We start from the raw sequence: 72,089 nt of genomic DNA, 5'->3' as shown, positions 1-72,089 counted from the left end.
CACGGCCACACGATTAAATATTCGGAAAGATAACATATACGCGAAAAATAAAATATATAAACACTATATAAAATCATATGACATCAAAATATCATATTTAAAATAAATGAGATTCAAAAATCTCAAAAGTCTGACCGTTGGTTTGAAAACCGAAAAGATTCGCCGGATAGAAATTCACGACACGTAGAAACGTACAACTTTAAATATGAATTCAAATATTCACATAACAAATAATAATTAATATATTATTACAAAAATAATAATATAGGTCATATAAATGACGTGGCACGAATAACAATTAACGGACGTTAAATAATAAACGGTAAAAGATAACGGAAAAAGTAGGGTCGTGACATAATGAGTGCTGATAAGGTCCACCGTGACTGTACTTTGACTTTGGCTGGAACATCGTTTAAGATAGATGTGATACCGATTAAGCTAGGAAGTTTCGACCTTGTGGTTGGAATGGACTGGCTAGCCGAGAATAGAGCCGACATTGTTTGTCATCAGAAAGCGGTTCACATTCCTGTTATCGAAGGTGAACCTCTAATGGTGTATGGAGAGCGAAGCAATACGCCGTTATGTCATACCCCGTCCAAAATCTTCCTGAACGAATACAATAACATATGGTACCATTACGATGAACGGACCTCTATATGCCATGAACGACTCCATGTAATATCTCTAAAATGAGTAAATGCACAGCGGAAGATTTCTTTCGTACCTGAAAATAAACATGCTTTAAAGTGTCAACCAAAAGGTTGGTGAGTTCATAGGTTTATCATAAAACAATAAAATTCATCATTTTAATAGACCACAATATTTAAATTCTGCATGGTACAAATGGGCCCGAATCCTATACCCACCTGTAATGTACATGGGATATCTTTGAAATACAGTACACATTTCTCGTGTACGAAATCATCTTTCATAAATCTTAGTAACCGTACACATATCTCGTGCACAAAGATAACATACACATAACCTGTGTATAAAATCATTCTCTCGATACATAACATTCACTTTTTATTGCTTTCATAACTTGGCTTGGTAACCGACCTTAACAATATAATGTGCATAATAATATCCCCAAAACAGAACATCTCGTCTGTATAATAATCATATAAACCTCGAAGTACTAAACACCACGATCACTAGCTCTTCCGTCTAGTGAACATTCTGGGTGGGGGTGTCAAACCCGGTAGCTACCTTTAGGATTCTCGTGAATTAGGGCCATACCCTATTCTAATTCTTAGATTACCAAGCAATAATAATCAGGGAAAAAATATTCACAACAATTAGTGGCAATTATCACGTCCAACTAATTCAATAATAATCCACAGAACTTCTGTCTGCATAATAATTCATTCAATGAATGTTTTGCTTGTGTCTATCTCGTCAAATATTTATAAAGCATTTCATATATTCGCAGTTCAAAATATATTTCAAAAGCATTTAATAAAGCATTTGAAAAAATAGCGCATGTATTCTCAGCCCCAAAAATGTAAAGAGTAAAAGGGAATCAAATGAACTCACGCATATAAATATTATAAAACTGTTAATAAAGCATTTGCATGTATTCTCAGCCCAAAAAAATGTAATGAGTAAAAAGGGAGCAAATGAACTCACATAATGTATTTTGTAGTAAAAATACATACAACGACATTGAAAAAGTATAAGGTTGGCCTCGGATTCACGAACCTATATCATTTTTGTATATATATTAACACACATAATTGTAATCGAACAAATTTATATATACAGTTATTAGTGATAACATTTTTATATTATTAACTTATAGGTTTCATTTTTTAATTAAATATATTCATTATATATAGTTTAAATAAGTAAAGATATTAATATAGTTAAGTTATGTGTATTAATTATATTTTTATCTATATATATCTATATATATATATATATATATATATATATATATATATATATATATATATATATATATATATATATATATATATATATCATATATCATATATACATATAATAATAATATTGATTTTAATAATAACAATGATAATTTCAATAAGTTTAATAATAATCAATAATAATAAAAATGATAATGATAAAGATAACACTAATACTATTGTTATAACAAATTATGCTTAACAAATCTTATTTATATATATTAAGTTAATAATATAAATACTGATATCAATATTTATAATGAGAATAATAAGGATATTATAATAATTATATTTTAACTTTCAATTACATTTAATATATTGATATTTCAATTTATTAAACATGTAATATAACATATTTTTAATATCTAATATTTACTTACAAATATTTACATAGACAGAACTATTCTAATTTCTTCATTTTATATATATACATATATATCTGTAATATAGCAATAATAATCAGGTATGGAAGTTATGTAAATATATTATATAATAATTTACAATTACGTATTGTGTCTTTATAAGTATTCATTTACTTAACTTTGTTCAATATCAATCGACTGACAATTGAGTGTTACTAACTTCGAAACCATATCTATATACACATAAATGTTCGTGAATCGTCGAGCATAGTCAAAGGGTAATTGATTACATGAATAAGGATTTCAAAACTTTCGAGACTCAAAATTACAGACTTTGCTTATCGTGTCGGAAACATATAAAGATTAAAGTTTAAATTTGGTCGGAAATTTTCGGGTCATCACAGTACCTACCCGTTAAAGAAATTTCGTCCTGAAATTTGGTAGAGGTCATCATGGATAACAATAAGAATGTTTTTATGACAAATATAAGTTGATAAATATAGTTTTATCATCATTGAGTAATATGGATAAAACTATTTGATGTTGTGAAGAGTACGAGTGAAGCTATCACCAAAGAGTGAAAGGAGTAGATATAGATTTGTCATATCTTTTGACGTAGACAGGTTGATTTCCGGAGTTCAAGAGATTTGGGGAAGATCTTAGTAACAAGATTTGATTCTTCGATAATTAAGGAAATTAGGATCCGCTTTAAATGCGATCATCCGTTTTGATTGCTTTGTCGGATATTTTACTATAAATCCACCCCCTTCATTTCCTTACAACTCACACCTTCTATTCTTTCTCCCTCAACCCATACTTTAAAGCATTCGTTAAAATGCTTCATCCAGTTCTGATTTTTTTATATAATCCTGACTTTCATATCTATCATTCTTCTTTTTCACCTGCCACCGGAGGAAGTTATTTTCTTCTACCATTACCTTGGGGTTATAGTGTTATTAACTTTCCCGTGCCTTTACGTGGCAATACGTATTGATATGCACGGTTTGTAATTTCCGAGTTGTCGTTGGGCTTTATATCTCCCCTTATGTTTCAAATCTTTTTGCCTTTCTATTCTTTTCTCGACCTCTAGTAAAGTGAGTAATGGTCCAGAATTTGCAGATATGAATTTCGGAATGAACATTGTTAATGTTCTAAGAAGGAAATCGTAATGGCACGATCTTGATTTGGTAAATTACCAGAATATCCGAAAAGATAAAACTATCAAGAAGATATATTCTTAATGTGCTTGGAGATTGAATAGAATGTAAGAGTCGTGTAAATGGCACATGATGACGGTATGTTCTGTGAATCATCACGTTCCATTAGAAACTCAGCATGAATTACTGTAATATAATCACGTTGATCAAGTGTCATTATATTATACTAACTCATGCATCAGTTCCCAACACTACTTCAAAAACATTCATATTTTAGATTCGAATTTCTCAGAATTTAGAAACTAAAACAGTTTTCCTTTCTGATGTAACACTGATATCGCGAAGAGATAAATAATTTCGGATGAGAATATTTATAAAAATATCCTCAGAAATATCGAAGATATTTATGATGATATTTTGGAATTTCTAAGTTCGATGGTTGATGAAGAAGGATTTTCCGCAAGATTTTAACATGAGTACGGAGATAGATATTCGTTGAAGGTTTCATCGGATCCAGAATTTCCTGGTTTCTTTGAATATATGGTATGGTCCTTGTATTTGGCCTTGGTCTCCTTCATGGTTTGTTCAATCTGTTTTTTAGTACCAAATTTTCTATCGAGCGTTCCTAACACTCCTTTCTTTATCATCGACTTTTGGCCGTTTAGACCATCTACAATTTTTCTGTTTCCTCTGCATTTAATGCTACGATATCTGAATCATCGGTTATCAACCCGAGGTGGTTTCAGGGGAATTGTGTTTTTAGATGATTAAACGCTGATGGTAATATGGTGACATATAAAAGGTTCTCCGGTAACAATAAAAGAGAATACATATAAATCAAGGTGATAATAAGGTTGGTTCGAACGAAAAGTAGAAGTTGATTTGCTGGAGCTGTGACAAAATTTACTACTTTGAAAGGAATTTCCAAGTTATTTTGGGTAATAATAACACTAAAGGAATTTGCACAGATACGTGTTAAACGTTTACTCAGGTTCCGAGAGTTTTAAAGTGCATAACTATATGCATCAATCTCTTCTTATGTAGATGAAGTGCGGTTGGTTCATCCTCTCGATTGATGTGTTTTCAAGAATCATGAAAGGTTTGAACGCAGATTGAAATCGTCAAGATACAAATGAGGTTTAAGATGAAATCAAGTGACAAACTTGAAGAATTGTTTAGTTTCATATGTTATAATCAATATTTTAATTCATTTTAATTGTCCACTGTTGGTAGTCCTTAGTTGATTAGTCCACAGTTAGCTAGGAACAGTTAGCTAGGATTTTGTTAGCGTGAATTCTTAACAAAATTCTCATAGTTAATTTGTTTGTTTCTAACAAATTTTATTCCGTCAAATGTTTTCTTCATTATGCCACTTGTTGGATTCTGGTAGGTCAAAATCCAAATATGAAATTTGAATGGAAATGGTTATTCTGTGGTGAACGGATTCATTTATCTGTGGATGTAAGTAGGATAGGAAATGACTGTTGAATCAGATTTGAAGAATGTACAGTGTAACTTATTAATGTGGAATCTTAAATATTCCTCGGGTATTACCTACCCGTTAAAATATTTTCATCATTAACAGTTTGTACAAAAGAATTTTTAATTACAATCTTTATGAAAATATACTTACATATATATTTTCTTCAGATGTAATCATGGATTTAATGAGTCAATATAATATTAGACTCATTTGATTTTCGGTTTGAGCTAGAATAAGTAATCTCTAAAACTATTAGGAACCACATATTCTTCGCAGAATATTAATGAAGTTATGGTTCAATACTTCATTGTTAATTATTGTTGGTACTCCTTGGTATCCATGGTGCGTATGATGTTGATGTTCGGTTTGAGGATTAGGATGCGGATGTTGTTGTTGGTGGTACTATTGATGCCAGTAATGTGGCTGAAGCTGGTACATTTTGCACCATATTTTTCAAGGCTACAACTCGGATGCGAAGCTAGTTGACTTATTACTCCGGAATGATTGTCGGTAGGAACGAGCGAGTGAATAGGGTTTTGAATTTGAGATAGTATATAATCATAGTGAGATATTCGGAAAATGAGGGTGGAATTGGTGTTTCTAATAGGTTCACCGGTAAGTGCTTCAGGTTCTTCACCAAGAGAGCAATTTGGTTGATGGAAGGGATCATCTTCTTCTCGTTTCCATTGGTTAAGTCGACTACGAACTCATCAGATGAATTGGGGATAGATGATTGATTGATTCGTTCTGGTGACGCTGCTTTCGGAGCTGGAGTGGGACTCCATATCGGAATCCGAGGGACTTGAACTAGTGGTGAGTTCCATTGGGTACGATTGAATAAAGGATTTTTCGATATGAAATGATTTTCGGATATCGGATGATATTCTAATTACATAGAATACCTATACATAGTACAGAAGATCCCGTAAATTACGGAAGAATTTATGGAATACGTCAGGCAAAGTTTACAATAACAGATACGCTAAGATATGAATTAGCAGATACGCCAAGATATGAATTTTGTCTATACACTATTCATGCAATCAATGCAGTAAGACGTGTTTAGACTAAGAATGATAAGCAGGTAGTTTTCGACAAGAAATGATAAGCAAAAACTTTTGACATGCAGACCAGGTTCAAGTCCAGACTCATTAATATAACCTAACAACTACTAGGTCGAAGTCCAGACTTCACTAATGCATCCTAACAACTCCTAGTTAGACACACTAATGCAGACCTGGTTCGCTAAGACCACCGCTCTGATACCACATGTCATACCCCGTCCAAAATCTTCCTGAACGAATACAATAACATATGGTACCATTGCGATGAACGGACCTCTATATGCCATGAACGACTCCATGTAATATCTCTAAAATGAGTAAATGCACAGCGGAAGATTTCTTTCGTACCTGAGAATAAACATGTTTTAAAGTGTCAACCAAAAGGTTGGTGAGTTCATAGGTTTATCATAAAACAATAAAATTCATCATTTTAATAGACCACGATATTTAAATTCTGCATGGTACAAATGGGCCCGAATCCTATACCCACCTGTAATGTACATGCGATATCTTTGAAATACAGTACACATTTCTCGTGTACGAAATCATCTTTCATAAATCTTAGTAATCGTACACATATCTCGTGCACAAAAATAACATACACATAACATGTGTATAAAATCATTCTCTCGATACATAACATTCACTTTTCATTGCTTTCATAACTTGGCTTGGTAACCGACCTTAACAATATAATGCGTATAATAATATCCCCAAAACAGAACATCTCGTCTGTATAATAATCATATAAACCTCGAAGTACTAAACACCACGCCCACTAGCTCTTCCGTATAGTGAACATTCTGGGTGGGGGTGTCAAACCCGGTAGCTACCTTTAGGATTTGCGTGAATTAGGGCCATACCCGATTCTAATTCTTAGATTACCAAGCAATAATAATCAGGGGAAAAATATTCACAACAATTAGTGGCAATTATCACGTCTAACTAATTCAATAATAATCCACAGAACTTCTGTCTGTATAATAATTCATTCGAGGAATGTTTTGCTTGTGTCTATCTCGTCAAATATTTATAAAGCATTTCATGTATTCGCAGTTCAAAATATATTTCAAAAGCATTTAATAAAGCATTTGTAAAAATAGCGCATGTATTCTCATCCCAAAAAATGTAAAGTGTAAAAGGGAATCAAATGAACTCACGCATATAAATATTATAAAACAGTTAATAAAGCATTTGCATGTATTCTCAGCCTAAAAAATGTAATGAGTAAAAAGGGAGCATATGAACTCACCTAATGTATTTTGTAGTAAAAATACATAGAACGACATTGAACAAGTATAGGGTTGGCCTCGGATTCACGAACCTATATCATTTTTGTATATATATTAACACACATAATTGTAATCGAACAAATTTATATATACAGTTATTAGTGATAACATTTTTATATTATTAACTTATAGGTTTCATTTTTTAATTAAATATATTCATTATATATAGTTTAAATAAGTAAAGATATTAATATAGTTAAGTTATGTGTATTAATTATATTTTTATCTCTATATATATATATATATATATATATATATATATATATATATATATATATATATATATATATATATATATATATATATATATATATATCATTGGTTTGTTAAAATTATGATAATACTTAAATAATATTAGTAATGGTAAAAATGATAATAATGATAATACTTATTGTTAGTAAAAATGATAGTAATGATAATGATTCTACTAATGACAATAATAATGATATTAATAATAATAACTATAAAAATATTAATTTTATTGTTACTGATAGTTATGATAATGATTTTAATAATAGCATAATAATGATACTCATAATATTAACAATAATACTTATAATAATCTAATAACATTAATAATGATGATAATAATAATAATACCTAATGATAATACTAATAACTATAGAATAATATTATTACCAATATTTATGAAAAATAATAAATTTTATTATTTTCATAATAATAGTTGTAATAATAATAATAATAACTATAGTCTTAATAATGATAAAAATACTTAAAAGGTTAGATTAATAATACTAATGGTTATATTACTTATAAACTATGTTAATAATACTAATTATAATACTAATAATACTTATTATAATGATAATACTATCAATTATAATGATAATACTAGTATTACTAATAATACTTTGTAATAATAATAATACTAGTAACAATAATTATAATAACAATAATTATAATAACATTAGTAATAAAGATGATGATAATAATAATAATAATAATAATAATAATAATAATAATAATAATAATAATAATAATAATAATAATAATAATATAATAATAATAATAATAATAAAATTTAAAATAAAACTACCTTTAAATAAGCCTTGTGTAAAAAGAATGCCCGAAGCCGGGTTCGAACCCAAGACCTCACGCTCACACCCAACACCATCTAACCACTTAACCGTCTCAAGTTTTCTGAAATTAATCTATCCTCAAAAATATATACCCCGTAATATTATCTTGTTCTTCCTCTTCCTATTTTAATTGATCAGAACCCATCTTAGCATCAACTCTGGATCGATACTCATTAAATAGGAACTTCTTATTTATTTTAGGACGTATACATATTATAGGAATGTTTGAAGGTTGTTTAAATAAAAAAAAATCAAGAAAAAGAGCTGAACAGAAAAGAAGAATGCGTTTTTATACTCAAATTTGATTTCAACAATTTTGAATGTTTTAGTCCATACTTACAACATGAAATAAGTTTCAAATATTTTCTATATTCTATCTAAATCATTAATTTCAATTAAACTTTAAAAAATAGATTCGAATTTGGTTGAAGAACATATTTTGACTTTTTAAAACCAAATCTTTGACTCGAAAATTCGTAATCGATATTACGAATTGGGTTTTGAAACTTTGCAGATAGTTTAATTAGATGAGTCCTAACAACACTACATTAACACAATTTGAAATGGGGTTAGAATTAGAGATGTGAATAAAAAGTTATTGGAACAGGGGTGTCGTCCAGGTTTTAAAAAAAATGTGTGTTTAATCTGAAAATGGAAGTTATGATAATTGTTAATTTGATATTGGGAATGAAAGGACCGAATGAGTTTTTCCTTAACCTTTGGAATTTTGATCGAGTTTTTATGAGTACCAGGTATCGACATCATATAAGCAGAAAAGAAAAAAAATAAAAAAAACATTAGCAGATGAGATCGACAGGTAACTGAATGGTACAGAGTTGGTATAACTTTTCATTAATTAACAGAACAAAACAAAATCTTAATAGTTGAAAGTTAAATGGAATTGGATTTGGAATCTGCCCTTGTACGATTTCCTTTGAATTTTAATTATCTTAATATTAAATAATAATAATAATAATAATAATAATAATAATTATATAAATAATAGTGATAATAATTAATGATAACATTATCAATTAATATTAATAATAATAATTTATAACAATAACACTGATATTATTATTGAACATCTCATAACATTAATAATGATTTTTATTTTAAATAATAATAATAATAATAATCTTAATCAAAACTTTACCTCTAAATACAATAATAATGTTATTAATAATAACAATAATATTAGTAATTAAAGGTATCTAATTTCATATATATATATATATATCATATATCATATATCATATATACATATAATAATAATAATATTGATATTAATAATAACAATGATAATTTCAATAAGTTTAATAATAATCAATAATAATAAAAATGATAATGATAAAGATAAGGATAACACTAATACTATTGTTATAACAAATTATGCTTAACAAATCTTATTTATATATATTAAGTTAATAATATAAATACTGATATCAATATTTATAATGAGAATAATAAGGATATTATAATAATTATATTTTAACTTTCAATTACATTTAATATATTGATATTTCAATTTATTAAACATGTAATATAACATATTTTTAATATCTAATATTTACTTACAAATATTTACATAGACAGAAATATTCTAATTTCTTCATTTTATATATATACATATATATCTGTAATATAGCAATAATAATCAGGTATGGAAGTTATGTAAATATATTATATAATAATTTACAATTACGTATTGTGTCTTTATAAGTATTCATTTACTTAACTTTGTTCAATATCAATTGACTGACAATTGAGTGTTACTAACTTCGAAACCATATCTATATACACATAAATGTTCGTGAATCATCGAGCATAGTCAAAGGGTAATTGATTACATGAATACAGATTTCAAAACTTTCAAGACTCAAGATTACAAACTTTTCTTATCGTGTCGGAAACATATAAAGATTAAAGTTTAAATTTGGTCGGAAATTTCCGGGTCATCAAACGTTACGTTTCATTAACTGTTTGAAGACGCAAAAATACATAAGAAAGGGTTGTCTTGCTATGCTGGTTCACGTGAGCAAAACTGAATCTGAAGGCAAGAAACTCGAAGATGTGCCCATTATTAGAGAATTTCTCGATGTTTTTCCAGATGAGTTACCCGGATTACCTCCGCATAGAGATGTAGAGTTCCAGATTGATTTAGTGCCCGGAGCAGCACTAGTAGCGTGCGCACCATATAGACTTGCACCACCAGAATTGCAAGAGTTGTCTAGTCAATTGCAAGAGCTAATAGATAAAGGATTCATTCGACCGATTTCTTTGCCATGGGGAGCTCCTGTACTGTTTGTGAAGAAGAAGAATGGATCTATGAGACTCTGTATCGATTACAGGGAGTTGAATAAGTTAACTATCAAGAATAGGTATCTGTTGCTGAGGATTGATGATTTGTTTGATCAATTGCAAGATCAGCATGTTACTCTAAGATTGATATGAGGTCAGGTTACCATCAGATGAGAGTAAAAGAGGCAGATATACCGAAGACAGCATTTAGAACACGCTACGGGCATCATGAGTTCACAGTAATGCCGTTTGGATTGACGAACGCACCGGCTGTGTTCATGGATCTCATGAACCGTGTGTGTAAGCCATATCTAGACAAGTTTGTTATTGTGTTTATCGACGATATTCTGGTATACTCCAAGAACCAGGAAGAACATGAGCAACATTTCTGTTTGTTACTAGAGATGCTTAGGAAGGAGCAGTTATACGCAAAATTTTCAAAGTGTGACTTTTGGCTGCAAGAAGTGAAATTTTTGGGTCATATCGTAGGTGTCAATGGTATCCAAGTGGATCCTGCGAAGATAGAAACGGTTAAGAAATGGGAGACTCCTAAGTCGCCAACGTAGATATGACAGTTCTTGGGTCTCGAAGGTTATTATAGAAGATTCATTGAGGGATTTTCTACTATTGCCCGACCGTTAATAGCATTGACTCACAAGGGTAAGAAGTATGAATGGACAGAGTTGCATGAAGCTGCATTTTAGTTGTTAAAAGAGAAATTAACAACTGCACCAATTTTGTCTTTGCCCGAAGTAACCGAGGATTTTGTGGTTTACTGCGACGCTTCACGGCAGGGTTTTGGTTGCGTGTTGATGCAACGTAAGAAAGCGATTGTGTATGGATCACGACAACTGAAGATACATGAGCTAAATTACACTACGCACGATTTAGAACTTGGTGTTGTGGTCTTTGCACTAAATATGTGGAGACACTATTTGTATGGTACTAAGTTTACTTTTTTCACGGATCACAAGAGTTTGTAGCATATTTTAAATCAGAAACAGCTTAATATGAGACAGAGACGTTGGATCGAACTATTGAACAACTATGACTGCGACATTTGCTATCATCCTGGCAAGGCTAATGTAGTGGCAGATGCCCTGAGTAGGAAGGAAAAGGCTAAGCCCATCCGAGTTAGAGCATTGAACTTGACTGTTCGAAGGAACCTTACTTCTCAGATACGCGATGCACAGCTAGAGGCATTGAATGAAGAGAACGTTTCTACCGAGTCACTTTGAGGAATTGATAAGAAGTTTGTTATTAGAAAAGATGGAACCCGATATTTCATTGACAGAATTTGGGTACCGAAGTTTGGAGGATTAAGGGAACTAGTGCTAAATGAGGTACACAAGACAAGGTATTCTATTCACCCTGGATCCGACAAGATGTACCAAGATCTTAATGCACTGTACTGGTGGCCTAACATGAAAGCTGATATTGCTACCTATGTAGGTAAATGCTTGACTTGTGCTAAAGTCAAGGCAGAGCATCAGAAACCGTCAGGATTGTTGACACAGCCAGAGATTCCCCAATGGAAGTGGGAAAATATTACCATGGATTTTATCACAAAGTTACCCAAGACTGTGGGAGGTTATGATACGGTTTGGGTTATCATTGATCGTCTCACAAAGTCTGCTCATTTTTTACCGATTAAGGAAACTGATAAGATGGAGAAGTTGGTACAGATCTACATAAAGGAAGTAGTTTCTTGACATGGAGTGCCGATATCCATTATTTCCGACAGAGACAGTAGATTTACATCTAGATTCTAGCAAGCTTTGCAAGATGCTATGGGAACCCGTTCAGACATGAGTACAGCATACCATCCACAAACTGATGGTCAAAGCGAGAGAACCATCCAGATATTAGAAGACATGTTAAGAGCGTGTGTTATTGACTTTGGAATTGGATGGGATAGACATCTGCAGTTAGTAGAGTTTTCTTATAACAATAGTTATCACTCAAGTATAAAGGCAGCGCCTTTCGAAGCACTACATGACAGAAAGTGCAGATCACCTGTATGTTGGACTGAGTTAGGAGATAGTCAATTGACCAGTCCTGAGATTTTACACGAAACGACTAATAAAATTGCGCATATACAAGAGAGATTGAAAGTAGCGCGAGATCGTTAAAAGAGTTATGCCGATATTAGAAGGAAAGATTTGGAATTTCAGGTTGGAGATAAAGTTATGCTTAAAGTATCACCCTGGAAAGGTGTAGTGCATTTTGGCATAACCGTTTGAGATTACCGAAAGAATAGGACCGTTAGCGTATAGACTGAAACTACCGCAAGAACTTAGCGAGATTCACGACACTTTTCATGTTTCCAATTTGAAGAATTGCTTATCAGACGAAAGTTTGGTGATTCCTTTAGACGAAGTACAAGGTGATCCTTAGCTTAATTTCGTTGAAGAACCTGTTGAGATTATGGGTCACGAGGTCAAGAAACTAAAGCAAAGCAGAATTCCGTTCGTTAAGGTTAGATGGAATGCCCGTAGAGGACCAGAATTCACGTGGGAGTGTGAAGATCAGATGAGACTAAAGTATCCGCAACTGTTTCCCGAGGAGACGACTACGGCGGATGAGCACTAAAATTTCGGGACGAAATTTTTCATAACAGGTGGGTAATGTAACAACCCGACTTTTTTCGTTTACTATCGTTACTTGTCCGTTAAGTGTTTAACGATGTTTACTTAGACTTGTGTGTTTAATACAATTAAATGCATACTTGTTATTAGAGGATTACTTGAATTAATATGTTATATTAATTTATGAACTTATTTCAGAAAGTGAGATAACTAGAAAACGTTTCGATTAAGTTAATCGCCTAGAAAGCTTTTCAGTTTACGGGACTCAGAGAAACGACAAAATAATTATCTTCAATAATTATTGACTTTAAGAAAAACTTATTTAATTTATTATTTAATTAGTGAATCAAATCCGGTGATTTCATTTCAACGACTAGTTAATGTTCCGGAGACCCGGTACGGTTAACGGCACTCGAAACGGACCACGCGCATATGAGTAGTTTAGAAAAACTGAGCCCAGGAAACCCCTAGAAGGGCCATTCAGCTGAACCATCCCAACCCCACCATAATTGGATTGTTTTGGTCCATTACTTGCTAGTTGGGTCATTAGTGGGGAGTTTTAGGCCCTAAACCTAGATATAAAAAGAAAATTAAAGCTAGAAGCCCTCATTCTTCCTTTTGTTTGATCGAAAATTTGCTTCCCCCTCCCCCTTGGTGACCGTTGGCCATCACCACCATCAAACCACCCTCATCAATCAAAATTAGATCAAACCCCGTGCACGAACGTTGTTCCTTGCGTCATTCTCTACGCGTACGTACTAGCAAATCGTGTTTTTAAGGTATAATTGCAAACCCTAATTTTATTAATTCAGATTTTAGTTCAATTACATAGTGTAATAGAGTCTAGTGCTCAATTAATGGTGGTTTATGTTATCGTTTATCGTTTAATTGCTCGATTGATGTTGATTGCATGAAAAACGAATTTGTATTTTAATGATCTGATAAAATTGACATGTGGACTAATCTTGTAATATGTTTAGATGTATAGATATCAAAAATTTATTAATTTTAGACTTTGATTTTGCGTGATTTCGTTACCATATGCTCGAGATATGCTTAATTGAAGTTTTGACTAGGTTATGCTCGTAATCCGAATTTTATAACTTAAATGCTTTGTGATTTGGCTAATGAAAAGTGTACTATTGTATTCCTTGCAAAAAACCATGCATGTTATACATAAGATTTACATTAAACGCTTTCGTAATGCTTCTGTTATGTCAAAACGAAGATTCGTGTTGTTAAGTGAGCTGAATCTGTTTTCGAATGTGAAAGAAAATTGCTAGAGTAAACTATAGATTGATTGAGACTTTAATCTTTTGGAATATGTTATTTTATATGTTACTTGATGTGTTTCATTTGTATGTCAACTTGCGAGAATGTGATTTTCCATGAAATATATGCTCATCTAAGTGACATGTCTGTTTGCTATTTAAAACTGGAAGGTTTGAAAAGATTGATTAAACTGTACGAATTGGCTAAAGATATGTCTTTTATTATATTATCACTAAAATTTTGGGATGTTTTGAGATGACTCCAATTGGCCGTTCATCAAAATCTATTTTCTATATTTTCTGAGAAATATTTCAAAACTGATGCGCGTGCTGAAACTGATTTAGTAAACCATGACTAGACCTCTTCTGATTTCTGACTTTTAAATGTCGTATGAGGCTTTGGACAGACTTTTTGGAATTGATTTTAATTCTAGTTGTGATCTGGAGTTGGTCATAATTTTATGAGTTATGTGCTATGAGCTATAGTTATATCCTTCTACGATGTACGTAAATTGAAGGCATGCTTTAAACTGCGAATGTGCAATTTGCTTAACTATGAGTTGTAAAGTATCACTTGACCTAGGTTTGACATATTGAACATGTTTGCATGACCTATTGAGATGTTTGACTTTAGTTGACCACTTTGACCGAGTTGACTTTTGGTTTGACTTTGGTTGACTTTTGTTGACTTGCTTGGACTAGTTGACTTTTACATGTTCGTTGAGTCAGTCTGAGCACTAGGACTTTGCGTACACTATGGGTTGACATAATATGACCTATATGTGTATACTTAAGATGACTTACGTAATTAGGTTGCGTTGTTCGATCGAGAGTGTTCGACTACAGTACATTTTGCTAAGATATTTCAAGTGCTTTTGCAAAGGTGAGTCTACAGTCCCTACTACGTTTTTACAGGGATGGGATACATGATTTTTACAAATGTTTTACATATTAGGAACGAGAAACTTAAACATATACATATGAGTTCAGATCAAAAATCCCTTAGCTTGATTATATTAGTTACTTTATGTAAGCTCGAGTTATAGGGACGGTACCGTTAGGTTTGACAAAACTCACCGCAACATAACTGGTGCTTATTTTGTTGTTACTTTTATACTTGATCGGTGTATGCTTAGATAGGGTAAAAGGAAGACGTGTAGCTCGGCTATCCGCAAAGGTTAAAGCTTTAAAATCAAGTGTTCATGATAATGTATAATTTTCTTACGAAGTTTTCCAGAAAATCTTGTGGCCTAACTTACGAAATACTTTACTAAACTTTTAGATTTACTCAACGTTTTTGTTGACGTCTTGCATGTTTTATCTCAGGTTCATAGAGGTAGTGCTTCCGCTAAACAGAAGTTGTCATGCTGTCTGCTGCTAGAACTGGATGGTGTCCATCATATTTTTTCGTCTTTATTTCAAGAACAAATATTCGCATTTAAACTATTTACTTATTAGATGTTTTGGATTCATTTACGACAGTCAATTATGTCAAATACTTTTCAGTTACGTTTTCTTAAATAAATGACTTAGCTTTAATAATTAATGAAAATACTTTTCGGAAATGTCTCATATAGAGGGCGTAACTGCTAAACTGTCGGACCAGAGTTAATACGCGCGTTAGTGGATTCTGACAGGGTATTACAAAAACGGATTGAGCAAACCATGAAGGAGACTGTGGACAAATCACTGATATGATCGAAACGGACGGTTTTATTTCGCGTGATATCGTTAGGTCACGGCTCGTCAGAGCCGGCCACCAAGAGGGGGGGACACTTGTTATAAATTTATATTTAGCGGGGCCTAAATCGCACTACTCCTTATTATGAGTAAGGGAAGTATGACCTAGAGTCGTATTTTTGAGATATCAGTAGAATCGAACCTATATCTAAAACTTAAGATAATTATAAAGTGCAGGAGTAGTTGGTGATTACCTAATTTTGGGTTTTCTAGATTAAAGTAAAGTAAATATGATAAAATTTGTAATTCAGATAAGGCTAAGACAAGTGCATGCTATGATTTCATCAGTTACTTTGCCTGGTATTATGGAATGCTGGCTCATGGCTAGGCAGTGACCTTGTATTTACTACACTAGTCCTAAACGCCCCTGTCATAAGACATGTCACTAGGTAATGCGCTAGGTTTGAAGATTCTGAATAGACAGCAACGTCCCTTACCCCTCACGCCCGTGCAGTCTGACTACAGGCATACACGTTCAGATGGCTAATCCAATTGAGCGACTCGATTGGGTGACGTATTAACATTCCGAAATGGTCTAAACTTTCTTAAGTATAATAGAATACATGGTTTTCCACATACGAGAGACGTGATGGGTCGCAATGCTTTCGTTAATGATTGGTTTAGAAGATAGTTAGGCCCTTAAAAGAGTTTAACCATAAAGAACACCATGGCCAAGTCAAGCTGGCTTCCAGGAAATGTTCGGTTATCCTAACGGTCCAATCCTTTATGTGTTCGAACAAACAATTCCTTAATTAACTAAGAATCCCTCGAGCGGGGTGCAATGCTTGAGACCGCGTTATGGTGAAGTGTACTAGTCAACACTAACCGTGTTCCATGGCCTTACTTAGCAGAGGTACAGCTTACAACAACTGCTGTGCTTCAGCGTGCACGTACGAAGTTTATATGCTTGGTGACTACACTAGCATGGTCTAGGACCGACAATGTACTAGGGGTCTAGTCAGATGTTTCACTACGAAAGAGTCCTCAGTCGGAATCCAAAGCTCGGTGGACTTACTACAACCAGTGTGCCTCAGTCAAACTCACGTTGTATCTGACAGACTTCTCTTACCAAGGGGTGACACAGATAGTGTACTCTAAATCGAGGTTCACGACTTCCCAATAACATAGCCAATAACTAAGTTCTATTAGTTGGAAAAGCGATTGAGTTCAAAGCATAATCAAAAAGCATTTTGACCACATACACAAGCCATAATATAATTTCAGTATTATAACTGATTACGTCATAACATACAGTAAAGATAACTACTCGCTAATCATGGCAACAATATCACAAAGCATAATAATGGAAGGCATTATAAAAAGATAAGGGATAGAACGACCAGTAGATTAAACGAGTTCTGAATACAAAAGTGACGACTTCAAGACTCCAGACTGCTCCTAATACAATCTTCGGCATTCTTCTCTGGGTACTAGGTTTCCCGCACAGAGTCGAAGACCTTGAAAGTATGAATAATATTGTACAAGAGAGAGAAAGAAGTGAATTGAAGTGTGTGTTGAAAATGAATGACAAGTGCCCTTTAAATAAGCTTGATTTTTGCCTGCAAACGGCTGGCAGGCCGTTTGGCCAGCCCGTTTGCTGAGGCAGCCCGTTTGCTGAGGTCGTTTGATCTGGTCATTTGGCAAGCCGTTTTTCACATTGACAGGACATTTGGCAAGCTGTTTGGCCTGCTGATTCCCTGGATCATAACTTGATTTCTTGTCTTTCACCGTTTTCGCTCTAGAATCTTCATTTTAGCTCCGATTCTCTTGATTCTTTTTGCATCGTCTTCATAATTACTTGTTCTTCAATTCAAACCGACGAAGTGGGTATTTTGCTCATAAAGGTCGAATCTTTATTGTTTTTGGGCCTTAATACCGGGGTGAAAATGTGACTTTTTAGCCGATATCAAATATCCCACACTTAGACTTTGCTTGTCCTCAAGCAAACTTCTCGTTTTTTACTTCAAGAAATCTTTTCGGAGTTTCTTTTCTAATAGCCTAAGCGGTTTGCTTTTTATTATAAGAGCGAAAGATAAGGTGAGTTATCTATGTTAGGGTTGAAACTATCTCTGCAAGCATGCGAGGAGGTTACATGACTTAGGCTAGCTTTCATGGGTCACTCAAATCACTCAAGTGTTTAGGGTTCCCTTTAGATCTAAGAAATGAATTTTCACTCATAGCCGGTCATGTTGTACTCATCGTTATAGACTTGATAAAGACTCAAATCCTTGCTACTAATATGAAAACGATAGTAACCATAGCTTCTAAGTCATTTGTCAGTGATGGAACGGAATTTTGTAGTGGTGGTGAAGTTTTTTTAAGGGGTGAAAAGGGTAACATAGTCTCAAAAGACTTTTATTTTGGAAAATTTTAGATAGATAGGTGTAACGACCCTACTTTTTCCGTTATCTTTTACTGTTAATTATTTAATGTCCGTTAATTGTTATTCGTGCCACGTCATTTCTATGATCTATATTATTATTTTAGTAATAATATATTAATTATTATGTGTTAAATGAATATTTGTATTCATATTTTAAATTGTACGTTTCTACGTGTCGCGGATTTCTATCCGGCGAATCTTTTCGGTTTTCAAACCAACGGTCAAGCTTTTGGCGTTTTTAAGTCCTAATTATTTTAAATATGATATTTTAGTGTCATATGATTATATATAGTGTTTATATATTTTATTCATCGTGTATTTGTTATCTCTCCGAAAAATCAATCGCGTAGTAGCGTTTTCGCGTTTCGGGCATTCGGGCCATAAGGAATTTATCATTGGACAAAATTGGCCCACTAAGGGGCCCACCCTACCCCCATTCAGCTGAAATATCCCAAGGGAGGGGTGTATAGCCTCACTTTTCTCTCATTTTTGTAATTACACTCACTTTTAGCAATTTGTCACAAAACCCAGTTACTAGTTTTCTCTCAAAGTTTTTCTTCCTCCTCTTTTCTCCCATTCATGGCCACCACCATCATCATCGTATACATCATCATCTTCCATTAAAATCAAGCTTGGAATTTAGGGCTTTTAACATCAACGGATTTCTCTCGTTCTCCTCTACACGTTCATATCATTTGATTATTGATTAGGGTATAAACCCTAACCCTAACGTTTTGATTTTTCTTTAATTTTTCTGTTTTTGTATGTTATTTTGATAGTATGATACTTATATGTTATTGTATTGTTGATTGTATGCATAGAATTACTCATAAACACATGTTTTCGGTTTGATAAAATTGGGGCAGCAGCTATTTCGTGTATTTATGATATTGTGACTGTTATAAAAGTTAAAATAAAGTATATAGATGAGTTCCTCTCATCAAGACATTAATTTTAGACTCCGGATTCATGTCGTTTCGATTCCCGGAGCCCTAGATATAATCAAAGTGGTATTTTGTTAAGATTAATTAATTAAATACTTATGTTATATTAATTATATCATTTAAACTTATATTAACTTTAATAATTCATTTTAATTTAAGTTAACTTATGTTATGACATAATTAGACATATTTAACTTTAATCAACATTATAACTTACATTATTATTACAACTTACACTTTTAAAATTAACGTTGACTATGTTTGACCAAGGTTGACTTTTGAGTTGACTTTTGGTTGACTTTGACTTTCAGTTGACTTTTGTTGACTTTCTAAATAAGGAAACTTTCCTAACTTAAAACTTTCTAAAAATAGAAACTTTCTAAATTTGGAAACTTTCCAAAAATAGAAACTTTCCAAAAATAGAAACTTTCCTAAAATAGAAACTTTCCTAAAATAGAAACTTTCCAAAAAGAGAAACTTTCCAAAAATAGAAACTTTCTAAAAATAGAAAGTGTGTGTCCGTACGCTGTTCTGATCAAACCGATGCATGTTGAGTATTGTTCTATGACTACTTGCAACATGTACAATAACTATCATACTAAGACTTGACCTAAGTTAGTTATTTATATCGACCTGCTTTATTTATAGGTCGGCGTTGTGATCATTCCTGATCACTTTACTTCATTTGCTGTTCGCATATTTGTGTGGTTACTTCGTTTGCTATTAAGGTGAGTTATAGTCTCATTTTTCTATTTTAACTCTTTTGGGATGAGAATACATGCAATTTATTTTATAATTTGGACACAAGTGGAAGTTGATTTAAATTATTCATTGTTAGTTGAACAAAAATATTCCCTAGTCTGGTAACTGTAATCACTGGTTTCTACTGGTGAACGCGAATCCTACGGATAGATCTATCGGGTTTGACAACCCCATTTCGAGCTAGTCGCGCTAGCAATTTATAATCGGAATGTTTAGTACTTCGTAATTTGTTATAGATACACTTGTTCGGTGTATATTATTTATTGTGTTTGGCAAGGGTAAATAAATAGTTAAGTGGTTACCAGGTGGCTCACGGTAAACGGAATAATGTTTTTATATGTTTTCTAGCATATAATTTTGTGGTCCAAAAAGGAGTTTTTATGTTTTCAAACATAAATTTTTACGGTTTAAATTAAATATTGTTTGCAATATTAAACCTATAATTCACTCAACATTTTTGTTGACAGTTACTCGCATGTTTTATTCTCAGGTTCATGATTGATTGCTTCCGCTGTGCTTAGAGAGTCTGCATATTTATGATGGCAGCTTTTGTTAAATAATAACTTGCATTCTCTTTTGATACATTTAATAGTGGATGCTGTTGACTTTATTTTGGTCAACTTTTAGTTAAGTAATAATGTATGGTTTTTCTAAACTTACATATTTTGATAGGTTTCCTTTATAGGAAATCATTTTTAAATAAAGAATGCAAGGTTATTTATTAAATTCATATAGAGTTATGATCAAGCTGTGGGACCAAGATAACGATGGTCGTCAAGTGTACTTTGACTGGTCATTTCAGTTGGTATCAGAGCCTTGGTTGTAGGGAATTAGGCTGCATTGATGTCGTCACCCCGAGTCAATAGGGTGCATTAGTGAGTCTAGTCTACAGCCCGGCCTATAATGTATTATTATATATAATTATTTGTATTGTATTAGTATGTATATTGTTATCATACATACATCTGGTTATGTTCTGAATCCAGGAGGAACTCCCATTCTGATTTAAATGTATTCTCCGACTCATGCGAGTTTATCATTATAAGAACACCTCGGAAAGTGAAATCGAGGGATGTCATTCTTGACTTCTGAAATTCTAGACATTTCTATGTCATCTATTATGGTTATGTATATAACGTTTGAGTTATATTACGTGAGATGTCATTCTTGACTTCTAAATGCTCGGCATTTTAATGTCAGCTATTATGTTTAGGTATATAACATTCTTGTTATATTACGTGCCTTTGTGCCGTTGTGCCTGTGTGCTTTGGTTTTTAACCAGGAAATGTCATTCTTGACTTTCAGAGATTTTTGGTACTTCGAAGACATTTCTATGTCATCGTTACTCCTATTCGTTACTTATGATATTTTGTCTCTTGTGCTATCCTTAGCACATTGTTTAAGAAATTGTTTTAGAGAAATTGTGTGGAAATTCGAGGTTGATCGCGTGTCCTGACCTCATGTAGTGCTATTGGAATGGAACTATGAATTAGTGAAATATAATGGCGTCAGGCCAACGTGATTATATTACGTTAATTCATAAAGAAGTCTCAATATTGTGACATGAGGAATAGAAAGCGAGTGAAAGAAAATTTTTACACTACTCATTTAGAAGTTCCGATGTATTACATGGGTAGGGAAAATATTCATTATCTTATTTGTTGATATACGAGAAGCTCATTTTAACCAGATTATCTATCTCATGCTCTATCCTTTCATAACTCGCTTGTTAGCAACAGCTTCGCTCGGGAACAGTTTTGGCCCAAGGACTTATGTCCTGATAATAGTCAAAACAACATTTAACTCATTGGTTTTCATGACCTCGTAACATTTGTTGGTCAAATGTCGCACGACGATTCAGGTCATCTACTCGATCTTTCACAATCTTACTTCAACTTGTAACCTCTGAAATACAGATACTCTGTTTATCATCGGGAGTTTTACACATTTGTTTAATTGGGTGGTTCTCACGAATTTATGGGTGAATAGAAGTAATGAAATATTTTGTCATGAATACAATTTATAAAATCGTATATGTACGTATAGATTCAAATGAATAAGTTTACCTTAACCTATTTTGATTAGTACATACTAAATTATACCTTCAAAATTATTTTAAAACCACACCTTTATTGAGTTGTTTAATTAAGTCAGATTATTTTATATAAAATGGTACACATTGTACATACTTCTAAATTACTAAGAACTTCGTTCAGTTTATGTTGTCACATCAAACGTTTAAAGCTTTTTCAAAACTCCTTTGATTAATTTTATCAACTTTTCGCATTACCCTACAGAGTGTCTGGATCACAGTTCTTCTCATCCTCGGTTTAAGGATGAAACTTACCATTAAGTTCATTGATAGAAACTCTTACGCCACTTTGGATGCCGGTTTTATAAAATTTGTTGGAAAGTCTTTGCGCTCATAAAATTTTCCCTCTTATGGTTGGACATGGCCGAAACACGGACCGATAAATCAATATTTTGGGATACGCTCGGTGGTTACCCTATTGTAGAAAAGGCGCTAGGTGGGTTTCTATCCCAACTGTTATTATAGTGGGTATCATGGATATATATTACGCTAGACCATTTGAGGAGTTTCTACTCTCAATATTCGCTATTAACCACAACACCCTCGTAAACATCAATCCAATGATTCAATACTTTGAGATGCACAGAGTCATTTTTGGAGATTCATCTCACATGGAGTCAACTATTCTTTATAATCCACGATTCACGTTTCTTTTCATCCGCTCATAAATTGAAGAATAAGGATGAATCCTAGATTGCCTCGCTCCTTATGCTAGGAAGTTCACCCTCATTTAAAGATCACACCTTCCGTACGTCTTCCTTTTCGGAAATGTAATGAAAATTTACTTTGAAGTTCATGATTCTCGTTATCTCCTTGAAGAAATTGTCTTAAACATCTATACCACTGAGGTGGCTACTCTATATAATTGTTTCCTTGTTGGTTGCAACTATATTTCGTTCGTCCCAGTTCATCCCCTTGGGGAGCTCCTGTTTTGTTTGTTAAGAAGAAAGATGGTTCGTTCCGATTGTGTATTGATTATTGCGAGTTAAACAAGCTTACAGTTAAAAATCGTTACCCTCTTCCGAGAATTTATGATCTGTTCGATCAGCTTCAAGGTTCGTCCATTTATTCTAAGATTGATCTTCATTCTGGTTATCACCAATTGCGTGTTAAAGAAACTGATATTCCAAAAACCGCTTTTTATACCCGTTATGGTCACTGCGAATTTTTTGTTATGACGTCCGGAGTGGCTAACGCACCTGCTATGTTCATGGACCTCATGAACCGTGTGTGTAGCCCATATCTGGATAAATTCGGTAACGTTTTCATCGATGATATCCTTATTTATTCCAAGAGTGATGAAGAGCATGAAGAACATTTGAAGTTGGTGCTTGATTTATTGAGAAAAGAAGAGTTGTACGCTAAGTTCTCTAAGTGTGCTTTCTAGTTAAGAGAAGTTCAATTCTTTGGACATATTGTTAGTGAACAGGGAATACAAGTTGATCCTGCTAAAATTAAGGAGATTGAAAGGTGGGAAATTCCGAAAACTCCTACTCAGATTCGTCAGTTTCTAGGGTTGGCAGGTTACTATAGAAGGTTCATTCAAGATTTCTCTCGTATAGTGAAACCTCTGACTGCTTTAACGCACAAGGGGAAGAAGCATGAGTGGAAGGATGAACAAGAGAATGCTTTTCAGATTTTGAAGAAGAAGTTGACTACCGCTCCGATATTGTCACTACCTGAGGGTAATGATGATTTTGTTGTTTATTGTGATGCATCGCGTCAGGGCTTTGGCTGTGTTTTGATGAAGTGAAATAAAGTTATTGCGTACGCGTCGCATCAGTTAAAGATCCATGAACAGAATTATACAACCCATGATTTATAATTGGGAGCTGTTGTGTTTGCGCTTAAGATTTGGAGACAGTATCTTTATGGGGTCAAAAGTACGGTGTACACCGATCACAAAAGTCTTCAACATATCCTTGATCAGAAACAGTTGAATATGAGGCAATGAAGATGGATTGAGACATTGAATGATTATGATTGTGAGCTTTTATATCATCCGGGAAAGGCCAATGTTGTGGCTGATGCGTTAAGTAGTAAAGAAAGGGGCTGAACCTCGCAGGTTTAGGGCCTTGAATATGACAATTCGAACAAACCTCGCAAGGCAGATTCTTGAGGCACAACAAGAAGCCTTGAAGGAGGAGAATTTTGTAACGGGAAGGTCCGAGGCTTGAGTAAACAGTTAGAGGTACGAACCGATGGTACTCGGTATTTTACGGGACGCCTTTTGGTTCCGAAGTTTGGTGATCTGCGACAACTTGTTTTAGATGAGGCTCATAAATCTAGGTACTCTATTCATCCTGGTTCAGGAAAGACGTATCATGATCTTAAGGAGCTGTATTGGTGGCCTAATTTTAAAGCTGATGTGCTTACGTATGTGGCTAAGTGTTTGACCTATGCTAGAACATCAGAAACCGTCTGGACTTTTGGTGCAACCTGAGATTCCCGAGTGAAAGTGGGAGGGTATTACAACGGATTTTATTACGAAGTTACCGAGAGTTGTGGGTGGTTATGATACCATTTGGGTGATTGTTGACCGACTCACAAAATCAGCTCATTTCTTACCGATTAAGGAAACGGATTCAATAGAGAAGCTTACTCGTTTGTATTTGAAGGGGATTATTTCAAGGCATGGTGTTCCTGTATCTATTATTTCAGACCGAGATAGTCGATTTATATCGAGGTTTTGGCAACCCTTACATGAAGCTTTAGGAACTAAATTGGATATGAGCACCGCTTATCACCCGCAGACGGATGGTCAGAGTGAAAGGACCATTCAAACATTGGAAGACATGTTACGAGCATGCGTGATTGATTTTGGTAATGGGTGGGATAGATACTTGCCGTTGGCTGAATTTTCTTATAATAACAGTTATCATGCAAGTATTAAAGTAACACCATTTGGAGCTCTGTATGGTAGAAAGTGTAGGTCTCCTATATGTTGGAATGAGGTTGGGGATACTCAACTCACAGGCCCATAAATTATTCATGAGACTACCGAGAAGATCGTACAGATTAAAGAAAGATTGAGAACTGCCAGAAGTCGGCAAAAGAGTTATGCCAATAAGAGAAGGAACGATATTGAGTTTCAGGTCGGTGATCGTGTTATGTTGAAAGTATCACCTTGGAAAGGTGTGATACATTTCGGTAAGAGGGGAAAGTTGAATCCTCGATTTGTTGGACCTTTTGAAATTATTGAGAGAGTTGGACCCGTAGCTTATCGTTTGAAGTTGCCACAAGAACTCAGTGAAGTTCATGACGTTTTTCATGTATCGAATTTAAAGAAGTGTTTGGCCGAGGCTGATAAGACTATTCCTCTAGAGGAACTTCATGTTGATAAGCAACTACATTTTATTGAGGAACCTGTCGAAATTATAGATCGAGAGGTTAAGACTCTCAAGCAGAGTAGAATTCCTATTGTTCGAGTTAGATGGAACGCCAACCGCGGTCCCGAGTTCACTTGGGAGCATGAAGATTAGATGAAGCAGAAGTACCCGCATTTGTTCTCAGATGCTGAGTCAACCCCTGCACCTGCTTAAATTTCGGGATGAAATTTCCGTAACGGGAAGGTACTGTAACGACCCTACTTTTTTCGTTATCTTTTACCGTTAATTATTTAACGTCCGTTAATTGTTATTCGTGCCACATCATTTCTATGATCTATATTATTATTTTAGTAATAATATATTAATTATTATGTGTTAAATGAATATTTGTATTCATATTTTAAATTGTACGTTTCTACGTGTCGCGGATTTCTATCCGGCGAATCTTTTCGGTTTTCAAACCAACGGTCAAGCTTTTGGGGTTTTTAAGTCCTAATTATTTTAAATATGATATTTTAGTGTCATATGATTATATATATTGTTTATATATTTTATTCGTCGCGTATTTGTTATCTCTCCGAAAAATCAATAGCGTAGTAGCGTTTTCGCGTTTCAGGCTTCGTTCGGGAATTCGGGCCATAAGGAATTTATAATTGGACAAAATTGGCCCACTAAGGGGCCCACCCTACCCCCATTCAGCTGAAATATCCCAAGGGAGGGGTGTATAGCCTCACTTTTCTCTCATTTTTTATAATTACACTCACTTTCAGCAATTTGTCACAAAACCTAGTTACTAGTTTTCTCTCAAAGTTTTTTTTTCCTCCTCTTTTCTCCCATTCATGGCCACCACCATCATCATCATATACATCATCATCTTCCATTAAAATCAAGCTTGGAATTTAGGGCTTTTAACATCAACGGATTTCTCTCGTTCTCCTCTACACGTTCATATCATTTGATTATTGATTAGGGTATAAACCCTAACCCTAAATTTTTGATTTTTCTTTAATTTTTCTGTTTTTGTATGTTATTTTGATAGTATGATACTTATATGTTATTGTATTGTTGATTGTATGCATAGAATTACTCATAAACACATGTTTTCAGTTTGATAAAATTGGGACAGCAGCTATTTCGTGTATTTCTAATATTGTGACTGTTATAAAAGTTAAAATAAAGTATCTATATGAGTTCCTCTCATCAATACATTAATTTTAGACTCCGGATTCATGTCGTTTCGATTCTCGGAGCCCTAGATATGATCAAAGTGGTATTTTGTTAAAATTGAAATGTGATATTGATATGAACCAGGTTTGGTCCGACTTTGTGACCATATTTGGTGACTTTAGGGTGTGTTAGTGTGTTAGGATCAATGATGGGACGAACTTTCATGCTCGGGCCATCTAAATCCGAGCCACAAATCACCCATTGCGTCTAAAACACGATTTTGATTGAATTAAAGTTTCAAGTGATGTCTTGGCTGATCAGCACGACTTGTGGGCTGTTCTTGGTGTGTTCTTGAGTGTACCAAAGTGTCAGGTGGTTTGATTAGGCAGAGATATATGTAAGGCTCACCGAAAACCGACACCTGGGGCTCAAGATACGACCCGATGAACTTTTGATTTAAAACTTGTGATTAATTATTAAACTTATGATATAAATAATGAATTTCATTATCACTTAATTACTTATGATATAAAAAGTAATTATTATTATAATTTAAGACTTATGATATATATTTATTATATCTTTTAATTATTACTTATGATTTAATTAACATTTTAATTAAACTTATGATTAATAATACTTTTATTATTAATGGAAAATACTTATGATAAGTATTAAACTTATATTATAAGATTATTATTATAAGACTTATAATAAAGATTAATTAATTATTTAATTATTATAAGGCTTAGTTATTATTTAATTATAATTTAATTATTAAATACTTATGATTTAATAATTATAATTAGAAACTTATGATATGATTAATAATTCATTATTAATTAATAATACCTATGATATGATTTAAAATTTATTATTAATTAATAATACTTATATTATGACTAATATTTAATTAATTAATTAAATACTTGTGTTATATTAATTATATCATTTAAACTTATATTAACTTTAATAATTCATTTTAATTTAATTAAACTTATGTTATGACATAATTAGACATATTTAACTTTAATCAACATTATAACTTACATTATTATTACAACTTACACTTTTAAAATTAACGTTGACTATGTTTGACCAAGGTTGACTTTTGAGTTGACTTTTGGTTGACTTTGACTTTCAGTTGACTTTTGTTGACTTTCTAAATAAGGAAACTTTCCTAACTTAAAACTTTCTAAAAATAGAAACTTTCTAAATTTGGAAACTTTCCAAAAATAGAAACTTTCCAAAAATAGAAACTTTCCTAAAATAGAAACTTTCCTAAAATAGAAACTTTTCTAAAATAGAAACTTTCCAAAAATAGAAACTTTCCAAAATAGAAACTTTCTAAAAATAGAAAGTATGTGTCCGTAGGCTGTTCCGATCAAACCGATGCATGTTGAGTATTGTTCTATGACTACTTGCAACATGTACAATAACTATCATACTAAGACTTGACCTAAGTTAGTTATTTATATCGACCTGCTTTATTTATAGGTCGGCATTGTGATCATTCCTGATCACTTTACTTCATTTGCTGTTCGCATATTTCTGTGGTTACTTCGTTTGCTATTAAGGTGAGTTATAGTCCCATTTTTCTATTTTAATTTTTTTGGGATGAGAATGCATGCAATTTATTTTATAATTTGGACACAAGTGGAAGTTGATTTAAATTATTCATTGCGAGTTGAACAAAAATATTCCCTAGTCTGGTAACTGTAATCACTGGTTTCTACTGGTGAACGCGAATCCTACGGATAGATCTATCGGGTTTGACAACCCCATTTCGAGCTAGTCGCGCTAGCAATTTATAATCGGAATGTTTAGTACTTCGTAATTTGTTGTAGATACACTTGTTCGGTGTATATTATTTATTGTGTTTGGCAAGGGTAAATAAATGGTTAAGTGGTTACCAGGTGGCTCACGGTAAACGGAATAATGTTTTTATATGTTTTCTAGCATATAATTTTGTGGTCCAAAAAGGAGTTTTTATGTTTTCAAACATAAATTTTTACGGTTTAAATTAAATATTGTTTGCAATATTAAACCTATAATTCACTCAACATTTTTGTTGACAGTTACTCGCATGTTTTATTCTCAGGTTCATGATTGATTGCTTCCGCTGTGCTTAGAGAGTCTGCATATTTATGATGGCAGCTTTTGTTAAACAATAACTTGCATTCTCTTTTGATACATTTAATAGTGGATGCTGTTGACTTTGTTTTGGTCAACTTTTGGTTAAGTAATAATGTATGGTTTTTCTAAACTTACATATTTTGATAGGTTTCCTTTATAGGAAATCATTTTTAAATAAAGAATGCAAGGTTATTTATTAAATTCATATAGAGTTATGATCAAGCTGTGGGATCAAGATAACGATGGTCGTCAAGTGTACTTTGACGGGTCGTTTCAGTAGGAGTGCTGGTATTTTTGAGAAGCACTTTTGAACTATACTTCTTTTTGAAGTGATAGGCGTTTCTGGTCAAGTTGTTCTTTGGCGTTTCTCTTTATAAGTTCTGCTCCTTTTCTCAGAACTTTTTTTTTATTGCAGATTTCATCTAGAGAAACTTTTTGCCGGTAGACTTTTTCAAGACCTTTGTCGTGATACTTGAGAAGTTTGTGGCATCGGGTTTACGGAAGGAATCTCATTTTCTGGATTTTCGATTGATAGTAAAGATGAAGTGGATGAGGTAAAAGAAATGGTAGTGTGAGCGGGTTGTTTTTGACAAATGGATAGCTCTTCTGATTATAACCGAATCACATTTCGCAACTTGGAAATGCAGATCTAAAGCAAGTTCTGATTCCGAGCACAGACATCGACACTCTCAACGGAAAATAGCGAAGCATTAAAGATGAATGCTGGTCTTATTTGGGTGCCTCACCATAATCAATTTAGGTCGATAATGCTTAGTCATGCAATGCGATTTTAGAGATTCGGTTCGTCCTAACAAGATTTTCACCTTACTTAAGCCTTATTTTTATTTACAAACGTTTCAGGTTTTCAAAAATACTTTTTCGAAAAGGCTTTCTTTTGTTAAAAATTTGAAATTTGGCTTAAAAACTTGGAATCTTTGTAATGGGTTATTTAAATATAGCATAAAAAGGATTATACCATCATCCCACACTTAAACGAACATTGTCCTCAATGTTCCTAGTGTATCCCACACTTAGGAGTTTTAGTTGAAGATTTGGGATTATTCGTTTAGTATTCATTTGGGTGTTATCCCATACTTAGTGATAAGCTAGGATGTGGCATATTTTAAATCTTGAGCTAGTAGCGAAAAGAAAGAAATACCCCTAGCAGATGCGTCTGGCTTCCAATCATTGCGTCTTTTATCGGCTCACTTGTCATCCTTTATTCTTATACTCTACTTTATTGCACGGGTTGCCTCCCGAGAAGCACTTTTGTTTAAGGTCGTTGGATCGACCGTAGTGATGCTCTAAAAAGCAAACATTCCTCGCTGATGGTTGTGATCTTGGTCTTCTTGAGGGAATGTGAGTCTTGGCGGGTAAATCCTGAGAAAGTGTCGGACCATTAGTGGCAGAAGATCTGGTACTTCTCTTGAAGATCTTCTGAATGATAAGTAGTGCGCAGTTTCGGCTCTTGATAAGTCTTGAAGTCCGATGAGAATATGATACATGGCTCTGCTAGTTGACCCATGAATGTCAATCATAGAGGCAGTACTGGTGGTGATTGTTTCTCTGATGGGATGCTCATTTCGGAGGTCTTCAAACAATGTTAGAAACTGTATCTTTAGAATCTTGAAGTCTTCGGAATGGTGATCTCCACAGTAAGAGTCTGTAGCTTTGCACAGATTTGTTAAAAGACGAAGCTGAAAAGAAGTGAACAGCAATCCTGATCCGAGCATTAATGTCACTGCCTTTGAATATATCTCCCGACATCCAGCTTTAAATGTGAAACTAGGATCTGTGGATTCGTGGAAGATACGTGATATCTGCTTCGTAACATAGGTGGCAATGTTGACTCGATCTGGTTCAAGATGAGAGAACGGATTATTTCGCCTTACTTCCTCCGTAACAGCATCTCGTAACTCTTTGATAATCAGATCAGCATGGTGATCAATTATTACGTAAATCACTAGTCTGTCTGGTGTGCTTTCGAAATTATCTCTTTCCAAGAGAGCGAAAAGGCTGTGAATGTCCTCGATCATTTGCAAATCAGAGTGATAAGTCGGGCGTCCGGTGGAAAGATCCATATGCTTTCGGATGAGAGTCAGTAGTGCTCGTTGGTTTTGTGAGAATGGAAGTGCAGATCCTGCTAAGGCATTGTAGACCTTAGAGTTAATGATCTTCTGATCTCGACAGAATCTTGTCTCAAGAATAGTACGCACCACTGAATTGTGCACTAGTTGCCTTTCTTCTTGGTAGATATGATTGTGAAGAGAATTGATAAAGTCTTGAATGCGTTCTTCTAGGATTTCAACATCATTGTCTTCTCGTCGGAGATAGAGGTTGTGTTCTTCTCGGATAGCCATAAGTCGTTCTATTAAGCGTAGCAAAAAATCAATGGTTGATTTTCGGATGGCTTCGAGAATATCTTCAAATTCATCGGTATCATTGATGAAAGTTATCATGTCTGCGTGTGTAGATATAACCGGAATCCGATCTGAAGAAGAGTCCGACTCCCTTTGATTAAACTGTGATCTGCCATCTCAAGCCTCATTATTTCTTCATGACACTCAATGCTTGGAGCGGGTATTGTCGCAGTTTCTTTTACGTCTTCCATTTCCTCTTCCTCTTCAGATTCCTCCTCTTCCTCTATTTCTTCGCTGAGATCCTCTTCTTCCATTTCTGGGTCGTCTACAGACTGTGATTCAACACCCATCTCGATATCATCGGCTGGTGGTGAAGACTCATCGTCGAAAGTGATCCGTATGGTGGAAATAGCAAACATCTCTGCCTGTCCAGAAAGATCGGTTGGTTGGTCAATTTTGAAGGTAACGCTCTCCCCATGTGATCGTAAGATCAAGGTTCGATTGTACACATCAATGACAGTCCTAGCCGTATTCATGAAAGGTCTTCCTAACACTATTGGTGTGTGTAGGTCTTCCTTGATATCTATTACTACAAAATCCGTAGGATACAAGAATTTGTCGACTTTGTGTGATCGGCAAGTTGGATTTTCATTTTGGTTGGTGATAAGTCTCCTAACTTTAATCTCTTGTAGAGAGAGTAGGGGATTAGGTTGATACTAGCTCCTAAATCTGCTAGCGCATGAATGGTTCCAGATTGGTAGATTGGACACGGAAAAATGAATCGGCCCGTATCTCCTAGCTTCTGTGGTAGAGAGTTCCTGAGTAATGCAGAGCATTCTTCACTCAGTGGAATTTTGTTAGAGTCTGGTATCCTCTCCTTTGTAGAGAGAAGCCTTCGGATGTATCTCTTCTGGTTGGGGACTTTGGACATAGTGTCCAGGAACCTTCCATTAAGTTTGAAGGAATCAAGCTTGGATGGTTCTTCTTGTAGCCTTCCAGGATAGGGTACACGAACTGGAGTTTCCGGTGTCAGCTTCTGAATATATGTTGATTTGTTCTTAAGCCTGGCTGACCTTCTCCGTGGTTCTTCCTCCAGGATTACGGAATCCATTTGTTTTGCTTCTTCTATGTGGGGATTTTGGATAGTATTACTTGGCAATCTTCCATGCAGTCAGGTTTCAAGGCGTTGTGATAACTGTCCGAGCTGCGTTTCCAGGATTTTGAGCAGAGCCAATTGGTTTCTCATTAGTATCTCCGTCTGATCTTTCCTGGCTGCAGTTCTCTGATTTAGCTGTTGGTGTCCTTGAATGAACTGAGTCAACTGATCATCAGCTCCGAGAGTGGGGTTAGTTGCTTTTGTAATCTGGGTAGTAGGGGAATTTACCTCAACTGGGGTACCAGTGAGTAGAAGTGGTTGATCGTAGGTCAATCGAGATTTTTGGGCTGGGAAAGGTGGATAGCGATAGCGAAAAGGTTGATTGCTTCGCTGAAATTGATTAACTCTAGGTTGTTGATTAAATCCGGGATTTGGTAGACGAGCTGGGTATTGAAAGTAACAGACCGAACCGTCAAGGTTTTCGTACTCAACTTGATATTCTTCAGTGGGTTGCGGTACAATTTACACAAGCCTGAGCTTGGTTGACCTGCTGCGGCTGCATCTTCAATTCTCCGAGTTGTTTAGCAAGAGATTCCATCTTGTCTGTGAGGGATTTGATGGCCTCCGTTTGATTGTTGAGTGCAGAGAGTGGGGCAGATGATGAAGTAGTTTCACCACTGTTCCAGTCATGATGATGCATTGTCATGTTCTCGAGCAACTCCCATGCTTCGTCTGCGGTTTGGTTCATCAGATTCCCTTGAGCTGCTGCATCGATCGTTGTCCTATGATTTACCGTAAGACCATTGTAGAAGTTACAGATTTGGGCTAACCGTTCTAGCTGGTGATTAGGGCATTTCTTTAGCAGGTTTTTGAATCGCTCCCATGTAGTGTAAAGAGATTCATCATAACTTTGTTTGAAGTTAATGATGTCATTCTTCAGCTTGGTTTGTTTAGAAGGAGGGAAATATTTGGATAGGAATTTAGTAGCCATCTCCATCCATGACGTGATGGAATATATTTCTATTCCTTCGAACCAGGTTTGAGCATGATGAGTGAGAGAATAGGGGAACAAGTATAGCCGGACTATATCTTGTCCTATCCCTGGCTGCTTGTAGGAGTTCGAAAGAGATATAAATTTATCAAGGTGAGAATTAGGATCGTCATTCAGTAGTCCATGAAACTGAAAGCTGTTCTGAATGAGCTGGATGATGTGATGTTTTAACTCGAACGAGTGTCCTTGAATCTCTGGAAATCTGGTCGTTCCTCCTCGACCTTCAATTGAGGGTTTAGTGTTTTCTGCTAAAGTAACGCGTAATGCCATTCGATTTCTGATTCGTGCTTACTTGCGTGCTTTAGAGATTATGGCATCTGGATCAGGTACGAATAACAACGGCCCTGGTCTAGATCGGGTTTGGGTCATACACTGGGTATGCCTCTTTTTGTTGTTTTTAATTTTTATACAGATAAACTAAGTTCCTAATTTAATCTAAGGTAAGCTAATCTAAAGTAATCTAAGATAGTCTAAGGCAATCTTATTCTAAAGTAGTCTAAGGTATTTTAGGCTAAGGTATTCTAATTATCCTAATTATAGATATGTTTTTGGTTCTTGCTACTGATTCCCTGGTATTTAGATAACAGAGCTTCGTACGAACTATTCAACAAACCAAGTGGCCAGGCCGACTACGGATAGGCAGGATCCTTTTGGTTCCAATATAATTGGAGACTGTTTGGAAAATTCAACAACCAAGTCCGTGTATAATTGTCTTTCTTAGACACCACTTAAATGTTTGTGAATGAGTTTGATAGAGAGCAGTGTTGTCTTATACCAGTTCCCCGGCAGCGGCACCAAAAACTTTGTCTCCCTCTTGAAATGACTGAAACGGACGTTTTTATTTCGTGCGATATCGTTAGGTCACGGCGCGTCAGAGTCGGCCTCCAAGAGGGGGGACACTTGTTTTAAATTTATATTTAGCGGGGCCTAAATCGTACTACTCCTTATTATAAGTAAGGAAAGTATGACCTAGAGTCGTATTTTTGAGATATCAGTAGAATCGAACCTATATCTAAAACTTAACATAATTATAAAGTGCAGGAGTAGTTGGTGATTACCTAATTTTCGGTTTTCTAGATTAAACTAAAGTAAATATGATAAAATTTGTAATTCAAATAAGGCTAAAACAAGTGCATGCTATGATTTCATCAGTTACTTTGCCTGGTATTATGGAATGCTGGCTCATGGATAGGCAGTGACCTTGTATTTACTACACTAGTCCTAAACGCCCCTGTCATATGACATGTCACTGGGTAATGCGCTAGGCTTGAAGATTCTGAATAGATCGCAATGTCCCTTACCCCCAACGCCCGTGCATTCTGACTACAGGCATACAAGTTCAGACGGCTCATCCAATTGAGCGACTCGGTTGGGTGACGTATTAACATTCCGAAATGGTCTAAACTTTCTTAAGTATAATAGAATACATGGTTTTCCACATCCGAGAGACATGATGGGTTGCAATGCTTTCGTTAATGATTGGTTTAGAAGATAGTTAGGACCTTAAAAGAGTTTAACCATAAAGAACACCATGGCCAAGTCAAGCTGACTTCCAGGAAATGTTCGGTTATCCTAACGGTCTAATCCTTTATGTGTTCGAACAAACAGTTCCTTAATTAACTAAGAATCCCTCAAGCGGGGTGCAATGCTTGAGACCGCGTTATGGTGAAGTGTACTAGTCAACACTAACCGTGTTCCATGGCCTTACTTAGCAGAGGTACAGCTTACAACAACCGCTGTGCTTCAGCGTGCACATACGAAGTTTATATGCTTGGTGACTACACTAACATGGTCTAGGACCGACAATGTACTAGGGGTCTAGTCAGATGTTTCACTACGAAAGAGTCCTCAGTCGGAATCCAAAGCTCGGTGTACTTACTACAACCGGTGTGCCTCAGTCAAACTCACGTTGTATCCGACAGACTTCTCTTACCAAGGGGTGACACAGATAGTGTACTCTGAATTGGGGTTCGCGACTTAACAATAACAGAGCCAATAACTACGTTCTATTAGTTGGAAAAGCGATTAAGTTCAAAGCATAATCGGAAAGCATTTTGACCACATACACAAGCCATAATATAATTTCGGCATTATAACTGATTACGTCATAACATACACTAAATATAACTACTCGCTAATCATGGCAACAATATCGCAAAGCATAATAATGGAAGACATTATAAAAAGACAAGGGATAGAATTACCAGTAAATTAAACGAGTTCTGAATACAAAAGTGTCAACTTCAAGACTCCAGACCGCTCCTAATACAATCTTCGGCGTTCTTCTCCGGGTACTAGGTTTCCCCCACGGAGTCGAAGACCATGAAAGTATGACTAATATTGTACAAGAGAGAGAAAGAAGTGAATTGAAGTGTGTGTTGAAAATGAATGACAAGTGCCCATTAAATAAGCTTGATTTTTGCCTGCAAACGGCTGGCAGGCCGTTTGGCCAGCCCGTTTGCTGAGGCAGCCCGTTTGCTGAGGCTGTTTGATCTGGTCATTTGGCAGACCGTTTTTCACATTGGCAGGCCATTTGGAAAGCCATTTGGCAAGCCGTTTGGCCTGCTAATTCCCTGGATCGTCTTTCACCGTTTTCGCTCTAGAATCTTCGTTTTAGCTCCGATTCTCTTGATTCTTTTTGCATCATCTTTGTAATTACTTGTTCTTCAATTCTAATCGACGAAATGGGTATTTTGCCAATGAAGTTCGAATCTTTCTTATTTTTGGGCCTTAATACCGGGGTGAAAACGTGAATTTTTAGTCGATATCAAATATCCCACACTTAGACTTTGCTTGTCCTCAAGTAAACTTCTCGTTTTTACTTCAAGAAATCTTTTTGGAGTTTCTTTTCTAATAGCCTAAGCGGTTTGCTTTTTATTATAAGAGCGAAAGATAAGGTGAGTCATCTATGTTAGAGTTGAAACTATCTCTGCAAGCATGCGAGGAGGTTACATGACTTAGGCTAGCTTTCACGGGTCACTCAAATCACTCAAGTGTTTAGGGTTCCCTTTAGATCTAAGAAATGAATTTTCACTCATAGCCTGTCATGTTGTACTCATCGTCAGAGGCTTGATAAAGACTCAAATCCTTGCTACTAATGTGAAAACGGTAGTAACCATAGCTTCTAGGTCATTTGTCAGTGATGGAACGGAATTTTGTAGTGGTGGTGGAGTAGTTTTAAGGGGTGAAAAGGGTAACATAGTCTCAAACGACTTTTATTTTGGAAAATTTTAGATAAATACGAGTGCTGGTATTTTTGAGAAGCACTTTTGAACTATACTTCTTTTTGAAGTGATAGGCGTTTGTTGTCAAGTTCTTCTTCGGCGTTTCTCTTTATAAGTTCTGCTCCTTTTCCCAGAACTTTTTTTTTTTTTGAGATTTCATCAAGAGAAACTTTTTGCCGGTTGACTTTTTCAAGACCTTTGTCGTGATACTTGAGAAGTTTGTGGCATCGGGTTTACGGAAGGAATTTCATTTTCTGGATTTTCGATTGATAGTAAAGATGAAGTGGATGAGGTAAAAGAAATGGTAGTGTGAGCGGGTTATTTTTGACAAATGGCTAGCTCTTCTGATTATAACCAAATCACATTTCGCAACTTGGAAATGCAGATCTAAAGCAAGTTCTGATTCCGAGTACAGACATCGGCACTCTCAACGGAAAATAGCGAAGCATTAAAGATGAATGCTGGTCTTATTTGGGTGCCTCACCATAATCAATTTAGATCGATAATACCTAGTCATGCAATGCTCTTTTAGAGATTCGGTTCATCCTAACAAGATTTTCATCTTACGTAAGCCTTATTTTTATTTACAAACGTTTCAGCTTTTCAAAAATACTTTTTAGAAAAGGCTTTCTTTTGTTAAAATTTGAAATTTGGTTTAAAAACTTGGAATCTTTGTAATGGGTTATTTAAATATAGCATAAAAAGGATTATACCATCATTCCACACTTAAACGAACATTATCCTCAATGTTCCTAGTGTATCCCACACTTAGGAATTTTAGTTAAAGATTTGGGATTATTCGTTTAGTGTTCATTTGGATGTTATCCCACACTTAGTGATAAGCTAGGATGTGGCATAGTTTGAATCATGAGCTAGTAGCGAAAAGAAAGAAATACCCCTAGCAGATGCGTCTGGCTTCCAATCCTTGCGTCTTTTATCGGCTCACTTGTCATCCTTTATTCTTCTACTCTACTTTATTGCACAGGTTGCCTCCCGAGAAGCGCTTTTGTTTAAGGTCGTTGGCTCGACCGTAGTGATGCTCTAAAAAGCAAACATTCCTCGCTGATGGTTGTGATCTTGGTCTTCTCGAGGGATTGTGAGTCTTGGCGGGTAAATCCTGAGAAAGTGCCAGACCAATAGTGGCAGAAGATCTAGTACTTCTCTTGAAGATCTTCTGAATGATAAGTAGTGCGCATTTTCGGCTCTTGATAAGTCTTGAAGTCCGTTGAGAATATGATCCACAGCTCTGCTGGTTGACCCATGAATGTCAATCATAGAGGCAGTGCTGGTGGTGATTGATTCTCTGATGGGATGCTCATTTCGGAGGTCTTCAAACAATGTTAGAAACTGTATCTTTAGAATCTCAAAGTCTTCGGAATGGTGATCTCCACAGTAAGAGTCTGTAGCTTTGCACAGATTTGTTAAAAGACGAAGCTGAAAAGAAGTGAACAGCTATCCTGATCCGAGCATTAATGTCACCGCCTTTGAGTATATCTCCTGACATCCAGCTTTAAATGTGAAAATAGGATCTGTGGATTTGTGGAAGATACGTGATATCTGCTTCGTAACATAGGTGGCAATGTTGACTCGATCTGGTTCAAGATGAGAGAACGAATTGTTTTTCCTTACTTCCTCTGTAACAGTGTCTCGTAACTCTTTGATAATCAGATCAGCATGGTGATCAATTGTTACGTAAATCACTAGTCTGTCTGGTGTGCTTTCAAAATTATCTCTTTCCAAGAGAGCGAAAAGGCTGTGAATGTCCTCGATCATTTGCAAATCAGAGTGATAAGTCGGGCGTCTGGTGGAAAGATCCATATGCTTTCAGATGAGAGTCAGTAGTTCTTGTTGGTTTCGTGAGAACGAAAGTGCAGATCCTGCTAAGGCGTTGTAGACCTTAGAGTAAATGATCTTCTGATCTCGAAGGAATCTTGTCTCAAGAATAGTACGAACCACTACATTGTGCTCTAGTTGCCTTTCTTCTTGGTAGATATGATCGTGAAGAGAATTGATAAAGTCTTGAATGCGTTCTTCTAGGATTTCAACATCATTGTCTTCTCTTCAGAGATAGAGGTTGTGTTCTTCTCGGATAGCCATAATTCATTCTGTTAAGCGTAGCAAAAAATCAATGGTTGATTATCGGATGGCTTCGAGAATATCTTTAAATTCATCGGTATCATTGATGAAAGTTATCATGTCTGCCTGTGTAGATATAATCGGAATCCGATCTGAAGAAGAGTCCGGCTCCCTTTGATCTAGTTCGGTTGGAGAGTGTGAGTTATTCAGAATGTCTTCATGTTGCTCTACCTCGTCATCATTGGTGTATTGTTCTTCTGAGGATGCGCCTGATGAACGGGTTTCTTCGATATTCTGATTCTCCAGTTTGATACTTGCAGGATCAATTTCTATATCTTTGACCTCAGCCTTGTCGGTCTTCTTCTTGAAGCGAATAAATTAAACTGTGATCTGCCGTCTCAAGCCTCATTATTTCTTCATGACGCTCAATGCTTGGAGCGGGTATAGTCGCAGTTTCTTTTACGTCTTCCAATTCCTCTTCCTCTTCAGATTCCTCCTCTTCCTCTATTTCTTTGCTGGGATCCTCTTCTTCCATTTCTGGGTCGTCTACAGACTGTGATTCGACACCCATCTCGATATCATCGGCTGGTGGTGAAGACTCATCATCGGAAGTGATCCGTCTGGTGGAAATAGCAAACATATCTGCCTGTCCAGAAAGATCGGTTGGTCTGTCAATTTTGAAGGTAACGCTCTCCCCATGTGATCATAAGATCAAGGTTTGATTGTACAAATCAATGACAGTCCTAGCCATATTCATGAAAGGTCTTCCTAACACTATTTGTGTGTGTAGGTCTTCCTTGATATCCATTACTACGAAATTCGTAGGATACAAGAATTTATCGACTTTCACCAAGATGTTCTCAACTATGCCCTTAGGATATCGAATTATGTGATCGGCAAGTTGGATTGTCATTTTGGTTGGTGACAAGTCTCCTAACTTTAATCTCTTGTAGAGAGTAGGGGATTAGGTTGATACTTGCTCCTAAATCTGCTAGCGCATGAATGGTTCCAGATTGGAAGATTGAACACGGAAAAATGAATCGACCCTTATCTCCTAGCTTCTGTGGTAGAGAGTTCCTGAGTAATGCAGAGCATTCTTCACTCAGTGGAATTTTGTTAGAGTCTGGTATCCTCTCCTTTGTAGAGAGAAGCCTTCGGATGTATCTCTTCTAGTTGGGGACTTTGGACATAGTGTCCAGGAACCTTCCATCAAGTTTGAAGGAATCAAGCTTGGATGGTTTTTCTTGTAGCCTTCCAGGATAGGGTACACGAGCTGGAGTTTTTGATGTCAGCTTCTGAGTATATGTTGATTTGTTCTTAAGCCTGGCTGACCTTCTCCGTGGTTCTTCCTCTAGGATTACGGAATCCATATGTTTTGCTTCTTCTATGTAGGGATTTTGGATAGTATTACTTGGCAATCTTCCATGCATTCGGGTTTCAAGGCGTTGTGATAACTGTCCGAGCTGCATTTCCAGGCTTTTGAGCAGAGCCAATTGGTTTCTCATTAGTATCTCCGTCTGATCTTGCCTGGCTGTTGTTCTCTGATTTAGCTGTTTTTGTCCTTGAATGAACTGAGTCAACTGATCGTCAGCTCCGAGAGTGGGGTTAGTTGCTTTCATAATCTGGGTGGTAGGGGAATTTTCCTCTACTGGGGTACCAGTGAGTGGTAGTGGTTGACCGTAGGTCAATTGAGATTGTTGGGCTGATTAAGGTGGATAGCGATGGCGAAAAGGTTGATTGCTTCACTGAAATTGATTAACTCTAGGTTGTTGATTGAATCCGGGATTTGGTGGACGAGCTGGGTATTGAACGTAACAGACCGAACCGTCAGGGTTTTCGTACTCAACTTGATATTCTTCAGTGGGTTACGGGTTGGTACAATTTACACAAGCCTGAGCTTGGTTGACCTGCTGCGGCTGCGTCTTCAATTCTCCGAGTTGTTTAGCAAGAGATTCCATCTTATCTGTGAGGGATTTGATGGCCTCCGTTTGATTGTTGAGTGCAGAGAGTGGGGCAGATGATAAAGTTGTTTCACCACTGTTCCAGTCATGATAATGCATTATCATGTTCTCGAGCAACTCCCATGCTTCGTCTGCGGTTTGGTTCATCAGATTTCCTTGAGCTGCTGCATCGATCGTTGTTCTATGATTTACCGTAAGACCATTGTAGAAGGTACAGATTTAGGCTGACCGTTCTAGCTGGTGATTAGGGCATTTCTTTAGCAGGGTTTTGAATCGCTCCCATGTAGTGTAAAGAGATTCATCGTAACTTTGTTTGAAGTTAATGATGTCATTGTTCAGCTTGGTTTGTTTAGAAGGAGGGAAATATTTGGTTAGGAATTTAGTAGCCATCTCCGTCCATGACGTGATGGAATATTTTTCCAGTCCTTCGAACCAGGTTTGAGCATGATGAGTGAGAGAATAGGGGAAAAAGTATAGCCAGACTATATCTTGTCCTATCCCTGGCTGCTTGTAGGAGTTCGAAAGAGATATAAATTTATCAAGGTGAGAATTAGGATCGTCATTCGGTAGTCCATGAAACTGACAGCTGTTCTGAATGAGCTGGATGATGTGATGTTTTAACTCGAACGAGTGTCCTTGAATCTCTGGAAATCTGATCGGTCCTCCTCGACCTTCAATCGAGGGTTTAGTGTTTTCTGCTAAAGTAACGCATATTGCCATTCGATTTTTGATTCATGCTTCCTTGCGTGCTTTAGAGATTATGGCGTCTGGATCAGGTACGAATAACAACGGCCCTGGTCTAGATCGGGTTTGGGTCATACACTGGGTATGCCTCTTTTTGTTGTTTTTAATTTTTATACAGATAAGCTAAGTTCCTAATTTAATCTACGGTAAGCTAATCTAAAGTAATCTAAGGTAGTCTAAGGCAATCTTATTCTAAAGTAGTCTAAGGTATTCTAGGCTAAGGTATTCTAATTATCCTAATTATAGATATGTTTTTGGTTCTTGCTACTGATTCTCTGGTATTTCGATAACAGAACTTCGTACGAACTATTCAACAAACCAAGTGGCCAGGCTGACTACGGAGAGGCGGGATCCTTTTGGTTCCAATATAATTCGAGAGTGTTCGAAAAATCCAACAACCAAGTCCGTGTATAATTGTCTTTCTTAGACACCACTTAAATGTTTGTGAATGAGTTTGATAGAGAGAAGTATTGTCTGATACCAGTTCCCCGGCAGCGGCGCCAAAAACTTTGTCTCCCTCTTGATATGATCGAAACAGACGGTTTTATTTCGCGCGATGTCGTTAGGTCACGGCGCGTCAGAGCCGGCCATCAAGAGGGGGGACACTTGTTTTAAATTTATATTTAGCGGGGCCTAAATCGTACTACTCCTTATTATGAGTAAGGGAAGTATGACCTAGAGTCGTATTTTTGAGATATCAGTAGAATCGAACCTATATCTAAAACTTAAGATAATTATAAAGTGCAGTAGTAGTTGGTGATTACCTAATTTTGGGTTTTCTAGATTAAAGTAAAGTAATATGATAAAATTTGTAATTTAGATAAGGCTAAAACAAGTGCATGCTATGATTTCATCAGTTACTTTGCCTGGTATTATGGAATGCTAGCTCATGGATAGGCAGTGACCTTGTATTTACTACACTAGTACTAAACGCCCCTGTCATAAGACATGTCACTGGGTAATGTGCTAGGCTTGAAGATTCTGAATAGACAGCAACATCCCTTACCCCCGACGCCCGTGCATTCTGACTACAGGCATACACGTTCAGACGGCTCATCCAATTGAGCGACTCGTTGGGGTGACGTATTAACATTCCGAAATGGTCTAAACATTCTTAAGTATAATAGAATACATGGTTTTCCACATCCGAGAGACATGGTGGGTCGCAATGCTTTAGTTAATGATTGGTTTAGAAGATAGTTAGGCCCTTAAAAGAGTTTAACCATAAAGAACACCATGGCCAAGTCAAGCTGACTTCCAGGAAACATTCGGTTATCCTAACGGTCCAATCCTTTATGTGTTCGAACAAACAGTTCCTTAATTAACTAAGAATCCCTCAAGCGGGGTGCAATGCTTGAGACCATGTTATGGTGAAGTGTACTAGTCGACACTAACCGTGTTCCATGGCCTTACTTAGCAGAGGTACAGCTTACAACAATCGTTGTGCTTCAGCGTGCACGTACGAAGTTTATATGCTTGGTGACTACACTAGCATGGTCTAGGTCCGACAATGTACTAGGGGTCTAGTCATATTTTTCACTACGAAAGAGTCCTCTGACAAAATCCAAAGCTCGGTGGACTTACTACAACCGGTGTGCCTCAGTCAAACTCACGTTGTATCCGACAGACTTCTCTTACCAAGGGGTGACACTGATAGTATACTCTGAATCGGGGTTCGTGACTTCTCAATAACAGAGCTAATAACTACGTTCTATTAGTTCGAAAAGCGATTGAGTTCAAAGCATAATCGGAAAGCATTTTGACCACATACACAAGCCATAATATAATTTCGGCATTATAACTGATTACGTCATAACATACACTAAAGATAACTACTCGCTAATCATGGCAACAATATCGCAAAGCATAATAATGGAAGACATTATAAAAAGATAAGGGATAGAATTACCAGTAGATTAAATGAGTTTTGAATACAAAAGTGATAACTTCAAGACTCCAGACCGCTCCTAATACAATCTTCGGCGTTCTTCTCCGGGTACTAGGTTTCCCGCACGGAGTTGAAGACCTTGAAAGTATGACTAATATTGTACAAGAGAGAGAAAGAGGTGAATTGAAGTGTGTGTTGAAAATGAATGACAAGTGCCCTTTAAATAAGCTTGATTTTTGCCTGCAAACGGCTGGCAGACCGTTTGGCAGGCCGTTCGGCCAGTCCATTTACTGAGGCATTCCGTTTGCTGAGGCCGTTTGATCTGGTCATTTGGCAGGCCGTTTTTCACATTGGCCGGCCGTTTGGCAAGCCGTTTGGCCTGCTGATTTCCTAGATCGTAACTTGATTTCTTGTCTTTTACCGTTTTCACTCTAGAATCTTCGTTTTAGCTCCGATTCTCTTGATTCTTTTTGCATCGTCTTCGTAATTACTTGTTCTTCAATTCTAACCGACGAAGTAGGTGTTTTGCCAATAAAGTTCGAATCTTTCTTATTTTTGGGCCTTAATACCGGGGTGAAAACGTGACTTTTAGCCGATATCAAATATCCTACACTTAGACTTTGCTTGTCCTCAAGCAAACTTCTCGTTTTTACTTCAAGAAATATTTTCAGAGTTTCTTTTCTAATAGCCTAAGCGGTTTGCTTCTTATTATAAGAGCGAAAGATAAGGTGAGTCATCTATGTTAGGGTTGAAACTATCTCTGCAAGCATGCGAGGAGGTTACATGACTTAGGCTAGCTTTCACGGGTCACTCAAATCACTCAAGTGTTTAGGGTTCCCTTTAGATCTAAGAAATGAATTTTCACTCATAGCCTGTCATGTTGTACTCATCGTCATTGGTTTGATAAAGACTCAAATCCTTGCTACTAATGTGAAAACAGTAGTAACCATAGCTTCTAGGTCATTTGTCAGTGATGGAACGGAATTTTGTAGTGGTGGTGAAGTTGTTTTAAGGGGTGAAAAGGGTAACATAGTCTCAAAAGACTTTTATTTTGGAAAATTTTAGATAGATACGAGTGCTGGTATTTTTGAGAAACACTTTTGAACTATACTTCTTTTTGAAGTGATAGGCGTTTGTGGTCAAATTCTTCTTCGGCGTTTCTCTTTATAAGTTCTGCTCCTTTTCTCAGAACTTTTTTTTTTTGGAGATTCATCTAGAGAAACTTTTTGTCGGTAGACTTTTTCAAGACCTTCGTCGTGATACTTGAGAAGTTTGTGGCATCGGGTTTATGGAAGGAATCTCATTTTCTGGATTTTCGATTGATAGTAAAGATGAAGTGGATGAGGTAAAAGAAATGGTAGTGTGAGCGGGTTGTTTTTGACAAATGGCTAGCTCTTCTGATTATAACCGAATCACATTTCGCAACTTGGAAATGCAGATCTAAAACAAGTTCTGATTCCGAGCACAAACATCGGCACTCTCAACGAAAAATAGCGAAGCATTAAAGATGAATGCTGGTCTTATTTGGGTGCCTTACCATAATCAATTTAGGTCGATAATGCCTAGTCATGCAATGCTCTTTTAAAGATTCGGTTCGTCCTAACAAGATTTCCACCTTACTTAAGCCATATTTTTATTTACAAATGTTTCAGATTTTCAAAAATACTTTTTTGAAAAGGCTTTCTTTTATTAAAAATTTGAAATTTGGCTTAAAACCTGGAATCTTTGTAATGGGTTATTTAAATATAGCATAAAAAGGATTATACCATCATCCCACACTTAAACGAACATTGTCCTCAATGTTCCTAGTGTATCCCACACTTAGGAGTTTTAGTTGAAGATTTGGGATTATTTGTTTAGTGTTCATTTGGGTGTTATCCCACACTTAGTGATAAGCTAGGATGTGGCATAGTTTGAATCTTGAGCTAGTAGCGAAAAGAAATAAATACCCCTAGCAGATGCGTCTGGCTTCCAATCCTTGCGTCTTTTATCGGCTCACTTGTCATCCTCTATTCTTCTACTCTACTTTATTACACGGGTTGCCTCCCGAGAAGCGCTTTTATTTAAAGTCGTTGGCTAGACTGTAGTAATGCTCTAAAAAGCAAACATTCCTCGCTGATGGTTGTGATCTTGGTCTTCTCGAGGGAATGTGAGTCTTGGCAGGTAAATCCTGAGAAAGTGCTGGACCAATAGTGGCAGAAGATCTGGTACTTCTCTTGAAGATCTTCTGAATGATAAGTAGTGCGCAGTTTCGGCTCTTGATAAGTCTTGAAGTCCGATGAGAATATGATCCACGCCTCTGCTGGTTAACCCATGAATGTCAATCATAGAGGCAATACTGGTGGTGATTGTTTCTCTGATGGGATGCTCATTTCGGAGGTGTTCAAACAATGTTAGAAAATGTATCTTTAGAATCTCGAAGTCTTCGAAATGGTGATCTCCATAGTAAGAGTCTGTACCTTTGCATAGATTTGTTAAAAGACGAAGCTGAAAAGAAGTGAACAGCAATCCTGATCCGAGCATTAATGTCACCGCCTTTGAGTATATCTCCCAACATCCAGCTTTAAATGTGAAACTAGGATCTGTGGATTCGTGGAAGATACGTGATATCTGCTTCGTAACATAGGTGGCAATGTTGACTCGATCTGGTTCAAGATGAGAGAACGGATTGTTTTGCCTTACTTCCTCTGTAACAGCGTCTCGTAACTCTTTGATAATCAGATCAGCATGGTGATCAATTGTTACGTAAATCACTAGCCTGTCTGGTGTGCTTTCGAAATTATCTCATTCCAAGATAGCGAAAAGGCTGTGAATGTCCTCGATCATTTGCAAATCAGAGTGATAAGTCAGGCATCCGGTAGAAAGATCCATATGCTTTCGGATGAGAGTCAGTAGTGCTCGTTGGTTTTGTAAGAACGGAAGTGCAGATCTTGCTAAGGCGTTGTAGACCTTAGAGTAAATGATCTTCTGATCTCGATGGAATCTTTTCTCAAGAATAGTACGAACCACTGAATTGTGCTCTAGTTGCCTTTCTTCTTGGTAGATATGATCGTGAAGAGAATTGATAAAGTCTTGAATGCGTTCTTCTAGGATTTCAACATCATTGTCTTCTCTTCAGAGATAGAGGTTGTGTTCTTCTCGGATAGCCATAATTCGTTCTGTTAAGCGTAGCGAAAAATCAACGGTTGATTTTTGGATGGCTTCGAGAATATCTTCAAATTCATCGGTATCATTGATGAAAGTTATCATGTCTGCATGTGTAGATATAACTGGAATCCGATCTAAAGAAGAGTCCGGTTCCCTTTGATCTGGTTCAGTTAGAGAGTGTGAGTTATTCAGAATGTCTTCATGTTGCTCTACCTCGTCATCATTGGTGTATTGTTCTTCTGAGGATGCGCCTGATGAACGGGTTTCTTCGGTATTCTGATTCTCCAGTTTGATACTTGCAGGATCAATTTCTATATCCTTGACCTCAGCCTTGTCGGTCTTCTTCTTGAAGCGAATGATTAAACTGTGATCTGCCATTTCAAGCCTCATTATTTCTTCATGACGCTCAATGCTTGAAGCGGGTATTGTCGCAGTTTCTTTTACGTCTTCCATTTCCTCTTCCTCTTCAGATTCCTCCTCTTCCTCTATTTCTTCGCTGGGATCCTCTTCTTCCATTTCTGGGTCATCTACAGACTGTGATTCGACACCCATCTTGATACAATCGGCTGGTGGTGAAGACTCGTCATTGTAAGTGATCCGTCTGGTGGAAATAGCAAACATCTCTGCCTGTCCAGAAAGATCGGTTGGTCGGTCAATTTTGAAGGTAACGCTCTCCCCATGTGATCGTAAGATCAAGGTTTGATTGTACACATCAATGACAGTCCTAGCCGTATTCATGAAAGGTCTTCCTAACACTATTGGTGTGTGTAGGTCTTCCTTGATATCCATTACTACGAAATCCGTAGGATACAAGAATTTGTCAACTTTCACCAAGACGTTCTCAACTATGCCCTTAGGATATCGAATTGCGTGATCGGCAAGTTGGATTGTCATTTTGGTTGGTGACAAGTCTCCTAACTTTAATCTCTTATAGAGAGAGTAGGGATTAGGTTGATACTTGCTCCTAAATCTGCTAGCGCATGAATGGTTCCAGATTGGTAGATTGAACACGGAAAAATGAATCGGCCCGTATCTCCTAGCTTCTGTGGTAGAGAGTTCCTGAGTAATGCAAAGCATTCTTCACTCAGTGGAATTTTGCTAGAGTCTGGTATCCTCTCCTTTGTAGAGAGAAGCCTTCGGATGTATCTCTTCTGGTTGGGGACTTTGGACATAGTGTCCAGGAACCTTCCATCAAGTTTGAAGGAATCAAGCTTGGATGGTTCTTCTTGTAGCCTTCCAGGATAAGGTACACGAACTGGAGTTTCTGGTGTCAACTTCTGAGTATATGTTGATTTGTTCTTAAGCCTGACTAACCTTCTCCGTGGTTCTTCCTCTAGGATTATGGAATCCATTTGTTTTACTTCTTCTATGTGGGGATTTTGGATAGTATTACTTGGAAATCTTCCATGCAATCGGGTTTCAAGGCGTTGTGATAACTGTCCGAGCTGCGTTTAAAGGCTTTTGACCAGAGCCAATTGGTTTCTCATTAGTATCTCCGTTTGATCTTGCCTGGCTGTAGTTCTCTGATTTAGCTGTTGTTGTCCTTGAATGGACTGAGTCAACTGATCATTAGCTCCGAGAGTAGGGTTAGTTGCTTTCGTAATCTGGGTGGTAGGGGAATTTTTCTCAACTGGGGTACCGGTGAGTGGAAGTGGTTGATCGTAGGTCAATTGAGATTGTTGGGCTGGGTAAGGTGGATAGCGATAGCGAAAAGGTTGATTGCTTCACTGAAATTGATTAACTCTAGGTTGTTGATTGAATCTGGGATTTGGTGGACTAGCTGGGTATTGAACGTAACAGACTGAACCGTCAGGTTTTTCGTACTCAACTTGATATTCTTCAGTAGGTTGCGGGTTGGTACAATTTACACAAGCCTGAGCTTGGTTGACCTGCTGCGGCTGCGTCTTCAATTCTCCGAGTTGTTTAGCAAGAGATTCCATCTTATCTGTGAGGGATTTGATGGCCTCCGTTTGATTGTTGAGTGCAGAGAGTGGGGCAGATGATGAAGTTGTTTCACCACTGTTCTAGTCATGATGATGCATTATCATGTTCTCGAGCAACTCCCATGCTTCGTCTGCAGTTTGGTTCATCAGATTCCCTTGAGCTGCTGCATCGATCGTTGTTCTATGATTTACTATAAGACCATTGTAGAAGGTACAGATTTGGGCTGACCATTCTAGCTGGTGATTAGGGCATTTCTTTAGCAGGGTTTTGAATCGCTCCCATGTAGTGTAAATAGATTCATCGTAACTTTGTTTGAAGATGTCATTCTTCAGCTTGGTTTGTTTAGAAGGAGGGAAATATTTGGTTAGGAATTTAGTAGCCATCTCCGTCCATGACTTGATGGAATCTTTTTCCAGTCCTTCGAACCAGGTTTGAGCTTGATGAGTGAGAGAATAGGGGAAAAAGTATAGTCGGACTATATCTTGTCCTATCCCTGGCTGCTTGTAGGAGTTCGAAAGAGATATAAATTTATCAAGGTGAGAATTAGGATCGTCATTCGGTCATCCATGAAACTGACAGCTGTTCTGAATGAGCTGGATGATGTGATTTTTTAACTCGAACGAGTGTGATGCGCTGTACAAAACCATCGTGTACGAATCATCAACAACAGGATCATTACAAGGTCAAATACTATATGCGGTTTCAAAATAAGTTTGCATTCATATTAAAAGGTGACGTCATAACCAACGTCATATGTTTAACATCCGAAAGTATGCTTCTACGAATAGCAAGCAAAAATAATAGTATGTGACCCATAGGTCGTTACAAATACATTGTTTCAAAAATAACATTGTTTGAATGCAAATTAAACGTTTCATGCGGTAACATCTCTAATAAGCGCAGCGGGTGTCTACAAAGCATGACTTGTACAGTGGAAGCAAGCAAACCTTAAGCACCTGAGAAAACACATGCTTAAAAATGTCAACACAAAGGTTGGTGAGCTATAGTTTAAGTATAACAGTAATGTAAGGTAGGCCACGAGATTTCAGTGCTTCAACAGCGTTTCAAAACAGTATGAAAAATATATGCATAACCGTGGGCACTTGGTAACTAACTTAACGTTTATCACCTCCTAAAAGTACACTTGGCAAGTACGTATATTTACGAAGTATTAAACACCCGTTAAATGCTAGCGCTACTAGCCCGAGTGGGGATGTCAAACCCTATGGATCCATCTAAGATTCGCGTTCACCGGTTCAAAGACCAATGACTAAACGTTACAGAGCTAAGGGAAAAGTTTATGCCGTTGTATAACCCACACATATATAAAGTTTAAGTACTCGTGCCTAGTATGTAAAATGTAAAATGCGCATGTATTCTCAGTTCCCAAAATAGTTAAATAAAAAGGGATGCTATAACTCACAGTGGAAAGTAGTAAAAGTTGATACGCGGGAATAGTAAGCAAGTGGTTGGTCCGAAAGGTCCTCAACCTAAGTCAAAAGTTACTAAGTCATTAAATCGTTCCCAAAGGTTTAAATTTATGTAAATTAGGTCTTAAGTACCATCATCATTTATCATCAAACAAAAAGTGTAAAGTAAGTTTTAAGTCAAGACTAGGGTTTGAAATAAAGGCTGAATTTGTTTAGTCGCCACAACCTCTATACCAACTGAAATAAGGTGAGACCAGTGGCCATGGCTCCGTATATGAGTCCCCTAGAGGGTGACCAATTTCCAGAACCAAACTCATCTTCCCCTAGAGGGTTCTTGGTGCTTGATGCTCATCACGGTTCTCATCCTTGATGCGTATAGCTTCAAGTGTACAACTCGTTGATGGGTTTGCATCATCTTAGCCAAGTTTTGACCATCATAACACTTGTGTAGGTCTAAGATAAGTTGCACAACTCACTTAAGAGTTGTATGTAGTTTGATGAACCAAAGTTACATCAAGATCTTAGATCCGACACATACATGAGTTACAAAAGTAATATTAAGCTACAAACTTGAAAGTAAACTAAATAATCAAGATCATAAGTTGTAGAACTTAGATCTTAGCTAGATCTTAAAGATCCTATACTAGAAAGTCTAGATCTAGTGTTCTTAAGTTAGATCCTAAGTTACAAAACTTGGATCTACACTTTAATGAAACCATAAGTTATGAAACTTAGATTTTCAACTTGAAAAATGTATGTAAGCTTACAAGCTTTTGTTTACAAAATAATAAGTAGACCATAAGCTATAGAAACTTAGATCTTTCATAAGTATGTTAAGTTATAACTAGAAAGTTATACTTCCATGTTCTTGAACTTACAAAGTTAACTTTAGTTCAAGAAAAATGAGATCAAGATTAACTAGTAACACTTGACCAAAATAACAACATCACAAACTTTAAAGTACTTATAAAAGAAAGAAATAAAATAAAGTACAAGTATTATGTTCATGTTTTGTTTCATACTTAGGAAGATTCAAATCAAAGTTTGAATCTTAGGATTTAAGTCTACAAACATGAACACAAGTATGATAATGAAGCTTATGAACTTTAAATCTTTTAAAACATTAAGTGTAGAACCATAAACTAGAAAGTTTTGATTCTTGTTCTTGGTTCTTCATCAAATAAAATATGGAAGTAACCAAGATTACATGAAGATACAAGTTAGAGAACTTGATCTTTAACAACAACAAACAACTACAAGTAAGTAATTAACAAACAAAGAACAAGTAATGATGATGATTATACATGTTTATGTTTCAGTTTTAAACAAGAAAAAGAAGAGAAAAATGATGCCTTCTTTACTTAAGAGAAAAGAGAGAAAAGAAGTTACAAGTAAGAGTGTGTGTGAAAAAGTGAAGTAATACAAATGAATAAGTAACAAAATTTGAAAACAAAACCACCCTCCCACCCATAAAAAACCTATTTTATGGCCAAGAAGGAAAGGTCAAGTCTTCAACTTTCATGCATGGGGGAAAGGTATGAGCTCAAAATGGTAATAAAGTTAAATGGTGTTGGAAAATGGTGTAAGTATACATGTAACTAGATTCCTTATGACTAATTAATCTTGTATTAAGCTTAACAAGTCATTAGCATAATGTTGGGCTCCTTAATAGTCCATTAAGATAAGTAGGGTGGGCTTTTAAGTACATTAACATAAGTCCAAGTCCAAGTAAGCAATAAACTAACTAAAAGCCCAAGTAATTAACTAGTAATCTTAGTTAATTAAAAATGATTAATAAAAATTAATCATGAATGTAAATAATATCCGAAATATTATTCGTGAAAAGTTCGTGTGTATCACACCCCCAATTAGGGCCTGGGCGAAATGTGACTTAATATCAAAATATACCAACATATTATAATAACGAGAACAATACTAAATGAGAAAGTTAAACTTTATGGAGTACGCAGCGGAAAATGAAATGTCGTTACAAAGGAGTAAAGTAAATGTTTAAATGCAATAGTAATAAATGCGATAATCTCTTGATCCTATGTCCAAGTAGCATCACATAAGCAGTAGATAAGTAAGCTTGAATCAAACAGCACCTGAGACAAAACATGCTAAAGTGTCAACTAAAAGGTTGAGTGAAGTTCATAGGTTTAACAAAAGTTTGAGCGTTGTTTTAGACCACAAGATTTAGTTTGTAAAGTTGATCTCCCACAGGATCAAAAAGTTATGCCAAAGCGTGATATTTAGACTAAACGTTCAAGTTTGCCCTATGACAAGTTGTGTCTGTCCTTGTCGGTTTAATTTCATTATCAAGTAATACATAGACTTAGTCAAATGTATCGGGGACGTTACTCCCGATAGGCCTACCCCCAATAATTAAGCATGCAGCAGCAATTAAAAATATCACTGTAGGGACTTAGTCGGACATAGCCGGGTATAGCATAGTTTAACAGTTTGGTACTTGTGTCCAAATTGTAAAAAGTAAAAACAGCATGTGTCTCACCCCAAGTAAAGTAAGTAAGTTTGCTAGCAATAAAGAGGGGCTATGAATTCACCTTAAATAGCAGTTGAAGTATTCCACGCAAGAAGGAAAGTAAAGCAAGTAAGTGATCTGGATATTAACCTAGAGGTATAACGTTTGATTAGTTAATGTCTAACTCACATAAAGTATGTTTATTAATATAGCAACTATATTGACAGTGACGGTTTTCGAGAAGAGTTCCTATTTCTCAAAAGTTTCTATTTTTGGAAACTTACTATTTATGGAAAGCTTCCACTTATAGTAAGCTTCTAGTTTAAAAATGTTCGGGTTATAATTCTTAACAAAGATGTTGTACAATCTCGCCCAAACTTCATTGCTAACATGCAAGTCACTCGAATGATCTATTGTTACCGAGTGGCCCAGGATCTCTTGACCAGAATCTAAGTCTTAGCATTCGAGATCCACAAGCATCCCATAATGGTAACAAGGATCACCCAAGGCCACAAGTAGCGGTGACGTTTGTAGTCTTTGTACGCTATCTTTAATTATAACCTTCACGTTAGGTGCGTATATACATATATATTCATTAATTCGATTTTAATTATAATTCCTATATATTAATTCATAAAAATACTTTTATAATTTTTAGTAACATATATTACTAATTATAACATGTTATTTATTTTATTTTTAATTGCATATAATTTATAACATTATTTACATGTTTTGGTAAAAAAATAATAAACCGAAGTAAAAAGTAAAAAGTAAAAAGTAAAAAGTAAGAAAAGAATACTTACTAGTAGTAATTCTTCAAAGAGAGAATGAGAGAAATTTTGGTGTGAGTTTGAATGAGAAATGAGGGGTATTTATACTTGAAAAAATTAGGTAAAAAGAATAAAATAATTAAAAGAAAAAAAAATATTTTAATTTTTAATGGGATTTTAAAATTCAAAAGTATTAAATGTTAGGTCATGGGATAATGCACAAAATAAAATAATAAAAGTAGTTTTTCCATTATAATTTTTAATTAAAAAGTATTTTATTTATTTATTTATTTTTTTAAATTCATTTATTTTAAGGATTTTTTTATATAAATAAACAAATTGATTTAGTGCTTTTCCAAGAATATTTGTCAATATTTTTTTTTTATTTAATTAATAAATACAAATTTTGCATAAAAATAATAAATAATTCAGTATTTTGTATTTTTAATAATAATTATAATTTTAATTATTAAACTATAGTTTTAGTAAGTTTGTAAATATTATTACATTTATATATAATTGGATTTATTATATAGTTAAATATATAATACGTTAACTAAATAATAAAAGTGATACAAAGTTTATATACTTAGTTAAATTATGTCAAATTATATAAATTTATAATATATTATTTATTTAAGCGTACATTGTTGACTAAAAATTACTATTCGGTCAATATTTAATTGTATATAACAACCCTTAATACATATAGTCAGGCAGATAACCCTAGGGTTAATTCAGTAAATTTAGAAGTCGAAAAGTGAGGGTTGTTATAGTACCTCCCCGTTAATAAAAACTCCGTCCTGAAGTTTTAGGTAGACTTCTCGGATGTATCAGCGGTTGAGAAGAGATGGGGATATTTCTGTTTCATTTGGTCTTCACGTTCCCAGGTATACTCGGGGCCACGTCGTGAATTCCAACGGATCTTAACAATAGGTATGGTGCTTTGTTTTAAGCGTTTAGCAGATCGGTCCATGACTTCTACGGGTTCCTCTATGAAGTGTATTTTATCATCAATGCGAATGTCATCTAAAGGAATAACGAGAGTGTCATCAGCAATACACCATTTAAGTTTTGAGACATGTAACACATCATGTACTTGACTGAGTTCGGTTGGTAGTTCTAATCGATATGCCACGGGACCAATTCTTTCAGTGATTGTGAAAGGTCCAACATATCGTGGACTGAGTTTACTTCGTTTACCGAAACGGACAACACCATTCCAAGGGGATACTTTCAACATGACTTTATCTCTAACTTGGTATTCGATGTCCTTTCATTTCTTATCGGAATAACTCTTATGTCGGCTACGGGCAGTTTCTAAACGTTGCTTGATTTGAACGATCTTTTCGGTAGTTTTGTGAATAATTCCAGGACCAGTTAAATGTCTGTCCTCAAGTTCATCCCAACACAGAGGGGATCTACACTTCCGTCCATATAGAGCTTCAAAAGGTGCAACTTTAATGCTAGAGTGATAACTGTTGTTATAAGAAAATTCAACCAAAGGCAGATGTCTATCTCAGCCTTTGCCGAAGTCGATAACACAAGCGCGAAGCATATCTTCCAATGTTTGAATGGTTCGTTCACCTTGACCATCAGTTTGCGGATGGTAAGCAGTACTCATGTCGAGTTGAGTTCCAAGAGCAGTTTGTAAGGATTTCCAGAATTTGGAAGTGAATCTACTGTCGCGATCGGATATGATTGATATAGGAACACCATGACGAGAGAAAATTTCTTTGATATACAGTTGTGACAATCACTCCATCTTGTCGATCTCCTTGATCGGTAAGAAATGAGCAGATTTAGTAAGACGATCTACTATGACCCATATAGTATCATTTCCACTAGAAGTCTTGGGCAATTTAGTAATAAAGTCCATAGCGATACATTCCCACTTCCACTGCGGAATATCGGGTCGTGTCAACAGACCAAAAGGCTTTTGATGTTCAGCCTTGACTTTCAAACAAGTGAGACACTTACTAACATAAGTAGCAATGTCGGTTTTCATGTTAGGCCACCAGTAGAATTCCTTCACATCGTAGTACATCTTACTGGAACCCGGATGAAAAGAATACCTAGTCTTATGCGCTTCATCGAAGACTAGTTCACGGAGATTACCGAAGCGAGGAACCCAAATTCTGTTGCCAAAGTATCGTGTACCATTAGCTTTCACTTGGAGTTGGTTTTCAAAACCAATAGGTCCTTCACCTTCGATAATTGTTGGTTTAATAGCTTCTAATTGAGCTTCACAGATTCGTGAGATAAGATTCAATTTGATTTTCAGATTCAGAGCACGAACACGTTTAACATCGTCTTTTCAACTAAGGGCATCGGTAACTACATTCGCCTTGCCAGGATGATATTTCAGTTCACAGTGATAATCGTTCAATAACTCAAACCATCGGCTTTGCCTCATATTCAGCTGTTTTTGATCAAAGATGTGTCGAAGACTTTTATGGTCAGTGTACACCGTAAACTGGGTACCATATAGATAATGTCTCCATATCTTTAATGCAAGTACCACGGCACCTAACTCAAGGTCATGTGTGGTATAGTTCTCCTCGTGTTTCTTCAACTGTCTAGATGCGTAGGCAATAACCTTTTCACGTTGCATTAAAACGCAACCAAAGCCTTGCTTTGAGCATTGTAGTAAACAACAAAATCGTCAGTACCTTCAGGTAAAGATAGAATCGGGGCTGTGGTCAATTTCTTCTTCAGAATCTTGAAAGCAGATTCCTGTTCTTCGGACCACTCAAATTTTTTCCCTTTTTGAGTTAGCTTCGTAAGAGGTTTAGCAAGAAGTGAAAAATCCTTTATAAATCTCCGATAGTAACCAGCAAGTCCCAAAAATTGGCGAATATGCTTCGCAGTCTTTGGTATCTCCTAGTTCTGAATAGCAGTGATTTTAGCAGGATCAACATGTATTCCTATTCTATCAACAACATGTCCAAGGAATTGTACGGTTTTGAGCCAAAACTCGCACTTAGAGAATTTAGCATAAAGTTGTTCCTTTCGTAAGAGTTCAAGAATCATACGTAAATGTTGCTCATGTTCTTTCTCACTCTTGGAATAGATCAAGATGTCATCAATGAATACAATGACGAATTTATCGAGATAGGGTTTGCAAACACGGTTCATAAGATCCATGAACACAGCAGGAGCATTGGTCAAACCAAAAGGCATGACACAGAATTCATAGTGCCCATAACGAGTGCAAAAAGTAGTCTTAGGAATATCGGATTCCTTGACTCTAAGTTGGTGATATCCGGACCTCAAATCAATCTTTGAATAAACACTTGACCCTTGAAGTTGGTCGAATAGATCATCAATACGTGGCAACGGATAACGGTTCTTGATAGTAAGCTTGTTAAGTTCGCGGTAATCAATGCACATGCTTAACGTACCATCCTTCTTTTTAACAAATAGAATAGGAGCTCTCCATGGGGACGAGCTTGGACGAATGAAACCTTTATCCAATAGTTCTTGGAGCTGGTTGGATAATTCCTTCATCTCTGAGGGTGCTAAATGATACGGAGCTTTAGCAATAAGAGCAGCACCGGGAGTTAAATCAATTTGAAATTCAACTTGTCGAGGAGGTGGAAGACCAGGAAGATCTTCGGGAAACACATCGGAAAAGTCTTTAACCACTGGTACATCTTCAATATGCTTCTATTTCGATTCAATCATCTTAACGTGAGCTAGAATAGCTGGATAATCTTTCATAAGGTATTTGCGAGTTTTAATACAGGAGATGATGTTGAGATTGGAACCACTCTTTTCACCTTGGATGATGAGAGTCTCTCCATTTCCCAATGGAACATTAACAGTTTTATCGTAACACATGATATATATATAAAACACTTTATATTATTAAGGAACGAGGCATTAAATAAGCCTTTTAGTGCACGATTAAAAAATATAAATAGTTTTAAGGTAAAGCCTTTACATAGATAGAAAATGGAAAAATAACTAAAGAATATTAAGATTGAAGTAGTCTTCATGTCTCTTCTTCTCTTCCTCAAACTGCTTCATCACTTTTTTCATGTTATCCTTCATAAGTTTCTCTAGCCTTTCGGTTTGAGATTTGAGAGATTCTTTGATAAACTTATCATATTGCTCGTTCTTTCCTTTTTGCTTTTCGTAGAGGTACTCGAGATTGTCGTAAAGGTTGGTAACACGACTGTTAACGGCATTGATGTCGTATTATCGTAAGGCAAGTTGTTTGTTGGCTCGGCTTCTCTCCATTTTCATTCGGAAGTTAACATCCTCCTGGAGATGAGCAAGTGATTGCTTTCCCCAACGAGTGTTGCGTTCTTCCTCGTACTTTAGGAGCCTTAATTCTTTTCTTAGTTCAACATTTTCCTCCACCAACTTCTTAATTTCGCGGTCCTTCTCATCCATACGGACCTCCACTCTCGCCATGTGGTGAAGCAAACCCTCATACTTAGCAGCATCATTATAAGAAGGAGTCCGGGCTCTCTTCCTTGATGGACCGGCTTCTTCATGACGTTTTCCTTTATCTTCGATTCTCGGAGTTGGATAATATTGAAGAGACCTCTGTGAATTTCGTAGAGTATTTGGACTATAGTTGGTGAAGCAGGACTGTAAGAAGGACTTCAAACAGGTCTTGATGTTTCAGAGTATCCAACACCTACTTCGGTAGTAGGGTTGTGAGTTTCCTTGTTAGGCTTGTTAACGCTTGGGCTTGACATCCTATCATTAGAAAAGAGACTTTGATTAGAATCTTTTAGTCAAGTTTTGGAAAGCATAAATGTTAAGATTATAGGGCAGTCCTAAGTGCATTAAAGTCTATGGCAGGAAAGGTTATAGTTTCCTAGATTGATAAGGCACCCTAGCTAACACATAAGGCACACACAAAAATGCAATCCTGGTTCTCTATAACAACCTGGTTATGCTCTGATACCAATCTATCACACCCCCAGTTAGGGCCTGGGTGAAATGTGACTGAATATCAAAATATACCAACATATCATAATAACGAGAACAATACTAAATGAGAAAGTTAAACTTTATGGAGTACGCAGCGGAAAATATGGAGTACGCAGCGGAAAATGAAATGTCGTTACAAAGGAGTAAAGTAAATGTTTAAATGCAATAGTAATAAATGCGATAATCTCTTGATCCTATGTCCAAGTAGCATCACATAAGCAGTAGATAAGTAAGCTTGAATCAAACAGCACCTAAGACAAAACATGCTAAAGTGTTAACCAAAAGGTTGAGTGAAGTTCATAGGTTTAACAAAAGTTTGACCGTTGTTTTAGACCACAAGATTTAGTTTGTAAAGTTGATCTCCTGCAGGATCAAAAAGTTATGCCAAAGCGTGATATTTAGACTAAACGTTCAAGTTTGCCCCATGACAAGTTGTGTCTGTCCTTGTCGGTTTAATTTCATTATCAAGTAATACAAAGACTTAGTCAAATGTATCGGGGACGTTACTCCCGATAGGCCTACCCCCAATAATTAAGCATGCAGCAGTGATTAAAAATATCACTGTAGGGACTTAGTCAGACATAGCCGGGTATAGCATAGTTTAACAGTTTGGTACTTGTGTCTAAATTGTAAAAAGTAAAAACAGCATGTGTCTCACCCCAAGTAAAGTAAGTAAGTTTGCTAGCAATAAAGAGGGGCTATGAATTCACCTTAAATAGCAGTTGAAGTATTCCACGCAAGAAGGAAAGTAAAGCAAGTAAGTGATCTGGATATCAACCTAGAGGTATAACGTTTGATTAGTTAATGTCTAACTGACATAAAGTATGTTTATTAATATAGCAACTATATTGACAGTGACGATTTTCGAGAAAAGTTCCTATTTCTCAAAAGTTTCTATTTTTGGAAACTTACTATTTATGGAAAGCTTCCACTTATAGTAAGCTTCTAGTTTAAAAATGTTCGGGTTATAATTCTTAACAAAGATGTTGTACAATCTCGCCCAAACTTCGTTGCTAACATGCAAGTCACTCGAATGATCTATTGTTACCGAGTGGCCCAGGATCTCTTGACCAGAATCTAAGTCTTGGCATTCGAGATCCACAAGCGTCCCATAATGGTAACAAGGATCACCCTAGGCCACAAGTAGCGGTGACGTTTGTAGTCTTTGTACGCTATCTTTAATTATAACCTTCACGTTAGGTGCGTATATACATATATATTCATTAATTCGATTTTAATTATAATTCCTATATATTAATCCATAAAATACTTTTATAATTTTTAGTAACATATATTACTAATTATAACATGTTATTTATTTTATTTTTAATTGCATATAATTTATAACATTATTTACATGTTTTGGTAAAAAAAATAATAAACCAAAGTAAAAAGTAAAAAGTAAAAAGTAAAAAGTAAAAAGTAAAAAGTAAAAAATAAAAAGTAAAAAGTAAGAAAAGAATACTTATTAGTAGTAATTCTTCAAAGAGAATATGAGAGAAATTTTGGTGTGAGTTTGAATGAGAAATGAGGGGTATTTATACTTGAAAAAATTAGGTAAAAAGAATAAAATAATTAAAAGAAAAAGAAATATTTTAATTTTTAATGGGATTTTAAAATTTAAAAGTATTAAATGTTAGGTCATGGGATAATGCACAAAATAAAATAATAAAAGTAGTTTTCCATTATAATTTTTAATTAAAAAGTATTTTATTTTTATTTTTTTTAATTCATTTATTTTAAGGATTTTTTTATATAAAATAAACAATTTGATTTAGTGCTTTTCCAAGAATATTTGTCAATATTATTTTTTTTATTTAATTAATAAATACAAATTTTGCATAAAAATAATAAATAATGCGGTATTTTGTATTTTTAATAATAATTATGATTTTAATTATTAAACTATAGTTTTAGTAAGTTTGTAAATATTATTACATTTATATATAATTGGATTTATTATATAGTTAAATATATAATACGTTAACTAAATAATAAAAGTGATACAAAGTTTATATACTTAGTTAAATTATGTCAAACTTTATAAATTAATAATATATTATTTATTTAAGCGTACATTGTTGACTAAAAATTACTATTCGGTCAATATTTAATTGTATATAACAACCCTTAATACATATAGTCAGGCAGATAACCCTAGGGTTAATTCAGTAAATTTAGAAGTCAAAAAGTGAGGGTTGTTTTAGTGTGTCACAAATACGAGTCGGGACATGTAAAGTCAATCACGGTAACAAGTAAATGTAATACAATACATTTATTAAAATACAAGTATTAATAATAAATATTATTAATTAAACGTTGGAAAATCCAGGGTCGTTACATTACCCACCTGTTAAAGAAAATTTCGTTCCGAAATTTTAAGCTGAGGTAGATGGAGGAGTTGGGAAAAGGTGAGGATACTTCTGCATCATTTGATCCTCTCATTCCCAGGTAAACTCAGGTCCTCGTTTGGCATTCCATCGTACTCGGACGATCGGGATCTTGTTGTGTTTCAAAGTTTTGACCTCACGATCCATAATTTCGACAGGCTCTTCCACGAAGTGGAGTTTGTCATCAATCGTAAGTTCCTCCAATGGTATGACATGTTCCGGTTCAGCAAGACACTTCTTCAAATTCGATACATGAAAGGTAGGATGAACTGAGCTCAATTGAGTGGGAAGATCCAGACGGTAAGCAACGGGTCCAACACGCTCCAAGATTTCAAAAGGACCAATGTATCGCGGGTTTAACTTTCCGCGTTTTTCAAAATGGATCACACCTTTCCAAGGCGTGACCTTCAACATTACACGGTCACCCACATTGAATTCAAAGTCCTTATGTTTAAGGTCGGCATAACTCTTTTGACGATTACGGGCCGTCTTAAGTCTCGCTTGAATTTGGACAATCTTCTCAGTTGTTTCATGGACTATCTCGGGTCCGGTGATTTGCGTTTCGCCTACTTCGGCCCAACAAATAGGAGATCGGCACTTGCGGCCATACAACGCTTTAAAATGTGCGACATTAATACTCGAATGATAACTATTGTTGTAAGAGAATTCGGCTAACGAAAAATGCCTTTCCCAAGCTTTTCCGAAATCAATGACACATGCACACAACATGTCTTCTAAAGTCTGAATTGTGCGTTTGCTTTGCCCGTCGGTCTGTGGGTGATACGCAGTACTCATGTCGAGATGGGTTCCCAAGGAACGCCAAAATCTGGAAGCAAAACGGGGATCGCGATCTGAGATGATCGATAAGGGCACACCATTAACGAGATACAACCTCTTTGATGTATAGTTGAGCGAGTCTCTCCATCGTATGTGTTTCCTTCATAGCTAAGAAGTGTGCAGATTTGGTAAGACGATCAACGATAACCCAGATGGTATCGTATCCGCCCGCCGTCTTTGGTAACTTCGTAATGAAATCCATTGTTATCCTTTCCCACTTCCATTGCGGGATTTCCGGTTGTTGAAGTAACCCAGAAGGCTTCTGATGTTCGGCCTTAACTTTCGAGCAAGTCAAACACTTACCAACATAAGTTGGACCGTCCTTCTTAAGATTAGGCCACCAATACTGTTCCTTAAGATCGTGGTACATTTTACCGGCTCCTGGGTGAATCGAATATCTCAACTTGTAGGCTTCATCTAATATAAGGTTCCGTAGATCTCCATAACGGGGTACCCAAATTCTACCGGCATAGCATCGGAGTCCAGTCTCCTTAACCTCGAATCGAGAAATGAGAATGTTCAAGTATTCATGAGATATATTCTCTTCCTTGAGAGCCTCATCTTGGGCTGCTCGGATCTGGCTATTGAGGTTCAAATGAATGGTGATGTTCAGTGCCCGAACACGAAGAGGTTCCATCCTCTCCTTTCGGCTCAAAGCGTCAGCTACAACATTGGCCTTGCCAGGATGATAACGAAGTTCACAATCATAGTCGTTCAGCATCTCGATCCATCGACGCTGTCTCATGTTCAGTTGCTTCTGATCAAAGATGTGTTGGAGGCTTTTATGATCGGTGAAGATAGTGCTCTTTGTTCCATAAAGGTAGTGTATCCACAGTTTTAATGCAAAGACAACGGTTCCAAGCTCGAGATCATGAGTAGTGTAATTTCACTCGTGAATCTTCAGTTGTCGGGAGGTGTAAGCGATAACCTTGGTGCGTTGCATCAGCACACAACCAAAACCACTTTTTGAAGCATCGCAATAAACGACGAAATCGTCACTGCCTTCAGGAAGTGATAAGATAGGTGCGGTGGTTAACTTCTTTTTCAAGGTTAGAAATGTTGATTCCTGTTCGGGTTCCCAAATGAACTTCTTCCCTTTGTGAGTCAGCGTGGTCAAAGGACACGCAATCAGAGAGAAACCTTCAATAAATCTTCGGTAGTAATGGGCGAGGCCTAAAAATTGGCGGATATGAGTCAGAGTAGTGGGGGTCTCCCGCTTTCTGATAGCTTCAATCTTTGCGGGATCAACTTTGATACCTTGATTACTCACAACGTGACCCAGAAATTGGACTTCCTTCAACCAAAATTCACACTTGGAGAATTTGGCATAAAGTTGCTCTTGTCTCAAGAGTTCCAACACTAGACGAAGATGTTGTTCATGTTCTTCTTTGCTTTTGGAGTAGATGAGGATATTATCTATGAAGACGATAACGAACTTATCCAGGTATGGCTTGTAGACACTATTCATGAGATCCATAAACACGGCAGGTGTGTTGGTTAAACCGAATGGCATCACGAGAAACTCATAATGACCATAAAGAGTCCTGTCACATTGCTCTCTTTCACCCTCAACTGGTGATAACTGGATCACAAATCGATCTTAGAGTAAACGCTCGATCCTTGTAGTTGATCAAAAAGATCGTTAATTCGGGGAAGAGGATACTGATTCTTAATCGTCAATTTGTTGAGTTCACGGTAGTCGATACACATGCGGAATGATCTGTCCTTCTTCTTCACAAATAAAACAGGTACGCCCCAAGGCGAGAAACTTGGTTGGATAAATCCACGGTCTAGCAGTTATTGTAATTGACTCTGTAACTCTTGCATTTCGAAAGGAACGAGTCGATAAGGTGCGCGAGCTACAGATGCAGCCCCTGGTACTAAATCGATCTGAAACTCCACTGCTCTCGGTGGCGGTAATCCATGCAATTCTTCCGAAAAGACATCGGAAAATTCATTCACAATTCGTACGTCATCCACGCTCTTCACCTCAGTTTCTAACGTTTTCACATGTGCTAGAACAGCAAGACGTCCTTTCTTCATGATCTTTTGCGCTTTCATGCAACTAATGAGATTCAGTTTCAAGCTACATCTCTCTCCATAAATAAGCAGTGGCTCACCGTCTCCGTGGGGTATACGAAGAGCTTTATCTCCACAGATAATGTCAGCCCTTATCTTGGTCAACCAGTCCATACCGACAATAACATCAAAGCTTCCTAACTTAATGGGTATCAAGTCAATCTCGAAATCCACACCAGCTATGTTGATAATAGCTCCTCGGCTAATTTGGTCAACTTTCTCAAGTTTTCCATTGGCTACCTCTACAAGCATACTCTCCTTTAAAGGAACTAATGCCCAATTTATCTTAGAGCAAAAATTTCTACATACATAACTTCTATCGGCACCAGTATCAAATAGGACAGAAGCTAATAGATTGTTGATAGTGAATATACCTGTGACCAAGTCGGGGTTCTCACGGGCATCCCTTGCATTTACGTTGAAAGCTCTGCCATGCGGTGGTCTGCCGTCCTTTCGCTTGTTAGGACACTCATTTTTTAAGTGGCCCGTCTGTCCGCATTCATAGCACTTTCTCGGTCCCGTGGGGTTCGGCTTCCCAGTCATGGTGGTAATCTTGCAGTCCTTGCCAATATGCCCGGTCCTTTTGCATTTTTCACAAACAACGTTACAGTACCCGTTATGGTGCTTGTAGCACCTCTTGCACTGCGGCAGACTACCCTTGTAGTTGGAGTTCGAGCTAGTGTTCGGATTGGGATTTCCACCGTTGTTGTGCCTCTTAGCGGGGGCTTGATCATAGACTCTCCCCTTGTTGTTGTCCCACTTACGCTTATCACTACTACCCGATTTGAATTTAGCCTTTTCCGGTTCATCGATGATAATTTAGTTCATTAAAGTGTGCGCCATGCGCATTGCTTCCGGGACATTAGGTGGCTTAGACGAGGTGACATTTCCCTTAATGGACTTAGGAAGTCCCCACAAGTACCTTTCCATGCGCTTAAACTCTGGGGTAACCATGGTAGGACACATCAGGGCTAATTCTAGATACCTACGGTTGTAACCATCGAGATCATTTCCCACAACCTTCAACTGCCCAAACTTAATCTCCATTTTCTGGATCTCTGTCCTAGGGCAATACTCTTTAATCATGGCCCCCTTGAATTCTTCCCACAGCGTAGCATACGCCTCATCAATACCCTTTGCTTGAGCCAGTGTGTTCCACCAGGTTAGTGCGCTGTCTAACAGCGTACACGAGGCATACTTGGTTTTGTCCGTCTCTGAGCAGTTACTAACATGGAACACAGATTCTAATTTCTCAAACCACCTATTGAGACCAACCGGCCCCTCAGTACCACTAAAGTTGTGAGGCTTGCAGCTTTGAAACTCTTTGTATGTGCACCCATTATGAATGGGCTGGTTAACTGGTGGAGCTTGGGGGTTCCTTTCCGCTAAAGCTGCGGCCACACGTTCAGCGATCATTTCCTCGATCTGTGCTGCGGTTGGCGTTGATCTTCCATTGGCCATTGATGTTTTAAACAAAAATTTTGACTCAAGTCAAAATCCAGTATTCAATAAATAATAATAGTAATACAGTATATGGTAACCAGCATGGAATCAACACAACACGTGTTAATTAAGTAACGCAAATAGATTCAGATGCCACAAGATCATCAGGCAGTAACATAAATAGAACACCGTACAAGGATTAAACAACACAAAGTTCCATTCATTAATAATATGTTGCATACATCAACATAGGTTCGCACAATACGTAAGTAAAACATAAAACTACAAGTGAGATTACATAATGAAATCTACTACAAATGTCCTATGGTGATGGTGGGTGTAGGATGTCAATTATGGGGGACATCTGGTCATCGAGCTCAGCTACCTGAGTACGGAGGGTCTCCACTTCCCTTGTCAGTTCCTCGACAGAGGGAGATGGTGGGGCAGGCGGTGCAATCGGTACGGGTGGTGCTGGTGGTGCAGATGGTCCGGCTCCTGAAGTGGATGGTGCATAGCGGTAAGGCTTACGGATGAAGGGATCAGCAGGATACGGCACAAGCCACTTACGGGCGGTAACTCTAGTCCTCAGTCCGTGTGCGTTAACCCCAGGAATAACAGTACCGTCGAAATGATACCACTTCTTCGGCGAGGTAGAGGGTGGCTGCACGGGTGCCTCATCAGGGTCCTTATCGGAATCCTCATCACTGGAGTCGTCAGAGGATGAGTTGGCGGATGATGGGTCGTCTAGATCGGCTGGGGGTGGCTGCACGGGTGGCTCTCCTCGGGCGGCCATCATCAGTCGATATCTGAAAGGCGGGATCGGCACGAGACGTCCATCAGGAAGGCGTCGGCACCAATGGTTATGCTCGTTACGGAACGGACCTTCCCCAAGTTCCGGGGGAATCACAGCACCACTGGAATGGTGCTGTGGCTCCGAGGGTCCTGGGGCAAGTGGAGCTGGAATCTCCTGTAGGTCCTCGGCTCCATCAGAGGTGATCACTGGGCCGGGTGCATGGCTACTGGCTCCGAAGGATGAATCACCGGAGTCGCTGGAAGGTGTAGATGACGGGATCGAGTCAGCAACAACGGTAGGTGAGGTGGCCGATGAGTCCGAGTCGCTCTCCAAGTGAATGATAGTGGGCCGGGCATCCGACATCTGAACAAGGAAAAATAACTTTTTCCATGTCAGTAAGTCATAAAGTAAGCACGTATTAGGCAAAGTAACTACGACAGTCTAGATCATGTATATCAGTAAGTAGCATGGCAATAATAACAAATCATACAGAAGTATCATGCAATCGAAGCATATAGTAGCATGCAGTAGAGTAAACATGTAGCAGTATACGGCATATAGTAGCAAAAGTAAGCAGCAGCATGCAGTAAGTTCCGCAGAAACAAGTAAACTAGCAAGTTGTAGATTAGTCCTATTAGTAAATCCTACTCGGGTCAGTCTAGACTCACTAATGCAACCTAATTCCCTACAACCAATGCTCTGATACCTAATGTGATGCCCCGTACAAAACCATTGTATACGAATCATCAACAACAGGATCATTACAAGGTCAAATACTATATGCGGTTTCAAAATAAGCTTGCATTCATATCAAAAGGTGACGTCATAACCAACGTCATATGTTTAACATCCGAAAGTATTCTTCTACGAATAGCAAGAAAAAATAATAGTATGTGACCCATAGGTCGTTACAAATTCATTGTTTCAAAAATAACATTGTTTGAATGCAAATTAAACGTTTCATGCGGTGACATCTCTAATAAGCGCAGCGTGTGTCTACAAAGCATGACTAGTACAGCGGAAGCAAGCAAACCTTAAGCACCTGAGAAAAAACATGCTTAAAAACGTCAACACAAAGGTTGGTGAGCTATAGTTTAAGTATAACAGTAATATAAGGTAGGCCACGAGATTTCAGTGCTTCAACAGCGTTTCAAAACAGTATGAAAAGTATATGCATAACCGTGGGCACTTGGTAACTAACTTAACGTTTATCACCCCCTAAAAGTACACTTGGTGAGTGAGTATGTTTACAAAGTATTAAACACCCATTAAATACTAGCGCTACTAGCTCGAGTGGGGATGTCAAACCCTATGGATCCATATCTAAGATTTGCGTTCACCGGTTCAAAGACCAATGACTAAACGTTACCGAGCTAAGGGGAAGTTTATGCCGTTGTATAACCCACACATATATAAAGTTTAAGTACTCGTGCCTAGTATGTAAAACGTAAAATGTGCATGTATTCTCAATTCCCAAAATAGTTAAAGTAAAAAGGGATGCTATAACTCACAGTGGAAAGTAGTAAAAGTCGATACGCGGGAATAGTAAGCAAGTGGTTGGTCCGAAAGGTCCTCAACCTAAGTCAAAAGTTACTAAGTCAGTAAATTGTTCCCAAAGGTTTAAATTTATGTAAATTAGGTCTTAAGTACCATCATCATTCATCATCAAACAAAAAGTGTAAAGTAAGTTTTAAGTCAAGACTAGGGTTTGAAATAAAGGCTGAATTCATTCAGTCGCCACGACTTCTATACAAAATGAAATAAGGTGAGACCAGTGGCCATGGCTCCGTGTATGAGTCCCCTAGAGGAAGACCAATTTCCAGAACCAAACTCATCTTCCTTTGACCGTGGTGACGGTTTAAGTGCAAGTAGGTCAGAAATTTCAGCACAACGTTAAAAGGGTGTAGTGACTTTCGGGAGGCCATAGATCCTAAACCGTAACTCGGATAAAGACGAGGTATAAACGGAAAATTATCTACTCGAACCGAACTAACTGAAAATAAACTTTCCAGTAGCCCAAGTAGTCTTATCAGTTCCAGAAACAGTAAGAAATGTGTTTTGGTGGGTTCTTGGTGCTTGATGCTCATCACGGTTCTCATCCTTGATGCGTATAGCTTCAAATGTACAACTCGTTGATGGGTTTGCATCATCTTAGCCAAGTTTTGACCATCATAACACTTGTGTAGGTCTAAGATAAGTTGCACAACTCACTTAAGAGTTGTATGTAGTTTGATGAACCAAAGTTACATCAAGATCTTAGATTCGACACATACATGAGTTACAAAAGTAATATTAAGCTACAAACTTGAAAGTAAACTAAATAATCAAGATCATAAGTTGTAGAACTTAGATCTTAGCTAGATCTTAAAGATCCTAGACTAGAAAGTCTAGATCTAGTGTTCTTAAGTTAGATCCTAAGTTACAAAACTTGGATCTACACTTTAATGAAACCATAAGTTATGAAACTTAGATTTTCAACTTGAAAAATGTATGTAAGCTTACAAGCTTTTGTTTACAACATAATAAGTAGACCATAAGCTATAGAAACTTAGATCTTTCATAAGTATGTGAAGTTATAACTAGAAAGTTATACTTCCATGTTCTTGAACTTACAAAGTTAACTTTGGTTCAAGAAAAATGAGATCAAGATTAACTAGTAACACTTGACCAAAATAACCACATTACAAACTTTAAAGTACTTACAAAAGAAAGAAATAAACTAAAGTACAAGTATTATGTTCATGTTTTGTTTCATACTTAGGAAGATTCAAATCAAAGTTTGAATCTTAGGATTTAAGTCTACAAACATGAACACAAGTATGATAATGAAGCTTATGAACTTTAAATCTTTTAAAACATTAAGTGTAGAACCATAAACTAGAAAGTTTTGATTCTTGTTCTTGGTTCTTCATCAAAGAAAAGATGGAAATAACCAAGATTACATGAAGATACAAGTTAGAGAACTTGATCTTTAACAACAACAAACAACTACAAGTAAGTAATTAATAAACAAAGAACAAGTAATGATGATGATTATACATGTTTATGTTTCGGTTTTAAACAAGAAAAAGAAGAGAAAAATTATGCCTTGTTACTTACAAGAAAGGAGAGAAAAGAGAGAAAAGAAGTTTCAAGTAAGAGTGTGTGTGAAAAAGTGAAGTAATACAAATGAATAAGTAACAAAATTTGAAAACAAAACCACCCTCCCACCCATCAAAAACCTATGGCTTTTATGGCCAAGAAGGGAAGGTCAAGTCTTCAACTTTCATGCACTGGGGAATGGTTTGAGCTCAAAATGGTAATAAAGTTAAATGGTGTTGGAAAATGGTGTAAGTATACAAGTAACTAGATTCCTTATGACTAATTAATCTTGTATTAAGCTTAACAAGTCATTAGCATAATGTTGGGCTCCTTAATAGTCCATTAAGATAAGTAGGGTGGGCTTTTAAGTCCATTAACATAAGCCCAAGTCCAAGTAAGAAATAAACTAACTAAAAGCCCAAGTAATTAACTAGTAACCTTAGTTAATTAAAAATGATTAATAAAAATTAATCATGAATGTAAATAATATTCGAAATATTATTCGTGAAAAGTTCGTGTGTCACAAAGACGAGTCGGGACATGTAAAGTCAATCAAGGTAACAAGTAAATGTAATATAATACATTTATTAAAACACAAGTATTAATAATAAATATTATTAATTAAACGTTGGAAAATCCAGGGTCGTTACATTACTCACCTGTTAAAGAAAATTTCGTCCCGAAATTTTAAGCTGGGGTAGATAGAGGAGTTGGGAAAAGGTGAGGATACTTTTGCATCATTTGATCCTCTCGTTCCCAGGTAAACTCAGGTCCTCATTTGGCATTCCATTGTACTCGAACGATCGGGATCTTGTTGTGTTTCAAAGTTTTGACCTCACGGTCCATAATTTCGACAGGCTCTTCCACGAAGTGGAGTTTTTCATCAATCGTAAGTTCCTCCAATGGTATGACATGTTCTGGTTCAGCAAGACACTTCTTCAAATTCGATACATGAAAGGTAGGATGAACTGAGCTCAATTGAGTTGGAAGATCCAGACGGTAAGCAACGGGCCCAACACGCTCCAAGATTTCAAAAGGACCAATGTATCGCGGGTTTAACTTTCTGCGTTTTCCAAAATGGATCACACCTTTCCAAGGCGCGACCTTCAACATTACACGGTCACCCACGTTGAATTCAAAGTCCTTATGTTTAAGGTTGGCATAACTCTTTTGACGATCACGGGCCGTCTTAAGTCTCGCTTGAATTTGGACAATCTTGTCAGTTGTTTCATGGACTATCTCGAGTCCGGTGATTTGCGTTTCGCCTACTTCGGCCCAACAAATAGGAGATCGGCACTTGCGGCCATACAATGCTTTAAAAGGTGCGGCATTAATACTCGAATGATAACTGTTGTTGTAAGAGAATTCGGCTAACGGCAAATGCCTTTCCCAAGCCTTTCCGAAATCAATGACACATGCACGCAACATGTCTTCTAAAGTCTGAATCGTGCATTCGCTTTACCCATCGGTCTGTGCGTGATACGCAGTACTCATGTCGAGACGGGTTTCCAAGGCTTCTTGCAAAGAACGCCAAAATTTAGAAGCAAAACGGGGATTGCGATCTGAGATGATCGATAAGGGCACACCATAACGAGATACAACCTCTTTGATGTATCATTGAGCGAGTCTCTCCATCATATCTGTTTCCTTCATAGCTAAGAAGTGTGCAGATTTGGTAAGACGATCAACGATAACCCAGATGGTATCGTATCCGCCCACCGTCTTTGGTAACTTCGTAATGAAATCTATTGTTATCCTTTCCCACTTCCATTGCGGGATTTCTGGTTGTTGAAGTAACCCAGAAGGCTTCTGATGTTCGGCGTTAACTTTCGAGCAAGTCAAACACTTACCAACATAAGTTGCAACGTCCTTCTTAAGATTAGGCCACCAATACTGTTCCTTAAGATCGTGGTACATTTTACCGGCTCCTGGGTGAATCGAATATCTCAACTTGTGGGCTTCATCTAATATAAGGTTCCATAGATCTCCATAACGGGGTACCCAAATTCTGTCGGCATAGCATCGGAGTCCAGTCTCCTTAACCTCGAATCGAGAAACGAGAATGTTCAAGTATTCATGAGATATATTCTCTTCCTTGAGAGCCTCATCTTGGGCTGCTCGGATCTGGCTATTGAGGTTCGAATGAATGGTGATGTTCAGTGCCCGAACACGAAGAGGTTCCATCCTCTCCTTTCGGCTCAAAGCGTTGGCTACAACATTGGCTTTGCCAGGATGATAACGAAGTTCACAATCATAGTCGTTCAGCGTCTCGATCCATCGACACTGTCTCATGTTCAGTTGCTTCTGATCAAAGATGTGTTGGAGGCTTTTATGATCGGTGAAGATAGTGCTCTTTGTTCCATAAAGGTAGTGTCTCCACAGTTTTAATGCAAAGACAACGGCTCCAAGCTCAAGATCGTGAGTAGTGTAATTTCGCTCGTGAATCTTCAGTTGTCGGGAGGCGCAAGCGATAACCTTGGTGCGTTGCATCAACACACAACCAAAACCACTTTTCGAAGCATCGCAATAAACAACGAAATCGTCACTGCCTTCAGGAAGTGATAAGATAGGTGCGGTGGTTAACTTCTTTTTCAAGGTTTGAAATGTTGATTCCTGTTCGGGTTTCCAAATGAACTTCTTCCCTTTGTAAGTCAGCGCGGTCAAAGGACGCGTAATCAGAGAGAAACCTTCAATAAATCTTCGGTAGTAACCGGTGAGGCCTAAAAATTAGCGGATATGAGTCAGAGTAGTGGGGGTCTCCCACTTGCTGATAGCTTCAATCTTTGCGGGATCAACTTTGATACCTTGATCACTCACAACGTGACCCAGAAATTGGACTTCCTTCAACCAAAATTCACACTTGGAGAATTTGGCATAAAGTTGCTCTTATCTCAAGAGTTCCAACACTAGATGAAGATGTTGTTCATGTTCTTCTTTGTTTTTGGAGTAGATGAGGATATCATCTATGAAGATGATAACGAACTTATTCAGGTATGGCTTGTAGACACGATTCATGAGATCCATAAACACGGCGGGTGCGTTGGTTAAACCGAATGGCATAACGAGAAACTCATAATGACCATAACGAGTCCTGAATGCAGTCTTCATCACATCGCTCTCTTTCACCCTCAACTGATGATAGCCGGATCGCAAATCGATCTTAGAGTAAACGCTCGATCCTTGTAGTTGATCAAAAAGATCGTCAATTCGGGGAAGAGGATACCAATTCTTAATCGTCAATATG

This window comes from Rutidosis leptorrhynchoides, chromosome 2 (genome assembly GCF_046630445.1).
Source record: "Rutidosis leptorrhynchoides isolate AG116_Rl617_1_P2 chromosome 2, CSIRO_AGI_Rlap_v1, whole genome shotgun sequence".
In the NCBI taxonomy this organism is placed as follows: domain Eukaryota; kingdom Viridiplantae; phylum Streptophyta; class Magnoliopsida; order Asterales; family Asteraceae; genus Rutidosis; species Rutidosis leptorrhynchoides.
The sequence above is the reverse complement of the archived record's forward strand: the minus strand, read 5'-3'. Positions refer to the sequence as shown.